Source organism: Rhododendron vialii, chromosome 11a (genome assembly GCF_030253575.1).
Source record: "Rhododendron vialii isolate Sample 1 chromosome 11a, ASM3025357v1".
NCBI classification, from domain to species: domain Eukaryota; kingdom Viridiplantae; phylum Streptophyta; class Magnoliopsida; order Ericales; family Ericaceae; genus Rhododendron; species Rhododendron vialii.
This window is the reverse complement of record NC_080567.1, coordinates 16,920,180-16,977,824: the sequence shown is the minus strand read 5'-3', so window position 1 is coordinate 16,977,824 and position 57,645 is coordinate 16,920,180. Positions and strand designations below refer to the sequence as shown.

Genomic DNA, 57,645 nt, shown 5'->3' with positions numbered 1-57,645 from the left:
CTCTAAATTTCAATATATGGATCTAATTAATACTATCATAATGGGTAATAAACTGGAGTATTAATTTTGAGACGACCATGAGTGGCTTAACATGGAAGGTGTGTAAATAAATTTATTGCCTTCGAGAGGACTTGGGAAGGAAGATGACCAGTGCCAGGACTCAGAGACGGATAAGGTTGTTAAATGTAAGGATTGAATTGTATACACACATACGGACAGATACATAGAGGAAAAAGTATACGGAAGGATTGAGTGGATGGGGTGTTGGATTCAATAAATCTTTCTTTTCCATTTTTCTTTTTTAACTCCAAGGGCTTCGTCAAATAGAAATGTAAAAGTGGGAAGCGGGGGGGCTGCTGTGCCCAATTCTGGGCCCACTTCGGTCTCGCTCCGATAATCAAAATCATTCACTTCGTAGAGCTCATCGAGTAGAATAACCATGCAAAAAATCAGCTTAATTGGATATCGTTAAATGCCTGATCAGAACCCATAAAACTCTCGGTCCATGGGTTACAGTGGATTTGATCCAGTGTTTTGGGTCCATTCTTTTCAACATAAAAAGGTTCCGATCAGGCACTTAACGATATCCAATTAAGCTGATTTTTTGCGTAGTTGTTCTACTCGACGAGTTCTACAAAGTGAACGATTCCGATCATCGGAGCGAGACCGGAGTGGGCCCAGAAACTGGGCCCAACAACACGCTGCTGTCCCCAAGGGGACAGCAGCTCCCCGCCTCCGTAAAAGTGATACTCCCAAAGAGTTTGTTTTGATGAGATCGTGTGTTTGAATTTCACGAAGGACAAATACTTCAAACTTTGATGAGGCAACTAAAGGATTTGTCCGGTCGCTAATTTTTTGAGCTTTGAAATTAGTCAAGATTCGAGCATATTGGGCCGGACATCTGGTGATGATAAAAAAAGCTGTGTTTGATTTCCATTTTTGAGAATAACTTACAATTTTCGGCACAATTTTCAATAGATTTTTTTTTCTATCTTTCTCTACTCATTACCACACAACTCTCAAAAATAACTTTCTAAAAGCTCAACCAAACAAAGTGATTATTTCTCCATTCCGATTGGGATGAGGATGAGACATGAATGAAATGAGTGACGATGACATGTTTTGTTGTTGATATTATAAACAAAAGATGGTGACGATGAGATATTCATGATTGAGATTCCTTTTTCCGAGGAATATTGTACTCCATGGTTACCCCACTTGATTGAGGAATGCTTCCACCATTTTTGTTTGCTTTCATGCTGGAAATAGTTATTTATTTATATGACTTTATAAAGTTGAGCATATCTGGATTGTATTTTATACAAAAATTCTCAATAGAATGAAATGAGGGAATTGATTTCTACCCTCTCTTTTTTGATATTCACACTCTTTTTTTTGTCTTTTAGCAAAAAAATAAAAAATACACTTTTAACACTAAAATCCAAAAAAAAGTGTGGTTATCAAAAAAATAGAGTGTGGAAAGAAATCAATTCCCTATAAAAATGTAAAAAACAGTTTGACTATATGTGCAAAGATTATGCACAGATTGCTTTGTAGGGGCTCACTTCGAAGTCTTACACAAACATTTCGAACTGTTCATTTATTTTAAACCATTTTTAGAGTGGCATTTTTAAAAGATCAGTTCAATCGGATAACTTTAAGTGCTTAATCTAAGTTTTCCATCTTTCATTCAGTATTTAAGACACAAAATACGTAACGAAGAATTGAAAGATCGGATCAAGCACGTAAAGTTATCTGACAGGATTAAATTTGTGTGGACTGCTCGAAAAAAAAATTTAAAATTAATGAACGGCTTGAATTGTTCTCGTAGGACTTCGAAGTGGGCCCCACAAGGCCATCTGTGCACAATTTGTCTGCAACTCTACATACCCTTTGCATGTAAAAACTATTAACGTTCGTGTTTAATTTTTTAAAAATTTCAAAAATTATTTTCTGGGTGAATCTCCTAGAGTAAATGCAGATTAGTGAAAATTTGATTTACGAGAGTAAAAGGGAGATTGATTTGGTAAACGTTAGGAACAATTCTAGCACCGCAGACAGACAAACGAGTATTCCAGTCTGCAATCAGTTGAGTTGAGAGCATATTCCATGACGTAATGGAATTTTTAGATGTGCTAAAGGGGCCGGCTGGCTTCTCTGCCGTCGGTGTTTGTATTTGGATGAAGCAAACGCATCTTAGTTGTTCATTTTGACAGTTTTTTTTTTTTGAGACTATGAGTTAGGAGTATTTTTTTTTATCATGACTATGAGTTGTTTGATAACTTAAATTTAGCACTCAATTCTGAATGAGTTAAGTTATAAGTGGTTTAGGTAAAGTTCATTTCACGATACTTATTATCCGTTTCAAAAACCTTCTTAAAAAATAATTAGCTTATTTCATATTTTCAAACTCAAAAATAATGTAAATAAAAAGTATTTTTTTAATTTTGTTTGCATCGTATAAAAGATCTTATCGAGATCTTTTAAACAAGATTCATATTGCATATTTTTAGATTTTAATAAATCCATAAATTTTGAACTTGAAATTGCATTTTTAAAAAATAAGGACTTTTTTCCCTTTCTGGAACGGGCTATATTAAGGGTAGGCTAGGAATAATAAGTCAAGTGACTTATTTTTTTTGTCTTTATTCAAAAAATATTTACATTTTTTTGTTTTGCATTATTGATTCATCTCATTGAAAAGAATCGAAAAAGTAAAAATATATGATCAAAACTCTTAATTTTTTGAATAAAGACAAAAATAAGTCAATAAGTCAACTTCTTTTTACTTATTCTAGTCTTTTTGAAAAAAATTATGAGTTTCAATCAAAAAATTTTACTTTTCTGATTCCTCTTGTTGAGACGAACCAATAAGTCACAAAAGTTTGACTCAAAAGTAACAAATGCAAAAAAAATTTGAATAAAGGCAAAAAATAAGTTACTATTCTACTTTTAAAGCCAAATGAGCCAAAGTGCCTCTGAAAATGTAGTCTACAAAATTGATAAAAATTAAGTAGCTTTGAGCTATTAAAATTATGAAAACTTGTATTCAACCATTTCCTCCTCCATAAAGCTCTCCACACTGCCACCACTATCATTGTTGTCACCACCACTCCACTACCATTGCCATTATAATCACCACCACCATGCCACCACCACCACTCCCGCCACCATTCCACCACTGCCACTACCATTTCACCACCACCGCCGCCCTTACAATCACCACGCTGCCACCACCACAATCACCACTCCACCGCTCCATCGTCACGCCACCACAATCATTACTCCACTGCTCCATCGTCACGCCACCGCAATCATTACTGCACTACAACAAATCAATGGTAACCACTAGTAAAATTAAAAGAGAATCACTATAAGTAATGAAACTAAAATTAATTCATCATTTGCTTTCATTCATTTTTTAATATGTTTATCAAATAGCTTTTCAATTTAAAAAAAAACTCAGCATTCAACTTTTAGTACTTTTCTTTTTTCAGCTTTCAATTTTCAATGTCATTCAAACAACACCTAAGTTATGGATTTAAATCTGTTATAAAAGAATAATGGTAATATTTTACTGGATCAAAATTCTAAGTGGTGAGAATCTTTCACCAAATCTAGACCATTATAAATACTAAGGATGATTGAGAATGCACAAAATATATAGTCTATGGAAATCAAAACCTGGATTGCAGGAAGAGAATCCGTGCATAAATGTAGTAATAGATGCTACTCATTTTAGCAATGTAGCAAATTGTGTATTAAAACATGTTATCTATACTATTTATTAAGTACATATACTCTACGCTAAGACTGCAAAACGAACCAAATAGTTTGAACTCGGCTTGATTTTTGGCTTGTTCAAACTCATTTAAAAAAAATTATAAGCCAAGATCAACAACATATTTTTGTTTGTTTGTGAATTTAAGCCAAACTTGAGCATATGAGCATTTGGCTAGATAGCTCGTGAACAAAAAGATCATTCTATAAATATGACAAATATGGGGGTGGATTAATAAATATCCCAAAATATGATATCTCAATCGATCTTTCATATAGATATTTTCACCATTTTTACAGTACTATAGCATCTAGAATTCTATATAGAAAACCTCCCATGTGAGATATGAATAATTGGAACTTAATGAGCTTATGGTTAAGCTCAGGTTTAAAAGTTCGAGATTGATTTGCATATTTCACGAGCCAAGTCAAACTTGTCATGAACACAAAATCTCAATTGTGAGCCAAGCTTGACCGATTAGTCTCAAAAAATTCTTAAATTAACTTGACCAAAGTTTAAACATATGTAATAAGGAGTCGAGCCAAGCTTGAGAGATACTGTGCTGGACTTGTTTGGCTCGATTAACAGCCCAACCCTACGCGGCATTATTATAAAAATTCTTTCTCCTAGTTGACAAACGTCAAGCCATCTTACCCTTTGACTATTTGATTGTTAATTTAACATAAACGCAAGTCAAACAAGTAAGAAAGTTATTAAAGTACATAAAAAGTCAAAGAAGCTACATAAAACAAAACAAGTGAGAAGTATATAATTTATATAAATCTCCTACATATCTATATAATAGAAATTGCCCGTGCCTTGAAGGCACGGCTCAAACATGAAATTGATATGATGAAGGATCTATGTCCATTAAGGCCTCTAAAGTTCCTACCCGATTTGTATCCATTAAGGCCTTTAAAGTTTCTACCTGAACTAGCGCATAAATCGGCTGAATCTCCATTCCAATTCACTGCAATGGAACAAACACAAAATCATCGCCGAACACCTGCGCCAAACGAAGCCATTTAATTCACACTGTAAAATAAAATCATGAAGATATCAAATTTTTATTTCAAATAGAATGAGATAGCATAACAAATGTAGCATCATATTTCAGAATGATTGTAGGACCTGTCTAAAGGCAAGAAGTCACATAATTAATTCGAAGCCCAAACTAAATTAACCGTGGTGCCATAATATTGACCACCCCTCTAACAATTCTAACTCCTCTAAAAATATTCTATTTATTGTTAATAAACTTCAAAGAGGGTCTTTCTAACAAATTTCATAAATGAAATTTAGAAGTAAAAACTAACCGTTTACAAAATAAGCGCATCAGTCAAAACAAAAAAAAGGTATACAATCAAATGAAATTTCTAATCAAGTCCATTTTTTTAGCCTCCAACCTCGCCGGCTGGATCAATGCTGGTGGCGTTATGAGCTCTAATCCCCTCAAACTCCTTCCTACCCGTCATAAACCTCCAAATCCCTTCCCCGCCCATCCTCCTACAGTAAAACCTCAGCTTCATCAACCTCCCTTCAAGTACATCCCTTAGTACAAGGTTTTATCTAATCTACTAAACAAAGGGAATGTTACTGCACGAATATAAGGTCTAACTCCAACAATGAATGGGAGGCCCTAGCAATAACACAACAATTGAGACTTCTGATGATAAGACGATTGTGATCAGGTTATTTATACCTATATACAAAGAGCAAAAAATTGTCTCGTATGTTCTCGTTTACATACATTCACAACGGACATGCTCAATCGTGTACATGAAGAAAGGAAAAATGTATACCTTCAGTTATAGCAAGAACCCCAAAAACTGATGACATAGCTGCAAGAAAAATAAAAACAACATCAGTCTTAGAAGAATCTAGGGCTGGGCGAGGAAGTAGTAGGAAGCTCAGCTTATGAAAGAGATAGCGTAAAGTGTCCAAAAATTAGGAGGCAACAACATATAGCTCCTGCTTCATGATCTCACAATGAAGTTCAAAACTAAAGAACACAATACCTTTTGAGTGAGCAATACTCTAACTTCCTTCTGCTGACCCAAAATTATTTTTGTCTTCAGACCAACACCAACTTCCTGTACAATAACACTGACTTTACCAAAGCAGATTAAACTTCTAAGCAAGTATCAATTCTACATTACTCTTCATTTACCCAACCCGTCCGATTAAACAGCAAATAGGGTTCAACACTTTTATCCCTAAGGCAGAAAGTACATAGTGTTGGGTGCATATGGACTTGTCGTCAATGACGGCCTCATCGACGTTTGTCGTGAAATCAGTCTCGTTGAAACTGTGTCGAATCAGGTCTCCTTCTTGAGTTTGTGAAGGGGCAGAGAAGCTAACCCCACTAAGCACACTGGATATAAGTTGGAAAGGAACCCAATCACATTATTTTGCTTAGGGTTTTAAACTAAATAAAAGTAATGACAGAAAACTATGATAGAGAATAAATCAATAAACTCACCCTTTTGGATATAACACCGCCGCACCGTCGATCAAAAATCATTAAAAGGTAGAGAAATCGAATAGCAGACAATGGTGGTTTGCGGTGGTGTACGATGGTACTGGTGGTGGTGATGATTGTGGTAACTTTCGAAAGGTGTTGATCGGAGTTTAGTAGTGATGGCGAGTGAGGAGCAGCATTTGAACTTTGAATGATCTGGTTTGAACCAGAGAGAGATGCGGTGATGAGTATTTGGAAAAGGGAAAATCAATTGAAAAAGGTAATAGGGAGAAACGTTTCATTTAGGTAATATTCGTAAACGATGAACAGAGGATTTATTGGGACTTGGGAGGAAAACTTGTATTTTCATTTAGGTAATATTCCTTATTGAAAAAGTATTTTATAAATCTTCATGCAATTTTTGGAAAAATTTCTGTTTCCAAGTTGGTATGCTAATAAAAAATGTATACTAAAAATTAATTAGCACGTGGTTTGGCTTCACAATCCGGGTTGGCTAATTTTTTTTTCCCCTTTACTCAATGTATTTTTGCATTTGTCAGTTTTGTGTTAATTTTTGTGAATTATTATTAGTTAGTCTCGAATGAAGGAATCAGAAGAGTAAAATTATGATCCACATTTAAATTTTTTTGAAAAAAGATAGAAAATTTTGAGTTTGGATCATAATTTTTTACCTTTTTTGATTTCTCTCGTCAAGATGCACCAATAGGCTACAAATTTGATGCAAAACTAATAGATACAAAAAAAAAATGATGGATGGCATAATTGATATTATGTTGTATATATTTTTCAACAGCTGAGATCTACATGTAGAAAGGCCAAAGACATATTTAGAAAGGATGGTACAAATGCCAAAACATACTTCTAATTACCTGAAATCATAGTTCGGGTAATTGATACCATAGAAGGTGGAAAAGATTTCGGTGATTGAAAGGAATTTCGAAATATTACCTTTAGAGCCTATAATTAAAGGAATGAATAGAAGGTGAGAATTAAATACAATCAGCAGTAAAAATGCAATAAGGAATTAATAGTAGGTTTCCAAATATAATTTTAGCCCTACTATCTGTTAATCTCAGCCGTAGAAAAAATGTGTACCGATCCTAGGGTCCAAAATATAGGTGGGAATTTAGGGGATTTGAAAACAACCCTCCCATATTATATAGATTTTATCCATACAGCACTAGACATTATTAGTTATCTAGGCAACCCTCCCATTTTTTTCTAATTTTGTGCATCTCAATTTGATACCCAGTCTCATCTTTAGTTTAGTTTTTCATTATTAATTCATGAGAGCCGCCTTAATTGGTTGATTTTGATTCCATTGATGTTTTGATTTTCCGTTATAGCTGTTATTTGTTTTAATTTTTTTTTTTGACAAATGTGAGAAGTTGTATTCAATTGTGAGGCGAAAACCTATACAACAGAGAGGAACCCCATGGGGGCAAATGAGCATCCACAAACCAGACAACCCATTAGTGAGGGCAATCAGAGCACAGTATGTGCAGCCCTATTTCAAACTCGCCTAGCGAGATCATGTCTGCAGAAAATAAAACTAATACAAAGCACATGACTAACAAACCACCGGACTAAATCCGGAAATTTAATGAAATAAAGAAAAAAATACACTCCCCTCCATCATTGAGCAACCCTCTTACCTAGCACCCTACTAATCGAACTCCCAATTAAGCCGGCGACCACGCGGCTGCAAATCCAGAAGTGGTGTGACGGCGAGCGAAGTGGTGGAGAAGGGGAAAGGAAAACCAAATCTAAAGGCAGAGATTGGTCCCTCCCCTCCCACCACCCAAGTTAGGGCATAAACCCAAGGAAGAAGGAGGAGAATGAGAAGAGGAAGTGTGATGGCTATTTTAGGGTTGGAGAGAAGTGCTCCCATTTTTAGAGAGAGAGAGAGAGAGATTAGTTATCTAGGCATATTCACTGTCGAGTTTATTAGTTTTAATACAAACATTAGGACAATTAAATTCACACACACACACACTATACAATCATCAATCCATTTGACCCACTAACCTCTCAATATATAGAGAGCGTAAAGGGTAGATTTTGTATCCAATTTGTGTATGACTAGCAAATTATCCGTACCTGAATGCATTTTCAACTATAAATACTTGTTTTCTTTTACCTAATTAATGAATGAACACATTTTATCTCAAATTATTAAGGGGTTGTTCGGCTTAATAAGCCAACTGACTTATTTTTTTGTCATTATTCAAATATTTTTCGCATTTGTTAGTTTTCCGTTAATTTTTTTTTTTTTTGGATTATTACTTCGTTATGACAAGAGGAATCTAAAAAGTAAAAGTTACGATCGAAATCTAATTGTTTTGAATAAAGACAAAAATAAGCCAGTTTTTTCGTCTTTATTAAAAAAATGAATTTCAATCGTAATTGTCTACTTTTTAGATTTCTCTCGTCATGACGGAACAATAATCCCAAAAAAGTTGACGAAAAACTAACAAATACGAAGAAAAAAAAATTGAATAAGGACAAAAAAAAAAAAAAAACCCCTTTGGCTTATTAAGCCGAACAACTCCTAAGTTTACAATCAAAATTCACATTAACTTTCCCCTATACATAAACTTTCAACCAAATTTTTTCAATTGAACAACTTTTTATCATCCTAGATCTCTGACGTCCAAAGGTCACATGTCTCCTTGATCGGTAGTGTTGAGTCTGTTGACCTGGTGATTGGTAAGATTTTTTCAACTGTGCAGAATTCTTCTATCTTTAAACAAACCAATTAAGCATAAATAAGCAGTGAATTTTATTTATTTTTTGTGTGTAGCTTTTGATCACACTGCTACTGCCTAAAGATGAAAAATAATATGATCGGACGGCGCGCCGGAGGGTTGCTCTTGTTTGTATTTTCAACAAGTCTACTGCGGTCTAGTTCCACTTAATTTTTTTTGAAAGTCGTTTTTATTTAAAAGTGATTATTTTCAAAATATTTGGATAAAAGTAAAAAAAAATAAAAATTGCTTTTCCGATTCGCCTTGTGGAGACGAATCAATAATCCGCAAAAATTTGGCGCAAAACTAACAAACGCAAAAAAATTCAAATAAGGACAAATTAAATGTTAACTTTTAGAAAAATTTAAGTGGAACTAGTCCTGAGCACAAAACCATCCCCGCTTCAAAACACGACCACCGGTGACTAACCCTTTGAGAAAATCGATGCACCATCAACGACCACCGACGACAAATCCACCGCCAAGGAATGGAGACTGTGGAGGTGAGGTTGGTGGTCGCGTGGCGATGAGTTCGTCGACCTCCTCCTCTTCTCTCTCTCTCTTCGTGCTCCACTCCAGATCTTTTTTCTTTTTCTTTTTTCTTGGGGGGGGGGGGGGGGGGGGGGAATTCAAAATTTTGGCAATTTTGATTTTGTTTTGACTTAAAGCTGACGTGGGGTCCAATCCACATCAGCATCGTGTTTTGGAGCGGGGGATGGTTTCATGCTCAGTAGACTTATTGTTATATTTTGATCACACTACTACTACTTGAAGATGAAAAATATATATATAATTGGATGGCTGGAGAGTTACTCTTATACGTCTGTCTATCTAGACATTTTCTACAAAGCCGCTTTGTTTTAAACATAGAATAGCGTGCCTAAAAGCATGATCCAACTATTATGATCAGTATTCCTATGCAAATTTAGATGCACCAAAGTAGACCTAACACATGTTCAAAAAAAAACAGTAGACCTAAGACCAAATTTTTTATTTAATCAATCCTGCAAACTCTAGCTTGAGCTGACACTGCTTGCTCCCCGACCCGTACCAAACAACTTGGGGAATATGCTTCGTATAGGTTACATTTTTCAATGGCAGATGTTAGGTACAAAGAAAACTTACTCCGAAAGTACCCCGAAAACAGCAATCAATGGTTGAGAATCATTTTGATGATTATGTCACACACATCAAAGTGAATCTCAACCACTAGTTGATCTTTTCGAGGTACTTTCGGAGTAAATTTTCTTTGTCCCTAGTATTTTTGTTTTTCAATGGATTAATTTTTTATGCAATCAATGCATTAATTTGCACGTTTAACATGTTACCTATTTTGATATACTATCGGTTTTTAGAGAGAGAGAGAGAGAGATTATCTGTATCGAAAATATGCTCTGTAATCTGTATAGGTTACGTTTTTCAATAAATTAATTTTTCAAGCTATCAATGCATTAATTTGCACGTTTCACATGCTATCGATTTTTAGAAAAGACAACATTGCCTACAATGTAGGGGGAGGGGGGTTATCTATCACGGAATATGCTCTGTATCTCCAAAATAATCGACGTATGCGACCTTCGCATATAAAGGTGACCGAACATATTCAGAGAATCAGAGTTGTGACTTGTGAGCATTTTATGCCTGAACATTAATCCCTTATGTTTTATAATATAGATTCGTGTTGATAACTTTTACAACAGAATCTCTATAATTCACATATGGCAAACTTTCAAAAATCACTCATTATCAAACAGATTATGCAAATAATAAACTTTCACAGATGGTCAAAATAAAATCATATCTTCGTGAATTTTAATTTTGAAATTTTTTTTTTTTTGCATTAAATCTCCACTCCTTATGCTGATGTTTATATATCAGTACTGTTGAGATCGTTTAGATTTTAGATTCATAGTCACATTCATATTTATTGACCAAAAAAATATTTTATTCATGTATACCTTGTCTCGAAGTATATATAAAACTCCCTAATGAAAGTCAAAATTTTCATTTAGACGGCAACAGTAGCCTGCCTGATCAAGGCCTTTTAATTTTTATTGTATCGAAAGCTTATAACTATACAGATTGATCACGGAATAGATGACATCAATGGGTGAAGCTGACTTTAAATTTAACTTAAGTTTGATTCCATTTCCTAAGCATGAGGTTGGTTATATATGTCAAACTCAACCCCAAAAGGTTTGGAGATCGGATCCGGTCAAGTTTCCCCCGCTTTTCATTTGGGTCGTCCAAAAGTATTTTGGATGGCCCGGATTTGTTTGGATAATTATTTTTAAATATCCGAACAAAAAAAAATTATCCGAACAAATTTTTTTTTTTTAAATTTGTTCGGCCTAGATTTGTTCGGGGTGTTTTGGATATTTAAAAAATAATAATTTATCCGAACAAATCTAGGCTATCCGAAACACTTTTGAACAGCCACGATTCAAAAAATGGACAAAACTAGTCGGGGGAGACTTGACCGGATCCAAACCCAAGGGTTTGGCTGGGTATGAGAAAGCAAATTGTGAGGTGGCATATTCAAATTCTACGGAGGCCAAACATTTCAAATCTCAGGACCACGGGAGGGTTTTTCTGGTCATTAATTTCAGGATCTTAGAATTCGTCGAGGTGCGAGTAAGCATGCTCAAACATCCGATTATAAAAAATAAAATGTCAAACCGACAACATACAAGTTTTTTTACTCCATAGGTACAACCACTTACATCTCAAGTGGCAGCTACTACAAAAGAGGAGAACTTTGTATATTGAAAAAGGGGGAAAATGTGGGGTTGAACTAAGGGTGTTCAATTAAATTATCAAGTTAGATATGCAAATGGCATATCCAACATTTATTCTGCAATGATCCCTCCACGGTGCCTGTTTTTTGCTTTTGTCTTTGAATGACTAAAACGTAATTAAACGTAACTAAGTCATCATTCCAACTTTAGAAATACCATTTCATGTACATATACTAGTCATGATTGTCCGTGTCTGAAGGTACGACGCAATAATTAAAGTAAAATCCGTTATATGCGCAGAACAAATCGAGGTGCTCTTCCTTATTATATAGAGACACTATACTATTGTAAGCTAGTTGTATTATCAATCAATACGTTCATCTCCGGTAATAAAAATACAAATGCATTTTATACAATGCTCGGGGAAATGATACATAAATCCCCCATGGTGTATAGAAGTATCTAAAGCAAAACCTGAGGGTTTGTCCAGGTGGTTGGTGGGTATGCTACTTCCGCAATTATTCAAGAGTAGACTCTCGGGATCGGGCTGCAAAAAATATTTTTTTGTAAACTTTCTAGTCTTGAGATGAATGACTTACCTTTGACCGGACAAGGAAAGAGATTAGTTTAGTTGCGTGGAAGTTGATCCAGACAACCTCGACCGCCGTACCCGGAAGTATATCTAAAGCAGCTTATATAATCTAAAGTGAAACTTCCATAGTCCACGTCACAAAACAAAAAACTAAACAATACGAAAAATCTCTCTTTCAAGCATCCAGCTTGCTGATAAAAAAAAAAGAAAAGAAAGAAGCATCCAGCAGTCAATTGTCTAATAGCAAAGAGAGAGAGCCCACATTCCACAGGCCCAGAAGAGAATTAAGAAGTCTTTGGGCCAGTTGATGAAGGAATAGAGAAAATCTAATGGGCCAACAGGCTTTATTAGAGCATCTCCAACCCATGCTCTATTCCTTCAAAATTTCCATTCATTCCTCCATTTTGAAGAGAAAACTAAATTCCAACCCATCCTCCAAAAATGTTTTGACATCAATCCTCACATTTTGGAGGAAAATTAGTACTCAACCCATCCTCCACTTGGGAGCAATTGTACTTTCATCCTTTATATTTGGAGAATGGAAAAGATTTTTCCCCACATTTGGCGGCATGAAGACAAAAAAAGTGTTTTTGGGATGAGTTGGAGCAAACACATCTTTCCAAAACACATTTTTGCCTTGCAGAGAACAAAAATATAGAAATATGAAGGAATGAAAGATGGATTGAAGCAAACCCGTGGTAATCTGTTTGGGCCTTGGAAGGAATGAGGTCTATTTTGAGTTGGAAGAATTGTTGGGCCTTGGTACATGGAAATTTTGGATAGGGTTTGAAGCCACATAATACTAGTAACGAGGTTCTGTTCCATTTTTTCAAATATATATTTAAAAAATAAAAATCTATTTTAAGCTTAAAAATAATAGGTTTATAAAAATAAATTTTCAATTTTTTTTTCAAACAAGATTTATACTGCAAATTTTTTTTTTCGGGGCGGTTCCGGAGACTCCTGAAAAAACCTCTAAAAAAAGTCTCCAAATCTTAATCTCATAGTTTCCGATCAAATTTTGATGATCCGAGCCGCTCAATGTGTTTAGAACGTGATTTTAAGGGTGCTCGCGAGAAATTGGCAAAAAAAAAAAAAACTGGGAAGAACTTGATTTGAGCATTTTTTTATTGAACCGTTCAATAAAATTTAATAAAAAACTGTTCGAATTAAGCCCTTCCCGGTCTTTTTTTTTGTGCCGATTTCTTACGAATATTCATGAAATCACGTTCTGATTATATTGAGCGGATCGGATTATCAAAATTCGATTGAAAACTTGAGATTTATTTAAAGGTCTTTTTAGAGGTCTCTGAACCCGCCCCTTTTTTTAATTTTAAAATAAGCCTATTATCTTGAAATTTGAAAATTACAACTCTGAATCTAATAAGCGAACCAGTGAAAAACGTGTTCTCTTATCACTCGTGACAATACAAATGAATGATTGATAGTTGATGAGTTATGTGCTCAAAATGCAATACGGAGTATTTATTAGTTCGATCAATTGGCATCTCGAAAACCCACGAAACAATTCAGTATTTTAAATACTTTCCTATTGCTTTGTTTGTCTACTGTATTAAATACTTAAGGTTTCGGGCAGAATAAAAAAAATGGAAGGAACACCAATACTGGGTAGTACTAGCAGAGCAGGTGGAGCATCGGGAGTATTTCCAAGAAACCATCAGATTCCCGACCGATCAGTTTCTCTCTTTTGTTCCTGTTCTGGGTTTTGCAATTCACCACTGAAGGAGTTAGTAGAGTTGAAGAACCTCAAATCAACAGAAACATTTCCTCTATTCCATTCGATCAGGTCAGGCTAAATGGTGAATCTAATAGGAGTATCTGATTATTCAATAACTTAAAAGATAATTTCATTGTCTTGGAAGACTACCCAATTGGGTTTAGTTTAAATTCTCAAGTTGTAATTTAATAACTTATTGTCATAGCTACTAGTAGATTGAAAAAGATGCATTGCGCTTGAAATTTAACCAAGGGTTATGATCTTTGGTTTTGTTATTGTTGTTTCTTTTTGCTGATAAATTCGTTAACGGCATATGAACAGTTGATGCATGTTATAAGTTATCATAGCTACTAGTAGATTAAAAAAAGATGCATTGGGCTTGAAATTTACCTTTAACCGGTTATGATCTTTGGTTTTGTTATTGCTGTTTTCTGCTGATATGTGTAGAGTTACGGTGTCGCGTTCCCATGTGATAAATGCATGAACTGTATATGAAGTGTTGATGCATGTTATATTTGTATTTCTGGTCCAATCTATTATGCATGGGGAACTTGTTAAGGATTTGGTTGCACTGGTAGTTTTATGAAAGAGCTGAGTAATATTGTCCATGTCGTTTGGGGTATATTCCTGATTTTGGGGTTTTGGGCTCTGCTTAACAATATTGGCTTTCGCATTCTGAATATTTTTCTTTCAATTCTTTAGTTTTCTGTGATCCCTGGGAGCAGATTCCTGATACAGTTATTCAGCATGCAGAAAGAAGAGGATTAACAAGAGGTTGGTAGTGTCTAATATGGCTGAGTTGGAAGCAACTGCGGTGACTTCTGACATGGAATCAGGAAATATGATTTTCGAGCCTATTCTAGAGGAAGGGGTCTTCAGATTTGATTGTTCTCCGGACCATAGGAATGCGGCATTACCGAGTGTCTCTTTTGTTAATTCCAAAGATCGGGACACACCAATGATGGGTAGTCAACAAGTTCCTTCTTATACCCCTACTTTTGAATGTGTTCATGGACAACAAATTGTTCAATTGGAGGTCAGTTATATATCATCTTTTATTGCATTCCAACCATTACTTTGTACTTTAATACGTACAACAATATGTCAATGTTCATTTGTGAATTTGCTGTTCATTTCCCTTATGGAATTGGATTTTGGTTCAATTTAGCTTCCGATTGGTACCTCATTCTATGGAACTGGAGAAGTTAGTGGACAACTTGAACGGACGGGGAAGAGAGTAAGTTATTTTGGCTTGTGATCATTTTTGAAATTTTTGTTCATTATTCTATGTACTAAGTAATTATGAAATAAGCAGGTTTTTACGTGGAATACGGATGCATGGGGTTATGGCCCTGGGACTACATCCTTGTACCAATCGCATCCTTGGGTACTAGCAGTTCTTCCAAGCGGTGAGGCACTAGGGGTTCTTGGCGATACTACGAGACGATGTGAGGTACATGTGAACTTTGGATTCCTGATTTGTGTCTTTTTCATGTATATGACTGTCAAGTGTCAAATGTTTAAGTGATTCTAAGTCAATTGGTTTTGGTTGAGCAGATTGATTTGCGGAAAGAATCGACTATAAAGTTCATCTCTCCATCACTGTATCCTGTCATTACATTTGGTCCATATGCTTCACCCACCGATGTTTTGATATCTTTATCTCATGCAGTTGGTAATCTCGTCAAGCGCTTGATAGTTGTTCCGTTAGATGTTCAATACAAACTTTTTGAATGCATTTTTTGACACAGATGCAAAGAGAGTGCCTACATATCAATATACGTTATTGATTCTATTCTCGACATTTCTTGGATGTATTCTACGTTTATTTTTCATCGGTGACAATTCTCTCAGCATAACATCTCTACTTTTTCAAATTTTCTCTTTAATTTGGAAATTCTTGCGATGAAAATTCTTGGACATAAGCATTCTACAATAAATTACAGCAGTGATACTAACAACTTTGGCCGCTTAAAAGAAAGGAAAAAAGGAAGAAAATATAGTGCAAAGAAAAAGACATAATCCTCAATCCATCTTTGTATAAATGCTGATATTTGATTGCAAAATAGGGCACACCTATCCCTTTAAACCAAAATTTCCTAATTTTGTTGGCATGTAGATGTGGGGGGGAAAGCAACTCAAAACCAGTACACTCACCATTGTGGATTGCAAGATATAGGCCCTTATATATTGACCTGTTTATATGTTCGAGAAGGGCATCTGAAGAATAGAGGACGAAAGAGATCTTAAATTGAATGATAGATGCTTTAAACGGAGAAATTTGATACCCTGCAGATTATGGATGTTAGTGCCTGATGTTAGAACACTTTTGAGCTATTTTTATTGTGTAAATACGGATCATGTAAGTACCGATGCTAATAACTAAAAAGGTCAGTATTACATGAACTCTTCCCTCCCAATCCGTGCTTTTGATCCAGTGAGCTATCGCTCAGCTGCTTCACGTATTACGATAGCTGTATTGCCCGAACGGGGTGCTAGGCCCTAGTGTAAGGGTAATTCAAGCCCGGTGCCTAGATTATGCATGTGTCTCATGTACTTCTATAGTGTTGGACAAACTTTGCTTACATCTCACATGGATAGGATATAGAAATCCTTTTCTTTCCCCTTAAAACCCACTTAATATCAAATATTTTTGTGCAGTAGATTACAATATCTGTTATCAGAATGTTATAATTTTGAATGTTTGGTACATGTCCATGCATCCATAATCAACTTTTGCACACACATTTCATGTCCCAATATTTAGGATTTAGCGAACTTCAATGCTTGGATATGATTACACTTGAGAGTAGATAAAAGTTCATGTTAATTGTTTGATGGTTTAGAATCAAATTACTCCCACAATTTTGTATTGGATGCAATTTTCTTTATTATCGTTTCTGATTCAATTTGGGCTTGATAATTGTAAACCAGTCCAAGAAAGTTCACACACTTTGTTGACACCACAATTTGTATTTCTTCTCTAGTTGTGCTGCATAGCCTGCACTAGTTTGTCTTCTGCTTCTAGTTGTAACTACCAAATGCTACAACAGTTAATTTTGTCATCAGGAACTGTATTTATGCCTCCAAAGTGGTCTCTCGGATATCATCAATGTCGTTGGAGCTACCGCTCTGATGCACGAGTTCGCGAGGTTGTTATTCTCTCTCTCTGAGTGTGTGTGTGTGTAAAGATGTATATGCATATATACATACACACTTGTATTTCTATGCGTTAGCCATTAAATGCCATATTCATTTTTAAGGGGATGTTTGTAGCTGATGTAGTACTTGGCATAGGATATATAAGCTTGATTTCTTGTTTTGCAAAATCATCTTTTTTTGCTTTTATCAAAAGTGCGATTGGGTAAGCTACCTTGTTGGTTTCATTCGTAAATCCATGTGACAAAGTGAGCCACCTGCTGCATGCTATAAGTTTTCTAATGGTATCTATAGTCGCTTCTAATTTTTAATCATTTTGTTAGCTGTAATCCCACTTAATGATTTACATGTGCAGATTGCCCAAACTTTTCGGGAGAAGGGTATACCTTGTGATGTAATATGGATGGATATTGACTACATGGATGGATTTCGTTGTTTCACTTTTGACCAGGCACGTTATTCCTTAGACAATTCTGTTGTGAATATCAAATTTTTTAGAGGCGAAAGCGCAAGGCAAGGCTTTTGACCTCTCATGAGGAGAGGCATAAGCCTTTGGAGTTTTTAGTTTCAGGCATAAGCCTTGTGTAAAGAGCCCTGTTAAATCTAAGTCCTTACTTCAATTAAGAAGATATATATTGCTAGTTCTACATTTCGTTTAGTATCCTGTGTGAGATACTCAGGATAAATCATGTTTTATTAGAAGTGGACTGAGCCTGAGTAGAAGATGGTTAGCTATCCCATGGAGCCTTCTAGATGAAAATTAGCATTTCATTCTTATATATAACAGGAGCGCTTCCCGAATCCAAAATCTTTGGTGGAAGATCTTCATCTCACCGGTTTCAAAGCAATCTGGATGCTCGACCCCGGGATCAAACATGAACAAGGATACTTTGTTTATGATAGTGGTACCGAAAGAGACGTGTGGATCCAAACACGTGATGGAAAGCCATTTGTTGGTACTCTACTACATGACTTCACTTTTAAACTTTTATCCACAGTCCTCTTTTTCCTTTGCTTCTTCTTCTTCATCGTCTTTTTCTCCTCATTTTTTCGCAATAATTAACATTTGCCTTGTATCCTTTTCAGGTGAGGTATGGCCTGGGCCTTGTGTTTTCCCTGACTTTACACAATCTAATGCTCGTTCATGGTGGGCTAGTCTAGTTAAAGGTTTCGTCTCTAATGGTGTTGATGGCATATGGAATGATATGAATGAACCAGCTGTTTTCAAGGTGATCCCCAGATCTCTTTCTTCCTTGAACTCATTTTTTTTCAATTGATTCATAGTCTTACTATGTTTCTTTGTAGGTCGTAACGAAGACGATGCCTGAAAGCAACATTCATCGTGGAGATATTGAACTTGGAGGTTGTCAAAATCACTCATACTATCACAATGTATTGTCTATATCCCTATTCTTATGCTGCAATTTATATTTCGATTAAGATCATATACCAGCATTGGTATTTCTTTTATTTTTTGGCTTCTGATAGACACTTAATAGTTAAGACTGATGCACTGGTTATACTTTACTCCTTTTTGTGGTTAACAATACAATTACCTTCATAACTACTATTTGATTATTTGATCCGTCCCACGTAGGTTTATGGCATGCTGATGGCAAGATCAACTTATGAAGGCATGAAATCAGCTGATGAAAATAAGCGTCCTTTTGTTCTAACTAGAGCTGGGTTTATAGGCAGTCAGAGGTATGCTGCAACATGGACAGGAGACAATCTTTCTACTTGGGAGCACCTTCATATGAGTATCTCAATGGTTCTTCAATTGGTACGTGAACAGTAGGTTTTGCAGAGCATGACCATAAATGTTGATTTTTATGTTGAGGGATTTCTCTATTGAGAGAGAAATTCTTCTCAAACAATTGCAATATGTGCTGTTGGTTTTGGAGGTCGATCTGATAAAATGGGAGAAAATATGTCTATTTTAAGCAAAACATGGTACTATTTAAGATCTTTTGGATATTTGACGTTTCCCTAATGATTTCCCCCCGTTATTTGCTACAAGCCTAATGAAAATTGACTTGAAATAGGGGCTCAGTGGTCAGCCTCTTGCAGGACCAGACATTGGCGGGTTTGCTGGGAATGCAACACCTAAGCTATTTGGAAGGTGGATGGCTTTGGGTGCTATGTTTCCTTTTTGTCGTGGGCATTCAGAAATTGACACCATTGACCATGAGCCTTGGTCCTTTGGGGAAGAGGTTTGTCCTTTATTCACTGAATTTATGGACATTTCTACTGCTTTTGGACTTAGTGATTTGGGTTATTTGGGTTCAAATGATTTTTCTGTAACTTTAGACAATACGGAGCTGATAGTAAACTTTATGTGTATGCATAGTTTGTGGTAGGAGTAGGACTTGATTGCATCAAAATCTACTCTTATCTTTCCACACGTGACTTCTTTTAGTCATCGTTGGACTGGAAAGAGTGAACTGCTGAGGCACATAAGTCCTAATTAATCACCACACAAACACATGCAAGCACACCTGCCTCCCCATACAAACTGCATCTCATACTCAACTGGAAGTAACATTCGTACTGTGAGAAATGATGACCAAGCAATCAATTTCCTTTGCATGCAAATGTAAGATGTTACTCATTGCTTCTGTCGAATAGCCTCCATGCTTTTTGAACCTGAGTATTGACTTCCAATTTCCACCATGTATTTCACCGCATTTGACCTCTGTATCTGTTACAGTGTGAGGAAGTTTGCCGCCTGGCATTGAAGAGGCGATATCGTCTTTTACCGCACATATATACCCTTTTTTACATGGCTCATACAAGGGGTACTCCGGTTGCAACTCCTACTTTCTTTGCTGGTGGGTGATGTAAAATACTTCATCATGTATTGAAGTTGAAGTACTTTATTTGATTTGTTGCTTATGTGTTAATGAACTGTTTTGCAGACCCAAAAGACCCCAGGTTAAGAAAAAATGAAAATACATTTATGTTGGGACCACTTCTAATCTATTCAAGGTTGGCATTCTCTTCCTTCCGAATGAAGCATTTAGTTGCCGGACTTTTATTCCTCTTGTATATCATACTAATTGAGATGGACTGAAGTTTATCCGATGATTGCCATGTTTACTTGCAAGCATTTCCTTTTATTGCATGAATCCATTATTCCTTATGTGTAATGGTTTTTCAAACTATAGCCCTTGACGATGCAAAATGACAAAGAAGGATTCATTTTAGCCAACCCTAGTTGAGTGTGGCACAGTGCTTGGCTTTGTTTGGGTTGGTTTGTTTTTGCTTATTGTACCACTAAATTGCGAAATTGTCCTAAAAACTCACTACAAAATTGCAGAGAAGATAGAATATGTAATTCAGTACAGCTTCTGTGATCTTTCTATTGCCTGGTGAAATGCTGTTTCCTGGAAATAGGTTGCCTGCCTGTCATTGTCTGTGCAAGTAGATATTTGTATTATAATGTGCCATTTCAATGTTGTATTTAACTCAATTTTTCCTTGTATGTTTTTTCAATAATGCTACCCACAGATTTTAAGAACAGATTTTGCACAGCAGTTCATGTGGCAAAAAAGAAGGGACCCACCACTCTCTCCCCTCTGAAATTTCTGCCCAAGACTGGCCCAAATTTCCACCGCCCAAACTCACCTTATCTTCTCCAGTGACTCCCGGCCTCCTATCCGGCATCTTCTTTGTCGTCTTCTCCAGTGAACGCATTGAACGAAGTCTATCCAAAATGAGAGATCCGAACAACGCCCTAGCCTGTGTCAAAACAAACACCAACAGTACCTACCGTTCACCAGGATCACCTGCATCACAATCGGAAACGTTCAACGACACCTCTCTCAGCGAAAACCTCCTTCCGGTTATGCAAAGCGCTTACAACGCACTCGTGGAACTCAATCTCGACAAAAACATCACCATCACAGCGGCGCACTAGCTTGCCGTGCTCGAGACGTCGTATCCGCCATTGGCCGGAGCTTTCTGGCGAGATCTGAGAGGATTCATCACTCCGATTTTGGATTTCCAGGTGAAAATTGGTTTGAACTTCCTTATAAACGCGTATCCGTACTTCGCATACAAGGGCAATCAAAAGCAAGTCCCGATCGACTTCGTTCTGTTCCAGCCAAATGCGCCGGAGAAGACGACGGGACGGCGCAGGAGAAGAGGCCAGGAGTCGCCAGAGAAGAGGGGGTGAGTTTGGGCGGTGGAAATTTGGGTCAGTCGTGGCTGGGGAGAGAAGCTCATGTGTCCCCGCTGGTCTTACTCCTGAGTTCAATCGGGTTCTTGGCCTAACGGCTCATGAGGCGATGGCGGCGGTTGGTGGTTCTGGTGGGACCTTCTGGCTGGCTGGTGGTGGGGCGGTGTTGCGGCGGTGGGCAGCGACTGTGGGGCTTGGACTGATTTGGTGGGCGGCGGCAGTGGTGTGTTTAGGGTTTGTTGTAGGTTTTTTGGGCTTTACTAGTTGGGCTTGTCCCATGTTATTTGGGCTTTTAGGCCTCTTGGGTGTTTGGACTGCGTCCCACTTGTTTTAACTGTTTTATCCGGGCTTTTAGGCCTTTGGGTGTTGGGACTTTGTTCCCTTTGGATGTTGCTTTGGTTGGTATCTTGCCAATCAAGGGTTTGGATCTCGGATTGGACTTTTCGTTCTCTCCTTGTCCTATTAATCTTTGTATCTCCTTCAAAGGTTAATAAAAAAATTTCGCCGTTCAAAAGGGAGAGAGAATGGTGGGTCCCCTTTTTTTTTGCCACATGGACTGCTGTACAATATCTGTTCTTAATATTTGCGTGGATAGCACTATTGATGTTTTTTTCTATGGTGATTAGCACTTGCAGTAGATGCCTCATTAACCTGCTATTGTCTTTGACTTTTCATCACAGTTTGTTTCCACTTCATAGATTTGATAATAACTCACACTTGTCCTATTGTGTCATTTTATTTGGTTTTTGTACTATTTAAGTTTCACATTTTTATAGCGGATGGGTGGTTTTTCTTCCTTTTTCCCTTTCTTGCAGGCTTGGAGTGGGACTGTTAATGTACTTTCATTCACACAACTTCTACTAACTTCTTGTTTCCTATTATCAGCACAATGTGTGACGAAGGGATAGATCAGCTGCAGCATGTGTTGCCTAAAGGCATTTGGTTGAGTTTTGATTTTGGTGATTCACATCCGGTATATATTCCAGTGTTTTGTAGATTTTTTATTCTTCTTTCTTGTATCCGCTAGTATCCAAGTTCTAGTTCTAATTGTATTGTTTTTGAATGGTTTTATGTATATGCCAGGATATACCAGCACTATATTTGCAAGGTGGATCGATTATTCCTGTGGGTCCTGCTATTCAACATGTAGGTGAAGCTAACCCGACGGATGATCTATCGCTGCTTGTGGCTTTAGATGAGCATGGTAATTTTTCTGCAGTTTGATGCCATATGATAAGTCTCAAACTAATCATCAAACTGCAAAATTGTTTTATTGCAAAACAAATTTGTAAGATCGGGAATGGTGGAGGATTCAAGCTTGCGTTTTATAAGAGTAATTGGAACCAGATGGTTGGCCATGAAAAGGGAACCATCGCCCATTGGTAATCCCATTTGCTGATTATTCTATCTACAAGGTTGACCAAGAGATCTCTGTGAAAAACGAAAAGCAGTACCATAGGGTCTTCTTGAAGGGGTTATCCATTAGTTGAAGAAAGAAAATATGGTTTGGTGACTTTGGTCCTAAGCTTGAATTCTGTTGTTTCAGTTTGAAATGGTCCCATATTTGGTTTCTTTTCTAATGGCTAGCTAACCTAGTTGGGCATACATGAGAAGGATTTTTCCAGTGGTATTATACATTGTCAGAGTGTTTAAGCTTCTGCTTATTGCAGGTAAAGCTAAAGGTGTTCTCTTCGAAGATGATGGAGACGGATATGAATTCACTAGAGGTGGATATCTCCTAACAACATATGTTGCTGAACATGAGTCTTCAGTTGTTACTGTGAAAATCGCCGAAACTGAAGGGTCATTAAGAAGGCCAAAACGTCGTTTACACATACAACTATTACTTGGCGGGTGTGCAAGGGTATATCTTCTGTTTGCAATGTACAAAGATTTATTTGATAGAAAATTGTTTCTTAACAAGCGTTCCTGCACTAGTGGAGTAGTATTTATTTTCTATTATCAGTTTACTTTATTTGCTTAACCAGCTTGATGCTTGGGGTGTCGATGGAGAGATTATTCAAGTCAAGATGCCTTCAGAAGACGAAGTGTCTAAATTGGTATCTACAAGTGAGAAACAATACAAGATTGGAATAGGTAATGTTGCTTAGTTCAATTATTCTTTAGTGCTATTTTTCCCCTCCTGATTCTTTTATCTGTTCACCACCAACTTGTCTTCCAAAATCTCACAAAGTGTAGTTGAGAAAGAAACTGTTTTACAGCCTATTCAACGCCTTCATGATGTTCCCTAAATCAGCAGATTCCTTTGGTTTGTTTTTTGTACTGTTTGCCAATGCATTTTTTTTTCTCGAACATGCCTCCTTGTTTTTAATTTTATTGTTAGTCCAGTTTCAGTGCAGTCCTGTATCATCTGTATAATATCTGACGTCATAATTTATGAAGCATTTTGTATGAAAGTTTTTTTTTTTTTTTTTTTTTTTTGAAATGACATGTATGAAAGTTCATTATTGATGATTTATGATTGTGTATGTTTTTGGTGGTGCAATGTGGCAATTGTATCTTAACTTTTCATGCACTGTTCTGAAGAATTTAGCGCCTAATGTGCATGAAAAGTAATGTTGATGGCACCTAAGGTCAGAATATCTTCAGTTATGTGTGACAGTGATTTGTGGTTACAAAACTGTCGTAATGATATTTTCTGATCTTCTTCTTTTTTGATGTGAATGGCACTAAGGTCAGAATATCATTAGTTATGTGTGACAGTGTTTGTTGTTGTTGTTGTTGATGTGTGACAGTGTTTTGTGGTTATGTTACTGTCGTAATGACATTGCTGATTAGCTGTTTTATGCAGAAACTGCTAGGCGTATTCCAGATGTGGAAAAGGTTTCTGGACACACGGGAATAGAACTTTCAAGGACTCCAATTGAACTAAAAAGTTCTGTTTGGGCTCTCAAGGTGGTTCCTTGGATAGGGGGAAGAATTATCTCAATGGAGCACCTTCCTTCAGGTAATTCTTATGTCTTTGTTTTATTGAATGAAGAGACTCCAGATTCTCTCTTTCATCTCAGATATCTGATTTTTAGAAAGGTGGATGCTTTGGTTTCATTGTCGGAGATTATTTCTTCTTCTTCTTGTTTGGTTTGGGTTTTCCTTATCTGTTTCTGTATCATAATTTGTTCAAAATGGGGATAATTTTTGCTTGAAGGGGTTTACATATAGATCATTAGGATGATACTCTTTAGTAAACAAGGCTTCGATTTGTTTTGGAGTACATGTATGGAAAATCATTTTGATTAGAAGATAAGACAAGAAAAAGAAGGATTTAGAGAAACATATGTATATTCTTAAGGCATTTATGACTCAGACCTAAACTAACTAGTGGAGCTCACCATGACCAGAGAACAAGTGAAAAGACCAAGTATTAGCAAAAGTACTTCTACTGTTATTCGCTTGATTCTATGGAAGAGCAAAAACTTTTCTTGTAGAGGAAGGAGTTCCTCAATTCTACATAAAAAAAGGTTTCTTGAAGTAATAAATGGGAAAAAAGTGATTCAAGATAAGTAAGGACTATGGTCTATGGGATAGATGAAAACCATAACCGAACACCTTGTTAACCTGGACTCCAAATGGGCGTATTATTGCTGGAATAACCAGAAGCTAAATAAAGTTAACAAAATGACCCTGATAATGAATGTCAAATTCCTACCTGCAAAAACTTGTCATAGTGTAACTCGAAACACATATTTATCAGCTCTTGTTGATCTTCTGTTGATAATCCTCGGGGATACTGTACCAGGAACTCAGTGGCTTCATAGCAGAGTTGAAGTCAATGGGTATGAAGAATTTAGCGGTACTGAGTACCGGTCTGCTGGATGGTCTGAGCCATATAATGTCATTGAGTGAGTCTCTGAATTTCTGTCATATTCAGTTGAAAGAGCATGTCTGTCAATGGAAACATCATCCAAAATTTTGCCTTGGACTTCAAGATCTGGCTTTCATGAAAAGTTTGGACAGGAATTTTTCTTTTTACTTTCTTTGTGTTGTTTCTCTTGTTTATCCTGGAAAACACAGTATGGCATTAGTTGATTAATGACCATAGTATTTTCGATACAAATGCAATACACTAATAGGTGTATAGTCTTAAAACTCGTCAAGTTCAAAGACAAAATGAACCAATTGTTTTGGAATGCTCCAAATAAAAAATGTTTTATTTTTCAGTTATAAATACGTTAACTTGTGTTTCATAATTTCCTTCCTTTACAGGAGGAATCTTGAGCAGGCAGGAGAGCGAGAATCTCTTATGCTAGAAGGTGATATTGGTGGTGGACTAGTCATTGAACGACAGATATCTTTTCCAGAAGATAACTCAAACATCTTCCGTATTGACTCAAGGATTTTAGCCCGTACAGTTGGTGCTGGTTCTGGTGGATTTTCAAGGTTTACCCTTGGTTTCCTTAATAACATTGCGTTGATTGTATCTGTTGGTGAATGGTGAACATGCCTCTGTGTCATAACTTCTATGAATGACCAACATATGTAGCGAGGCTTACAAGGGAAGAAGTAACTATCTAGAGGCCACCGATCCTTATCTTGCTTACATGATTAAAGCTCAATCAAGTGCTACGTTTGACATCTAAGTGGCATAAATATTAGTTTGTTGTCTTGTTCGTGCCTAGGTCCTTGTTTGCAAAGCCTTGTAGTTTTCGGAGGTATGGGTGCAAGATGTTGTCTACACATTATCTTAGGCTCTTAGCTCAATTCTACTCCCTGTTGCTATTAGTATTCTCAGTGGTTTTGTTACATATTCAAACTTATGCAAAGAATGCTCGTATAGGGAAATCATAGGCCATTACTGCAGCGCATAGGTAGTGAAAATTGGACATTAGCGTAACTGCCTTGACCTCCAAATTTTTAAAAATGACTGAAAATATCTCAGAAGTAGATTTGTTCTGTAATTCAAATGAAATTATGTGATATGTTATGATTACTATTTCGGTAATTTCTCTTCATTATGACGGACTTTTCAGGTTAAATTTTCCATTAATTGCCCCTACATGCATAGGTTATATTTATCTACATTTAATTTGTAGGCTTGTTTGCTTACGAGTGCATCCGATGTTCACACTCTTGCACCCTACGGAATCTTATGTCTCGTTCACCTCCATTGATGGTTCTAAGCATGAAGTTTGGCCGGAGTCCAATGAGATGTTTTTTGAAGGGGACCTTCGTCCCAATGGTAACTCTCTCTCTCTCTCTCTCTCTATTTGTGTGCGCGCACGTTTGTGTTGTAAGAGAAGGTTAAGCTGCTTGACAAAGGGAAAAAGAAAGTAGAGAAATGATTTTTAGTGCTTTTGCTTTGTTAACAGTTGATAGGATGTCGGATCTGTGTCCACTTAAATGTGTTAATCTGTGCGATTGAAGCCCACATAATCTTCGGTTTCAAATCTCTCAAACTAATACCTAGCTTGGATTCCTTGTCTGACCTTATTTCCTTTGGGAAATGCTTAACAAACCCTGAGACTGCCTTCAGGGTAGTTATTTTGATGTCACAATTCACCTTTTTGTCTATTCTTCGACGCTGCTAGTTAACAGCTATTTGATGATCAGATAGGCTTCTTCTCTTGTTTGACATATCTACAAAACCATCTTTCTGTTGTAACAGAGTTTTGACTTTTCTTACTAAGTTACCAGGATAATTTTATCAGAAAAAAGCTTCGAGACATGCTTCATCTCTTGCACATTTTTTGGATTGACAAAAGCAAGATGAAATGAATAAAAATAACTGCAAGGCCATAAATGTTATCAGATATTTTCAATTTGCATACATGCGCATGTCTAGAAGAGTTAACGGCCATGATTACCAGTTTGATTCACTATGCACGATCTCGTTGTGGGAAATTTAGCAATGGCCAAGTGAAATTTCTCTCTATTCTGATTGGAGCAGCTTTTAATTTATTTTCTTTTGTGGTATTAATTTCAGGTGAATGGATGCTTTTCGATAAATGTACTGGCTTGGGTCTAGTAAACCGGTTTAATGTGAGTGAGGTTCATAAGTGTCTTGTACATTGGGGAACCGGAACAGTTAATTTAGAGCTTTGGTCTGAAGATAGGCCGGTTTCAAAGGAATCGCCTCTTAGAATCTCTCACGAGTACGAGGTCACAAGTATCGCATAATCTTTGCTTTCCCAAGACAAAATAAGAAGCTTTTGGCAGAGGTTGCCAAAACGGTAAAGCAGAACGCTGCAGTTGCATCTGCTTGAGTACGTATCTGTACTTTTTCTAATCTTCTTTTACTTAGTAGAGTTGATTTCTTCTGAAGACAACGACGCTGTAACAAGAAAACCTGAAACATAGCGCGATTCAACACTTTCCGAATGATAGAGAGCGTCTTCCTGTAATTTGGGCATCACTCACTTAAAAACTGGGTTGCCATGCTACCTATTTGAGATGAAACGTGTTTTCCAATCCCCAATGGAACTATATTAAGGAATACAATTTCACATTGCTTGAGTATGGCATGGGCAATCACGTAATATAATGTTGGGGCCTCACCACCCAGGCCCTGAGGACTCTGTAGTGTAGGGGTGTAGTGTAGTTCATCCATCTTAGCAATCAATGGTCCGGATATAAAAAAGACTCTTCGCTCTTCCCGCGAAGAGTCTTTTTTAAATCCAAACCATTGTAAACACTTTGGACGGCTAAGATACTGCACTACAGGGTCCCCGGATCCCTCCACCTAATAGCTTAAGCTTTTGTCGGTTTCTTTACTATTGGAAGTTGCTTGTGAAGTTCCACGGTGGTTAATTTTGATGCAATGTTTTGGGACTTGGATTTGTTGAGGGGAAGAAATGAGAAGGGGAAAAAAAAATGGAAAAGTGAAATCATTTTGATGGGCAACCAAGAAAGCAATTGATATTTACAAAAAAAGAAAAAAACACTTTCGTCTTTTTTTCCAGTCTTTTTCTCTTCATACCTCTTGTTTCAGAATTACTGACTATACTGGTGTATCTGATAAACAAATTTTGAGATATTTGGCCGCCTTTTAGGGCAACCTGGCAAGAGTATTAAAGATCATGGTTTCAGGCCAAGTATCCTGAATGTGAACTTCAGCACAGGGGATGCTTAGTCTGTTTTTGGATCATGGATTGGAACTTGGAAGACAGACTATGGTAAGACAAGATAAACAACTGAAAATTCCAGAAAATTTTTTCCGCCCGACCCAACAGAGCATTTATTTCTGCATCTTTTCCCCTTTTGCTTAGTAAATTCCTCCGCGGCCAAACACGGCTTCCATCCTCTCTCAGAGCTCTTTGTAGTGTGTGAGTGAGCTCAAAATCAGCAGACTTTTAAGGCAGAATTCCCAGCCTAGTGCCCTTTTTCTCTAGCAGTTTTGGTTCCTAAACTCATTTTCCACGATCAACACTTTCCTTTTCCGGGGTTTAGGACAACCCATATTCTCTGGTACACATTCCTTTTGCTGCATCATCTCAACTAACGTGATATAGCATAAACCTAATACATAGTATACCTATAGACTAGCATATACATATCTCTCTCTATGTAGCTAGATCGATGGATAGATGGAAAGCTAAAAACCATATCAAATGAAGCTGAGCCTGTAAAAATGGTTCCCGGGCCATCCCCGGTGATCCCATTTCTCCTAGCACTCACCTTAGGACTAGTCATTCATGGTGGCTCCTTAATGAACACTGTCGCCTTAATCTCCGACGCAGAGCAAGCGACCCTCGATTTTGTGCTTGTCATTCCGCTTCTGTTTCTGCTTTTGGTTCACTTCTTGAGTGCAACGATCATCGTTCCTCTCGCTTTGGTTCTCATAACTTTCGTGGTTAGGAAGATGCTTCTCGGTCCTCTGGTTTTGGTATTCATCATTTACTTCGCTAGCATCTTCTTCCCTTCTCTGCAGACGTGTTATACCGGAAGTGGAACTTATCATGAGGGAGAAACGAATGAATACGAAGGGGGATCAACACTAATACTTGTGATTTTCCTCGTTCTTTCTAGTTTGGTGTATCAAGGAGATGGAAACAAATTGGGGCTTCTGTTGGTAGCCATGCTGCTCTACTTATTCTGTAACTTGCTCCAGTAAAGCTGTGTTTGGATCATGAACTTATGGACGTAAAAGAAAAGTTGCGAAAACGATAAGGTGATGTAAAACGGGAGATTTTGTGTTCAACTCTCGCTGGCAGTGCCTCATCCTACCCCGTTAACCGATCTTGTGCTTCAATTTCCTTTCCGAAAAGCCACGATCCGAACAATTTGATGCTCTCTTTCTCATCTAGCAATGAGCCATTCTCCTAACGATTTGATTCCTCCATTGTTGTCACTGTCACTATCCTTAACACTGATACAGTCTCAGCAAAGAGCTAAAATCTGATACAACTAAGGAACATATCTAGGCTATATATATTAGGATGAGAGAGAGAGAGAGAGAGAGAGAGAGAGAGGCATCATGTATATGTTCACTAATGAATCCAACAACAAACTCCATATTTTTCTTAGTACTAATAGGGGTTAAACATAGTACTTTTCAAGATCAATAATATCACAAGTCATAATATAAGTAGTTCAGTTCATCAACCAGATTACTGATCCTTCAGTGATACCCAAGTGGGGCTGGGGCTTCCTTCAGCTCATGTCCTTGGTAGTGAATGTCCTGCAATTCATTGCAATAAAACATCAACATAAGGATCAATTAAATGGAAAAAAAAATACTTATGTGAACGGGTTCTAGAAGACCAAACACAACCCACAAAATGATAATTTCTTTAAAAGAACCCATTTTCCAAATAACATTGGAAAGATGATTTTATAATCCGGAATATCATTCTCACTCAAAAATACAAAATATAAGGCCTAGTAAGTTACTACTAAAGCATATGAAGGGAAAAGACGATTACCGAAGCAAAGTGGTTAACATCGCGGTGGTGAGCCTCATCCGCCCTCACAATCACCACCACATCACGGAGGGTGGCTTCCGGCCGCAGCTGCCAGTAATCCACCGCAATGGCTGGAGCGGGTACGTTCTCAATCCTACCCGCGTCCGACTCCTTGAGGAACTCGGTGTAAGAATGGATGGCCTCTTCCTCCAAGTACCCAGTAACCCGATGCGCGAATTTCGGTGAAACTAGATAGCCCAAGAAGTAGGCGTTAAAGAAAACGCCTTGGACTGCGAAAACTAATGCCCGCTCGTACCACCTTGGCTTGGCTACTTCCACGAATGTCATGAGGTGCATCCGCTCATTTTCGGCTTCTTCTAGCAGGGCCTTGATCCACCCGCCGCTGTGCTCAAACCGCCGGATGGATTTGCAGTGGAGGAGCATTACTCCCACCATGCCGGGGACCGCCGCCACGGTTTCCAGCATCATTGCTCGACACCCATATCTTCTCTGTTCCACAAAAAAAACAGTTAGTGCTCATGACTCACACGATGATCAATGGTTTCATGAACCAGCCAAACAATAGTTCACAGAAATAGAAAATGTTTTTAACTCTATTAAATTTTTAAAAATGATTTTTTAAAGTTAAAATTACTGATTTTGCTATACAAACATTGGAATGAAACTGCTTCAAGGATTAATTTTCTGGGAACTAAATTCACAACTAGCAAGATTACGTGCATCCGAACATAGCCTAAGTTCCAAACAAAGCCTTAAGAAATAAAAAGCCAACTGTGAGACCATCCAAAAGATCTTTATGCTAATTTTCAAGATATTTTTCGTCCAAGACTGAAAAGAATTTCGCCAGGTCAAAAAGGTTTTGGTTGATTATACTCCTACATTTTAGAGAAAAATCCTTATATAGTATATGGATATGATCAAAACTTGATGAATAGTATATATAGTCAAAATCAATTGGTAGGGCTCCGCACGCTGAGTCATGTCACAACCATTGCATTTGTAGACAAAAATTGCTACGGGCACATCAGTTCGTGCATGCATAGATCCAGACACAAATGTTTTTTCGGGATTGTCCGATATATGTGGGTTCCATGTTAACCGTGAAAAACTCACTTGCTTCGGATGATTCCGAGAACATCTGTGTCCGTCTATGCATGCCAGTCTAACCAACATGATATAACACGGTATCAAAGTATATACCTATACTCAAACAAAGATTCTGCCAACTTTGATTAATAGTAATTCGGTTAGGGAGTAATAAAGAGAGTTTTTAGCTAGAAATGAAGTGTATCATTTACCGGGAAAAATAAATCGGTCAGGTATCTGAGAGACTTAACGGTCCAAAATGCAACTTTGTCCAAGAACGTTACAGGCACATGGTGCTTCTTCAGATCTATTTCCACATTCGCCTTGTACGTCTTCCATGGCTAATTTTAGATCCCACAAAAAGGGAAAAAAAAAGAAAAAGAAAAAGAAAAAACCCCCATATCAATACCATATTTATCAAAATTATGGGCTCGGATTGATATTTTGACATTTTACTATACGGCACTCGATTAAATTTTACAATTTGAATTATACATGTCTCGAATATATAATCTTATATGATTTTATATCCAGTATTGCCAAACAAGACTTACATGTATTCAAGTGCATGTTTCTAGAATTTTTTTTAATACAAATGCACATATAAAGGGGCGAATCCACGTTGAGACTAGAAGGGTCACGTGCCCTGGATTTTCAAATCTTCACTTAACCCTTACCAATCTAGAGTATATATCATGTAGGTCTTTAAAAATTGCACAAGTACCCATTAGCAATGAGAAATGATCCAATTATCACTTTTAACAAGTCTCAAAACTTGCGAAAACAACCCTTCAATCCACATGTTTAACTTTTCTCTATGAAAAATAGCTCTTTGTGTCTTGACCATATATAGATATATTCTCAATCTTTTAATTGCTCACTTTCGTACAAAATCCACGGCTAAAATTGATGTTTTTATCGCCGCTTAAATTGTTTTTTTGAGATTGAAAACTATTGATTTCTAATTTAATTGCTAGGCATTTCGATGTCAAAATTTACGTGTCATTGTACATGAAATTAGCACTTTTCGATGTACTAGTAAAAAACTGATCTCTAAATCCTATAAAAACTTGGCTTGGAATAAAAACAGGGGACGCAACTATATTTGAATCTACCTCAGACAAGTAAGCATCCACAACTCTGGACATAGATTGTTCAAAGTTGTGATCTATATACATCCACACGACTCAAGACATAGATGAGTTTAAAGTTGTGATACAGATATGAGAATAAATTCTATTCATCGTGGGTGGAAAATCGGACTTTTCTGCCGTGCACCGTCACTTTGCCATGCACCGTCACTTTGAACCTAACCTGTGTCATCGGGCCCATAGAGTAGCACATCCATGTAAAAATCAGCTTGATTGGACATCAATAAATATATTAAGATTTGATTTTTCGTTTATAAAATGGCCGGTCTAATTCTATTAGTGCATGAACATCGATTGAATTTTTTGCGTCAAAATACTAGTGGGCTCTATAATTTGGGACATTTCAAATTAACAACAAACACACCATATGACCCAAAATGACAGTGGTGAAAAATACACATGTTTCCACCACTGATGGAAAGAATTTAAACCCTTTCATATACATCTTACCCTAAAGCAGCTCCAGCGCCACTCGGTAGGGTTAGGATCTCATCCAGTTTGTTAATGTCCATTTTGGTCTGGTCGACGGCTGTGATTAACTCAACTAAATCCAAAGCTTCACCTCATGCCACACCCAAATCTCAGACTTTACTCTCAAAAGAGACAGAGAATGATAATAACGGAAGTTTGTCCACTTGAAGAACTTTTTTTCTGTAATACGTCCAGCTAAGCTTTTTGGCCTTGTTTAGCTTAAGCTAGCTTCTTCTTTTTTTATAAAAATTCACATATTTATGTATTAGTTAGTTTTTTTTGTCTTAGTTTAATTTTGGGATTGGGCCCCCAAGATAAGTTGAGATGCGTGTGAGCTGACCCAAACAGTTGAGTTATCAAAAAAAATTGTGAATTATTGGTTGTCTCGACGAGAAGAATAAAAAATGTAAAAAAAAGAAAAAAGAAAGATACAAACACAATACATTACACAAACACGTTCTAATAGAGAGTTGTCAAACAAAACCCTAGAAGATGAAAATTGTGTTATGTTGATGAGCCTACCTAGATTACAAAATTAAACATTGAATGTTGTCGAATAAAGTTTGAATGGTGTCGGTATTACCTATTAAGTAATGATTGTTTAATAATATGATCGGGTAATATTACACAACTTCAGCAACTTTTTTTAAAAAAAAATAACAATTTTGTGTTGGGATTTTTTTATTTTTTATTTACCTTTTCAATTCCTCTCGTCTAGACAACCAATAATTCACTTCTTTTTTTTTTTTATAACTCAGGTGTTTGGGTTAGCTAACGCGCACCTCAATTAATCTTAGGGGCCCAATTCCACCACCTACTTACAGGGTATCCAACTAAAGTCGGAGCAAAGTTTCGTATGAACTGACCCCAAATGATAATTCACGAAAACTTGACACAAACTAACAAATACAGAAAAAATTAAACTAGGACAAAAAAACTACTAACAAATACAAAGATATTTGAATTAGTCTAAAAAATAAGCTGGCTTATTAAGCCAAACATGGCGTAGTGCTTAGCTGGACGTATTAGAGAAAGAAGTTCTTGAAGTGGGACAAACTTCCGTTAACATTCGTTATTTCTTTTTTTAGTAAAGTCTGAGAGTTGGACGTGGCATGAGGTGAAGCTTTGGATTTTAGTTGAGTTAATCACAGTCGTTGACTGGACCAAAATGGACATTAACATATTGGATGGGATCCTAACCCCACTCGGTACCATCCTCCTTGGTGACCTTTCCCGGCGAAATCCCCCAATAACTCACGATCGCCTCATCATCAGTACCACCAGTACCGCCTGCAACGCCACCGGCCAATCCGGTCTCCACCTTCTCCTTCTCCTTCTGCACCTTGGCATCCAAAGCCACCGTAGAGGCGTTCCGCGCCCCCATCGCCGGAAACCTGATCCACGTCACCGCCGCCCTCTCCGAAGCCTTACCCGGATTCAAAGTGAAGAACCCGGCCGCCTCGTTCGGAATCTTGGAGGTAGCCGAGTCAGTTCCGATCGTGCGGACGGCGGCAGTCGAGAAGCATCTGGGAGGACCCACGAGGGAGCGGATTACCCTGGTCGCACCGCCACTCATCATCTTTGCTGGGCTAATTTTTTCAGGACAAGAAAAACACGGAAATGCGAGAGAAAGTTGGAATTGTGGTGTTGTTTGAAAGAAACGCTTTGCGTGTTGGTTTCTCTGTTTGGTGGGAGGGTTTAAGGAGGGTTTAGTTAGATGTATGGTTAGGCTCACAAGGCTCACATGCATGACGTGGGCAATTTGAAATGTTATTATTTTTTGAGTTAGAATATTTTTTTTTAAAATACCACAAATAAGGTCTAAATTTGGCCAATTTGTTCTTTAGAGGTTCATTATATGGAAAATTCTAGTGTATTCTAAAGGGGTTGAAAATGTATTGGGTCAACAAACTGGGGTTAACTCAATTAGCTAACAAGGTACTCTCTCCGTCCTGCAATGTTTGGCACTTTTGGGAATTCCCACTTTTAAGAGAAATTTTTTGATGTATAATTGATGAGCTAACCTTTCAATTTTACCCTTATGTAATTTCAACACTATTTGAAAATTTTCAAATTTGGGCCGGATACCAAAAAGTTTTGGCGGCAATTGTGGCTCCCAAATTGAAAAGTGTAATTTTGTTTCTTTGAATTTTGAATAGATTGTTGTTTAGAGTGCAAAAAAAAGGGTAAAATGGAAAATTCACCTAATTTTGCTATTGACTTTTCAAAGCAGCCAAATATTATGGGACAAGGAAAAGAACAAAAGTGCCAAACATTGCGGGACGGAGGGAATATAAATTTGGCCAATTTGTTCTTTAGAGGTTCATTATATGGAAAATTCTAGTGTATTCTAAGGGGGTTGAAAATGTCTTGGGTCAACAAACTAGGGTTAACTTAGTTGGCCATAACTTTTGCATCTCACTAGGAGGTTAGGAGTTCGAATCTTCCCACCTACTTATGGGTGTTCTTTCCTTTGTTTTTGTTGGGGTTATTTCCCCCCTAAATGACTTGTAATTGAGTTGGGTTGGGTTTATAGTGAGACTTGTAGTTGGATAGGTTTATTTATCCTGTTGGTTAAGTTATTGGGCTTGATTATCTTGTAGATTCTTACACAATGAATTATCCCGTGATTTATGGTTAAGTTGTTGGACTTGATTATCTCGTAGACTCTCACACAATGAATTATCCCGTGATTTCTACTTTATACTTCATACATAATGTATTGATCTCTACTACCGATAAGTAAAAAAAAATGTCTCGGGTCTAGTAAATGAGAAATGTTTTGCTTGTGATCGAGTATCGTATCTATTGTGTGAGATTTATGTGCATTTAATGAGGGATACCAAATACAAGTGTCCGAATTCTTGTCCAAAGTACTACTCCAACCAAATTTCTTGGATATCCATTGCATCATGCTCTCCAAATGATTTCTACCTAATTTTTGTTATCAATCATTCTAGTTTGTCATGTTTTTTTACCTAATTTTGTTCGTGTTTACGTTTTCATAGATTTTCGACCTTCAAATCCCATGAGAACTTCAAAAAATGAAATATCAAATGAAATTAAGATACCGGAAATTTGAATTCGTGGGCAAGCGGACAAGTACAACAATGCTACCACCACATACAAATACACAAACACTTGCATACGCTCATAATAGAGGTGAGCCCCACACGCACTCCACACCGATACCAAATACATGTGTCCGAATTCTTGTCCAGAGCACTACTCCTACCAAATTTCTTGGATATCCATCGCATCATTAGGCTATATATATTAGGATGAGAGCTAGATAGAGAGAATAAATATAGGAGTCTACAGAAAATTTCTAGTGAGGGATCCCGCCCGCAAGAACGTGTGGAATCTCACACTAGAAGCCGACTGTAGAGTATAAATCCAACATCTTTGTACTCCCAAAATAGAACAAAAGGAAAATTTTAAAAAACGAGTCACTCGAAAATATGTTCACTAATAAATCCAACAACAAACTCCATATGTTTCTTAGTAATAGGGGTTAAACATACTTTTTAAGATCAATAATATCACAAGTCTTAGTGAATGGTAAGTATTGCCTATAATTCATTGGGAGTATGATGCTCCCATACCACTTGGGAGCATCATAGCCTTTGCCCCATAATATAACTAGTTCATCAACCAGATTACTGATTCCTTCAGTGATACCCAAATGGGGCTGGGGCTTCCTTCAGCTCATGTCCTTGGTAGTGAATGTCCTGCATTTCATTGCAATAAAACATCAAGATGAGGAAAAGAACCCATTTTCCAAATAACATTGAAAAGATGCTTTTGTAATCCGGAATATCATTATCACTCAAAAATACAAAATCTAAGGCCTAGTAAGTTATTAGTATCATGTGAAGGGAAAAAGATGATTACCGAAGCAAAGTGGTTAACATCGCGGTGGTGAGCCTCATCCGCCCTCACAACCACCACCACATCACGGAGCGTGGCATCCGGTGGCAGCTGCCAGTAATCCACCGCAATGGCTGGAGCGGGTACATTCTCAATCCTACCTGCGTCCAGCTCCTTGAGGAACTCGGTGTAAGAATGGATGGCCTCTTCCTCCAAGTACCCAGTAACCCGATGTGCGAATTTCGGTGAAACTAGATAGCCCAAGAAGTAGGCGTTAAAGAAAACGCCTTGGACTGCGAAAACTAACGCCCGCTCGTACCACCTGGGCTTGGCTACTTCCATGAATGTCATGAGGTGCATCCGCTCGTTTTCGGCTTCTTCTAGCAGGGTCTTGATCCACCCGCCGCTGTGCTCAAACCGCCTGAGGGATTTGCAGTGGAGGAGCATTCCTCCCACCATGCCGGGGACCGCCGCCACGGTTTCCAGCATCATTGCTCGACACCCATATCTACTCTGTTCCAAGAATGAAAGTGTGATGTTACATCTTTATGATTCCTACGTGTCGTTGATGACTCCCCTACACCATAATAGAGATAGAAAATGTTTTAACTCTATTAAATTTTTTAAAAATGATTTTTGGGGGTTAAAATTACTGATTTTTTTTTTATACAAAAATTGGAATGAAATTACTTTAAGGATTAACTTATGGGAACCAAATTCACAACTAGCAAGAGTACGTGCATCCAAACATAGCCTAAGTTCCAAACAAAGCCTCAAGAAATAAAAAGCCAAATGTGAGACCATCCAAAAGATGTTTATACTAATTTTCAAGATATTTTTCGTCTAAGACTGAAAAGAATTTCGCAAGGGCAAAAAGGTTTTGGCTGATTATACATTTTAGAGAAAAATCCATACATAGAGACTATGGTTATGATCAAAACTTGATGAATGGCAGTTCCGCACGCTGAGTCATGTCACAACCATTGCATTTGTAGATCAAACCAAAATTGCTATGGACACACAAGTTTGTGCATAGAACCAGACACAATTTTTTTTGGGACTGTCCGATATATGTGGGTCCCATGTTAACCGTGGAGAAATCACTTGCATCGGACGATTCCGAAACTTGTGTGTGTCCGTCTGTACATGACTTCCTGATCTAACAAACATGTATAACATGGTATCAAAGTATATACCTATAATCAAATAAAGTTTCTGCCAACTTTGATTAATAGTACGGAGTAATTCGGTGAGGGAGTAATAAAGAGAGTTTTTAGCTAGAAATGAAGTGTATCATTTACCTGGAAAAATAAATCGGTCGGGTATCTGAGAGACTTAACGGTCCAAAATGCAACTTTGTCCAAGAACGTTACAGGCACATGGTGCTTCTTCAGATCTATTTCCACATTCGCCTTGTACGTCTCCCATGGCTAATTTCAGATCCCACAAAAAAGAAAAAGAAAAACCATATCAATACCATATTTATCAAAATTATGGGCTCAGATATTTCGAGATTTTACTATATGGTACTTGATTAAATTTTTACAATTTGAATTAAACATGTCTCGAATATATAATCTCATAAAATAAATAACACACACTATCATGAGATGTGGTATAATTAATACAATCACGGCTAATTCAACAAGATTTTATATCCAATATTGCCAAACAAGACTCACATGTATTCAAGTGCACGTTTCTAAAATTTTTTTTTTTTTTTTTATACAAGTTATAGAGAGGGGCGGATTCACGTTGAGACTAGAAGGGTCACATGCCCCTGAATTTTACCCTAATCAATCTAGAGTATATATCATGTATACATCTTCAAAAATTACACAAGTACCCCATTAGCATTTAGAAATAATCCAATTATCACTTTTAATGTCTCAAAACTTGCGAAAACAACCCCTCAATCGACGTGTTTGACTTTTCTCTTTTCTTTCTATAAAAAATACTCCCTCTGTCCCCTTTTTAAAGTCTATTATTTCATTTTGGGTTGTCCCTTAATAAGTGTCCATTTTGTAAATTTAGTGAATAAAAGTTGGTACATTTTCCATTTTGCCCCTACAAATAGATTCCATTTTGAAAAGTTAGTAAGTAAAAGTGTAATGATGATGTCTCCATAAAGGGTAAATAGGAAAAGTGGAGGTAAAAATTGATGTGAAAGGTGTAATGATGATATTTTTTTAATAAGTTGGAGTTACGAAGTGGAATATTTAAAAAGGGACGGAAGGAGTAGCTCTTTGTGTCTTGACCATAGATCTATTCTCAGTCTTTTAATTGCTCTCTTTTGTACAAAATCTACTGCTTAAATTGATGTTTTTATCAGCACTTAAATTGTTTTTTTGAGATTGAAAACTTTTGATTTCTAATTTAATTTGCTAGGCATTTCGATGTCAAAATTTACGTGTTGATTGTACCTGAAATTAGTACTTTTCGATATACTAGTAAAAACTAATCTTGAAATCCTACAAAAACATGGCTTGGAATAAAAACACTACTCAGGACGCAACTATATTTGAATCTACCTTTTGAATCTACCTCGGACAGGTAGACATATATGCATCCAAGTATCCAATAACTCCAGACATAGGTTGTTAAAAGTTGTGATCTAAATAAATACGTGCTTAAGGACATAGATCATGCATGCGTTCAAAAGTTGTGATTCAGATATGAGAATAAATTTCGCCATGAGTGGCAAATCGGAACTTTTTGCCACTTGACCTCACCCATGTGTTTATTGTTGTAATTTGACTTACAGGGCTACAAGGTTGACAGAGTAACACCTCCATGTGAAAATCAACTTAATCGGACATCAATAAATATATCAAAATTTGATTTTTCGTTTATAAAATGGCCGGACTAATTCTATTAGTAATTTTAAAAGTTAAAACAACAAACACATAGTATGACCCACAAATGACGGTGGTGAGAAATCTACGGTTTTTCACCACTGTGGAAAGAATTTAATCCCTTTCATATAGTACATCTTACCCTAAAGCAGCTCCAGCGCCACTCGGTACCATCCTCCTTGGTGACCTTTCCCGGCGAAATCCCCCAATAACTCACGATCGCCTTATCATCTTTACCACCAGTACCGCCCGCAACGCCACCGGCCGATCCGATCCCCACCTTCTCCTCCTCCTTCTGCTCCTTGGCATCCAAAGCCACCGTAGAGGCATTCCGCGCCCCCATCACCGGAAACCTGATCCACGTCACCGCCGCCCTCTCCGAAGCCTTACCCGGATTCAAAGGGAAGAACCCGGCCGCCCCGTTCGAAATCTTGGCGGTAGCCGAGGCAGTTCCGATCGTGCGGACGGCGGCGGTCGAGAAGCATCTGGGAGGACCCACGACGGAGCGGATTACCCTGGTCGCGCCGCGACTCATCATCTTTGTTGGGCTGATTTTTTCAGGACAAGAAAAACACGGAAATGCGAGAGAAAGTTGGACTCGGGTGTTGTTTGAAAGAAACGCTTTGCGTGTTGGTTTCTCTGTTTGGTGAGAGGGTTTAAGGAGGGTTTACCTATATATATAGTTGTACGCATATGTTTAGAGAGAGAGAGAGAGAGAGAGAGAGAGAGGGGGGGTGGGTGTATATGTTGTGATGGTAACCGGATCTGGAGTGTTGTAGTGAACCTTGTGTAGTCCGCTTGTAGGGCAGTCTACAGTCGTCGATTTCATCAACTAACAGTTCAAATTAAAAATAAATTTTTTTAGGGAAGAGTACTCTCTCGGAGAAGAGTTTGTTTTTAATCTGAACCGTTGAAAACATTTTTGGACGGTTATAATGCCGCACTACACACATCGCACTACAGTGTTTCCCAATGCGATGGTAACCATGGTTAGGTATGTGGTTAGGCTCACATGCATGACGGGGGCAATTTGGAATTGGCCAATTTGGTTCTTCAATTGGTTCCTTATATGGAAAAGTCTAGTGTATTCTAGGAGGTTTGAAAATTTGAAATGACGAATATGTCTTTGGTCTAAATGAGAAATGTTTTGGAGACAAATGACATTTATAGCTTGTGAGTATCATATTTATCGTGTGAAATTCACGTGCATTTAACGATCAATTTCAAATATATATGTGTCTGAATTCTTTGTCCGGAGCACTACTCCCACCAAATTTCTTGGACATCCGTAGTATCATGCTTTGCAAATGATTACACTACTCATAATCTCCGATCTGCTTGACCCTCAAATTTTTTCTACCTCTGTTACATTGGTGTTTCTATTTTGTCATCTGTCATATTTCGTACCTAATTTTGTCCATACCAGCATTTTTGTAGATTTCTCGATCTTTAAATCCCATGAGAACGTCGAAAAATGACATATTTTTACATGATGCTATGTTCGATAATGCACAAAAATACTAATACAATTAAAGTTCTTTTTTTCATCAGAGGCACAAAAAATGTTTTTTTTTTAGACATACAAAAAGTGTTAGTAGTTGTTATTAGAGAGAATCGACCCTTAATCTTGTGCACGGATATATAATGCCTATCAAATGCCTACTTCGCTAACCACTATAGTAGGAAAAAAGGAAAAGAAAAAGATAATGGGCGAGTGGACAGATATATACTGCTACGAAGGGGCAGTATAGTAATTCAAACATCATGAAATATCGTATATAAAGTAAAAAGGCTGCATTAAATAAAGTAGATTTAAAACTTCATTTCTTGGGGACCAAGTCTGGGAAGATTGCGTGAGGTCTACAATTGGTCCATGTTCACTGGAAGCACCCGTGACCCGTTGTCAAATTTGATGCCTACTTCTTTTTATTTTCTTACGTCAACGTGGAAAAGTATTGATACATGCCATGTCCCTATTGATCCGGTTCTTTAGAAAAATAAATAAAAATTGATAATTTCAAACGGTTCTAAAATATCAAGAAGTGAGAACAATAATCTTTTTTTTTTTTTTGAACAGACTTTCATTGAAAGTGAGAACAATAATCTAATCAATATATTTGTGAAACCTAACTAGAACTAAACCATAAGACTGGTCATATTTTCGTTCAATTATGGTTCTATCCAATTAGCAACCAAACACGTTTTTATAACACATGAACTCATAAAATAATTGAGAATTTAAAAACCGTTTGGATCAAACACTTTCCGGTCATATTTATAGCTGATTTCTTGTAGGACTCTTAAAATCATGCTTTGAACATATTCAACGGTTTGGATCATTAAATTTTGATTGAAAAATGTGAAGTCCTTACTTAAGCTAAGTAAGGACTTTACAAGAAGGAAATTGTATAAAGAACCAACTACAACCGTATATTTAAGACTTTTTTAACAAATGAGATTTCTCCTATAATAAATATGGTAATTTACTACCAAAAAAAATGAGAATTGATTTCTGCACTCCTCTTTTTACCATATACACTCCATTTTTTTTTATCTTTATTTGGTGCAAATTTACTCTATTACCCATTAATATGTGAAAAAATGAACTTATGAAAAGGTAAAAAAAGTAAATTCACATGAATAAGGACAAAAAATGAGTTATATGGTAAAAAAGGTGAATGTGGAAATCAATTTCCTTAAAAAATAACTTACCAAATCAAAATATAATTTTTTTATTTACATATGTATATGCATATAAATATATATTATTAATACTAAATGGTCCGGTTCGGTTCCAACTATAATTCTTAAAATGAAAATCATTAATTGAATTAAATTTAACAGTTTTTATTTTTTGGAACCATAACCTGACTAATACAGTAACCGTAGAACTAAACTAAATAGGACAATTTAATCCCCCCCCCCCCCCCCCCCGTTTTTTTCTCTCTCTAGAAAAAATCCCCTCTCTCCAGGAAACCCCATCTCAGGCTGCCGATTGGGGGGAGGCCGCCGCCCCCCCTCCTCTCTCTCTCCTCGTCGACGTGTTCTCCATGGGCTCTAGGTTGCGGGCGGGGGTTCGTTAGGACGGCGAGGGCTCCTCAGACCGGCTCCGTCGGCGGATGGTGGCTCCTCTGTCCCGTCCCTCTTCCTCGTCTCCAGATCTGTTGTTCCTGGTCCGACGATGAGCTTAATAAGGTGTGTGGATGGTGTTTGGGGGTTTTTCCATTCTTTTTCATCTGTTTTTTTTCCGTTCTCTTCTACCGGCGGATTTTTCCCGTCCGGTTCTGTACCAGTCTAGATGCTCTAGATCTGGTGGGTGATGGTGGTGGACAAATAACCCGGCGCCTATTGAGGAATGGTCCGGTGTTGGTGATCTTTGTGTGTTTGGATGTTTTGTTTTGGGGCTGGGGAGTTTTGGTGGTGTTTGTTGGTGTTGGTGGTGGTACGGTGGTGTTTGTTTGGGCTACATCAGATTTCGACTAGATGAAGATAGGTCTTTGGTCGCCACGGTCCGGAGATGTTCGTTCCTCTTCCTGGTCTGCCCAGTGAACCTTTTGGTTTTTGTCCAGGAGACCTTTTAGATTTTAGTAGATTTTTTGTTGTTTTGCTTTCGGATTTCAGCGATGCTTAATTGTTTACAGGTTTGAGCTATGGATCTCTTTTGATCCTCTGTTATCTAGATCGAGATTGGTTCTTATGTACCGGCGTTATCGCCGGGCCTGCTTCGGCAGTAGGTACCCGAGATCGACGTTTAGGTTACTTTGGTTCTTTCCTGTATTTGTTCTGAAATCTGTTTGCCCGGTGGGCTTTTGATAAATGAATGACCTTTTCAAAAAAAAAAAAACTAAATAGGACAATTTGGATCGGATGCGGCTATGGCGATTTTCTTGAACACGAACGTGTTCAAATTTCCGTTGTGTGTTAAATGGGTCAGACGAGAAACTGAGGCCGAGTAAAATGACGGCTGTTACAGATGCCACGTCACTTGGACCGCAAAGATTGGGAAAATGTCAAAATAACCCCTGAGCTTTGACTTCAATATCTAATAAGTCATCCAAACTTCATTAAACTTCAACTAGACACTTGAACTATTGATGCGTTACTCAATTAACTCTCTACTGTCTAAATCTGTCAAATTGGTGACAGATTGTGCTAAATTCAATAATATCTTATTGGAGCACCCTTATTTTGATAAAAAGGGCTCTCCAAGTAATAATGTAATGTGGCCAACTCAATAATTTTTTTTTTGTTGCTAAGCTTGATACAAGAGGAAGGGCAAAAAAAAGACAACAAACATGAAAAGAAACAAAAAACAAAGGAAAAGGCTAAACATTTTTAGCGGACTCTATCTCAACCACTCTACGAATTGAGAATGAGAGTTTGTCAGATTCCAAAGTGCTAGAGAAACCATTCTTAAGCGCCCAAGAAGCCATTTCATGAGCGCCCAAGAAGCCATTTCATGAGCAACCCCATTAGCTTGTCACGGGACAAAAACAAAGGACCATCGAGGATGGCTAGTGAGAATATTTTTTATATCCTGCAAATAAGTCATGGTGGACCAATGCGGCAACTGAGCTTCATTCCGAATAGACTTAATGAAGGTTTGAGCATCCCCTTCCATAATAACAATATCCTAGGGCTCTTTATCAACCCAGAAGCAGGACATTCTGGCTGCTTCAGCTTCAGCAACGAGGGGGAGGAAGAGTTACCCACCAAGGTTTTTGCCCATACTATTGCACTGGAATGATCTCTAACCAGTGGCGGATCATGAATATTTGACAAATGAGTCACTCCTTTAAGAGTGGTCTTATAGGTTTCAAAGTCATAGGCGAACTCACACCAATTTTTATTATTTAATTAAAAAATGAGTGTATATATACATTAAATATTTTTCTTGTTAGTGGTAGTTAATGTTGAGCTTGTAAATTTTTTTTTTTAAATGTTAAAGAAAATACACTTTTTATTTTATTTTATGTGGAACTTAGAATTATAGTAATTGATTTATGTAAGAAATTACATTATTGTAAATGACTTTGTGGCACCAATGCTAGACGAGATAGTTTACGTTTGGGTTTGAGGTCATAGAGCTTGTAGGCGCACCAGGATTCGAACTTGAGTTAAATCTGTGGATAAGCGTCTTCTTACCACTAGAACAGTCAAGCACATGTAAAAATATGTGATTTTATATACACACACAGTCAGTCTCAAATGAGGGAGTCCTTATTTTAGTTAAAATGCGGACCTCCTCATTTTCTCCCATTTTTCGATCGAATTTCGATGATCCGAGCCGCTCAATGTGTTCAGAACGTGATTTTAAGGGTACTCGCGAGAAATCGGCAAAAAAAATGACCGGGAAGGGCTTCATCCGAGCAGTTTCTGTTAGAACCATTCGATAAAAAAACAAACAAAAACTGCTCGGATGAAGCCCTTCCCGGTCATTTTTTTATTGATTTAACCCTTAAAATCACGTTCTGAACACATTGAGCGGCTCGGATCATCGAAATTCAATCGGGAAAGGGAGATCCGCATTTTATTAAAATGATATGGTCCTTACGGGAGACGAATTGTGTGTATATATATATATATTATAAACTTAAACTGAGGGACCCTTCTTTGAGGCCCAATTTTCAGCTGAGTTACGTGACCCCTTGTGCCTACATTGAATCCGCCTCCGTCTCTAACCACAATAGAATGGCCATCTTTCCACCAGTAAAAAGCAGCATCGAAATTTGCCTTGAAAACTCCTTCCACTTCATAGAGATAATACTAGAATCAGCGTACACAATCTCCAATTCAACTCCCTTGCGCCAAGCAAGACATATACCTCTACCCCTACCAGATTTATTAAACATCAGAGCAGAGATAATACTAGAATCAGCGTACACAATCTCCAGTTCAACCCCCTTGCGCCAACTCATTTTGTTTCCATGTAAATGTCCTCCAATAATATATTATTCAGTATAACTTGATTTTTATACAAAACTTTATAACTCAACAAAATTGAACAAATGAGATCTTTTGAAATGAACGCGAAATAGGAATGGACAGGGCTGGCTCGACAGTAAGTGGAGGAACCATGCGCTTCCGACCTACAAATTTTGGAACAAATTTGGGGCCCCCTTCGACATAAGTTATCTATAAGTATTTGTAAGATTCCATAGGTAACATTTTCCTCTTACAATTGTATCCTTTTAGGTTAAATTTTTGTAAATTTTTGTAGTTTTATTGTGCTTTTAAAATAAATTTTGAAAGATGTAGGATGCCCAATATTGAGAGTTCGCTTCCGGCTCCTAATAAATTTGAGCCGGCTCTGCGAATGGAATTGGCAACACTACAAGGGGTACAATCATCCCAACAGGCAGAGAAGCCGTTTTCAATTTTGGAACTTATTAGTAGGATACATGAAAGTGTTAAGAGAGAGAAATGGACGGTTTGAATTCACTTAACATTTTCATTCAATGTTAAACCCTCGTTTGTCAATTGTAAAGACAATGACAACTAAAATCTCACTGACAGTGTTCACGACCCGTTCGTTTAAGAATTTTGAATTATAATAATTCTTATATTTTTCTTCAATCATTACTTTAATTTTTTTTAATATCTTTCTTCAATCATTACCTCCATTTTTAATCACTCTATTTTTATCTGTATTTATTATATATAAATTCAAATTCAAAATCCCAATAGAACAGGGCACAAGATCAATGCCAAATGAGACAGAAACGTTCCCTTCATAGTTTTGGAGTCTTTTGACTCTCTCAGCTAAAAATGTTGAATTTGTTTACTCATGCCGTAAACGACGAATCAACTGTCCCTCCCTACTATTATAGCGTTGAACCAGAGGTAGCGAGAGAGATGCGGTTGCTCTTAGAATCGCTTCTCTTGATGTTAGTGTTGGCAAACAGCTAAAAAGCTGGAGGAGAAGGTAGATTAGGATCACAGCTGCAGCTAGCGCCCCCAAACCCACCACCTATCCGCACCCATGGCTTCTTCTCCGGCCAACTGCCCGCCGTTTGAATTCGCTGCTCAGTATTACTCTGGCGCCGCCGGTAGCTGTGTGAGGCAGAGTAGCTTCTTTGGAGGCAAGCCTGTGCTGAATCAAGGAGTTGGGTACTCCGTTATTCTTGGGTTTGGGGCCTTCTTCGCCTTCTTTACCTCCTTCCTGGTATATATATACTAGCCATTCCTTTGAGTTCTTTCCTGTCTCTACTCATTAATTGGGCTATTTTCAGTTCGTAATTTGGTTACGATGTGGTGGGAACATGGATTTGTTTGAGGATTTACGGAGTAAACGAAGAATGATGCTAAGATGGAGTGGTTTAATTTGTCTATTTGATATTTTCTTTTCACAAAAATCCGCGAACCAAATATGGCCCTTAGCCCATCTGGTTTGTACCCCTTAACTAGTTTGGGGGTTTGAGTCTATGGAGAGATGTCGTGCCACTGCTGCCCCACCCCCCGATGTATATAATATTGGCAAAATAAAAACGAAAGCATGGCCTTGTGCGATTAGAAAAATTCTCCAATACTGGGGTTCCATCGTCTACTTATCTCACATTGAGGAGTCGAAATTTGCGTGTTCGCATGCATTCGTCTTCAACAGAGAATGATAACAACTACTTTTTTGTTTCTTTGTCGGCGAAAGTCGGTATTGTTAGAATAGTTAGATTAACACCTTGGAAGAGGTGTTGAACCCTGACCTCCTTTCTCGTGGCACCTAAGTGCATACTTGATGCCGTTGGCCCAAAGTCCTCTTGGTGAATGACAACAACTACTTGAACCTCGAAATACTTATAAACAAAGAATTGAAACTCGCACCAAGTATGATAACTGATTAGTATTTGGAATTCTGTGGCCTTTTTTATTGGCTGGATTGCATGGGGTGGGGTGGGGGGGGGGGGGGGGGGGGGGGGGGGGGGGGGGGGGGTGGGCTGGTTTCAATGACGAATCACGTGAAAAGTATTTCAAGCATGTGATTATATTTATTGGTGAAGTGATCACAAATCCATTGGACAAGCAATCTCACAGGACATGGATATTGTAGTATGAGATTGGTTATCCCATCCGTCACTATTCCTACGTTGGTTTCAATCAAGCTATTGCATTACATATTCCCTCATTAGTAGAGTGACCAATCAAACATGGCCTAAAACTGGTGTGAATGATGATTACCACCATCATGAATTGGTGGATTACAAATGCGAGTGTGAATCACATTTGCAGGTTTGGCTTGAGAAGCGATATGTTGGATCTCGGCACACATCAGAGTGGTTCAACACTGCAGGGAGGAATGTTAAAACAGGACTTATTGCTAGTGTGATTGTATCTCAGGTAATGTGCTCAGGTCGTCGACCATCTCTTCTGAAAATCTGGAATTCCCAATATGTTCAACTGACAAATGGCTTCAAAATTTTGATTTGCTGAAGTGGACTTGGGCTGCTACAATTTTACAAAGCTCTAATGTTGCCTGGCAGTACGGAGTTAGCGGTCCTTTCTGGTACGCCAGTGGGGCTACCATCCAGGCATGTGTCTTTCGTATTATTTATTGACTTCTTTGTCTCCTCAAGAAGGCATGAGATACATTTCAACAGATAATTTTGGTCATTCTAATGAACAGGTACTACTATTTGGTGTTATGGCTATAGAGATCAAAAGAAAAGCCCCATATGCTCATACTGTGTGTGAAATTGTGAAAGCCCGGTATGTCAATTACAGTAGTTGTGATTATACAAATCAAAGTATGAAGCACGCCATAGTTGTTAGGTTATTCTATACATTGTTTGCCATAACTGGGTTGCAACTTATGCTTTTGTGACTGCTACCGATCTAACCTGATATCAAAGCTTTGATTTTAGGAGATCTTGGAATTGAGTCTCAACGTCTGTGTTTGTTTTTCGATTGCATTATGCTTCTCTTCTATGGATGTTTGCATCTCCATGTGTAAAAAAGGGTTGCACATGAATTTTGGATAGTTTTGTATAGTAAAACCCATTTCTTGACAGCTAAAGCTTTTGAGAAAAGGGTTGTTCTAATAATAGCTAGTTTATCTTATCATCTTGTTGACAAGCTTCACTTCCTTGAATGTAACGGCAATTTTTCTGTTACTTCAGATGGGGGACTGCTGCTCATCTTGTCTTTCTTACTTTTTGCTTCTTGACAAATACCATCGTAACAGCCATGCTTCTTCTTGGTGGTTCTGCTGTTGTGAATGCACTCACAGGAGTGAACATTTATGCTGCAAGTTTTCTCATTCCACTTGGCGTAATTGTGTACACCCTAGCTGGGGGACTAAAAGCCACCTTCTTGGCAAGCTACATACACTCTGTAATAGGTATCCATCCCCTTATCATATGTTCAGTTTCTTGTCCATTGACATTTTGAGTACTGCTGCTTATTTGGGCTCTATATTTTGTCTTTGGTTCCAGTGCACGTGGTTTTAGTCGTCTTTGTCTACTTAGTTTACACGGCAAGCAGTGAGCTTGGTAGCCCAACTGTAGTATACGATCGTCTACTAGAGGTTGCGAGCAAATCAAGAGTATGTCAGGAGCCACTCTCCCATGATGGGCAATCTTGCGGTCCGGTCCATGGGAATTACAAAGGCTCTTACCTCACAATGTTGAGTTCTGGAGGGCTCGTTTTTGGGATAATTAATATTGTTGGCAACTTCGGTACTGTGTTTGTTGACAATGTAAGTCTTACCATTTTCAATGTCTAAAGAGCAAAAAGTTTACATTCTACTAACCTTAGAGACACAGAAACTGCCAAGAAGGTGGCATGTCAGTGTCAAACACTTGCCAGACATGAAAAAGCATCCTTTTTAGTATGATATTTCTTTTCAGAACCGGAACCGGACAGCTTCAACACGCGGGGACATACGTATCCATCACTTGAGACTTAGATGATTTTCATGGGGAAACACATTACAAATTTGGAATAGGAATAATATCTTTTGATTCTAATCTAAAATAACCTGATAACAGTCTATATTTCTACCTGTCACTCCCTTCTCCTTGATTCTTTTTTGAATCTTGGAGGATTCTAAATAACTTACAATTTTGTTCCTAGTTTTTCAGACTTTTAGTATAGCACGTGAAAATGATACTTTTCTGCTTCGACATGATAAAGTAAGAAATATGATTATATTTGCAATGTAAGCAATCAAGTGGTTATTATTTTCAATGTACTACAAGTGAAATATGTTTATTTATTGTTGTGTCCTAGCCGTGTCGTCTCTCTTTATTTTTCTTCGTAAAGCCGTGTCATGGTGCTTGTGCCGGATCATGTCCGTGTCCCATGTTGCTATTGGTGCTTCTTAGTTGCGTAATAGATGAATATCTATTTGTAGGGATATTGGGTGAGTGCGATTGCTGCTCGACCTTCGTCAACTCATAAGGGATATTTGTTGGGCGGGCTGGTCTGGTTTGCTGTGCCATTCTCTCTGGCAACGTCACTTGGCCTAGGAGCCCTGGCCCTTGATTTACCTATAACAGCAAGTGAAGCTAGCCATGGACTTGTTCCTCCTGCAACAGCTATTGCTTTGATGGGGAAAGGAGGATCTGTTCTCCTACTTACTATGCTTTTTATGTGAGTTGCAACCAATTCTTTTACTTGCTATCTGTAGTTCAACTTCAAACTATGGAATGAGTTATTTAAGCACTTATGAAGCCCCTGTTCTTTCCTGGTGCAATTGTGATGCACACCTTGTACCAGCATGCAAGACCACAAACTTATGAACAATTCAACTATATCTTTCTGAAGGATTTATAAGTTCCGAGTCCTATGTGGGTCACATGTCAAATTGACGTCCTCATTCTCAGCGATTTGAAAATCCCTCAATGCCGCATGAACTGATCTAATTGGTCATCTTGTTCATATTCAGCTGTTATAGAATTTTTGTAAATTTTGCATTTACACTTCAGATATTTTCTTTGTAAATATTACTCGTCGCATGATTTCTCATATCCAGACTTTGTTCTGCTACTTGGAACTTTCATGACTCTTAAAACGTGCAATATTGGACTGGTTTCATTTACGTCATTTCAAGATGTTCGAATCTTATACGTAGTTGATGTTTCTAGGTTTATTAAATTTCAACCCATTCAAAAATTTTAAGACCGCATATTCTGCAAAATTCACAATTCCTCACAGAATCTGTACTGAATTTTGAAACTCCAATTATAGTGGTTCTGAACTCTGAATACCTGGCTTATGAAAAACAGGGCTGTGACATCTGCGGGTTCATCTGAACTAATAGCAGTCTCGTCTCTATGCACATACGACATCTATCGCACTTACATAAAGCCAGACGCATCCGGAAAGCAAATCCTCAAAGTGTCAAGGGGAGTTGTCCTCGCCTTTGGCTGCTTCATGGGTATTTTAGCAGTAATATTAAACAAGGCCGGAGTTTCCCTAGGTTGGATGTACCTTGCCGTGGGAGTGTTTGTTGGCTCAGCCGTCATTCCCATCGCTTTCATGCTCCTCTGGAGCAAAGCAAATGCAATCGGAGCCATCCTCGGGCCCATCATTGGTTGTGTCCTTGGAATAATCACTTGGTTGTCGGTTGCGAGGGTTGAGTATGGAAGGGTTAATCTTGACACAACCGGAAGGAATGCTCCGATGCTTGCTGGGAATCTTGTGTCTATTCTTGTTGGTGGGGCTGTTCACACTGTGTTTAGTCTTTTGTGGCCTCAGAACTACGAGTGGGATACTACGAAGAAGATAACTATGGTGGAGAAGGAAAAGAGTGAGTTGCCGGTGGAGGAGTTCAAGGAGGAAAAGCTGGTTAAAGCAAAAGCATGGATAGTGAAATGGGGTGTTGGTTTTACTGTTGTGATTGTTTTTTTGTGGCCACTGCTGTCTCTTCCTGCAGGTAAATTCGATATCCAGCCTTCGATTTCATAACACTTGAAAGGCCTAACTCTTGAAATTGGAGCTTTGAAGCTATAGCAACTCGAGATGAAAATTTGAACACCTGGACTTGAACTAGCTATAACAATCCCGTAAATCGTGAATAATAAATCATTGTCCAATATAGGAACTTATTAAAACGGTGTCAAAGCCAAACCCAAGTATATTTGTTTCTGTGAAAGTTACAGCAGTTTGATATTGTCTTCCTATGTTAGATGGACTCTTCAGTTTGATTTAAGTTCCCATGTTGCCATACAACTCGATATGGGCATGGTAGGGATAGGGATCCTATCTTTCTGTTTTGAAATGCATAGTTCTGAGTTTCTCTTTGAATAAATTTTGGAGGAAAATGTTGACGAAGCATTGAAAATTATAGTAAAACATTGTCCGCAATAGTATATATCATGAATCAATGGTGCTGTAATATTCATTAATATATTTTTTCCAATTAGATGACATATACTTGTGCCGGTAGCAAATTTTCTGGATCCTTTCTTGCCGAGTCCGCTTATGCTAAACTCTGGAGCTTGTGTCCAAGCGCTGGACCCTAGCCCATATTTCTGTTGAGCATCCTAAAGATGGACAGTTGCATGATTTCCCTTGTGAAATATCTTGAATCTCAACAAAATTTTCCTGGCTGCATAGACTTTCTTCAATTAATGCCTAATACCTGCATTTCTCTCTTGTTTTGTATGATTTTTGGTTGCTAAGCAAACATCCTTTGGATTTTGACATATTTTCTGGCATTGTTCCATTGTTTTAGCTTCTGTCATTAAGATTAGTCCATTTTCTTTGGCAGCATAGCCCAGTTCTTCAAAACTAGTAACAATGAGAAAGGGAAATGAAAAGATATCATTAGGTTGTGAAAATTTCACTTTGCAAACTGCTGATCAAAAAAAAAAAGAAGTTCCACCTTGCAAACTCTTCTTTTAAATTATAAGAGTTCTTTATTTCTGGGCTAATGCAGGGAGATTCAGTAAGGGTTACTTCACATTCTGGGCAATTATAGCAATAGCATGGGGTACCATAGGTTCAGCTGTTATTATCGTCTTGCCCTTGATGGAAAGCTGGAAAACGATCCAAAGCGTCGTTCTCGGCATGTTTACGAATGACAGGCTGATGGAAAAGGTAGAAGAACTGAATTTCAAGCTGCACACTATCATGTCGGCAATGCCCGAAGCAGAAAGACTTTACTTGCTTGAGAAAGAGAAGGCCAAGAAAGAAGATGCATCAGAGCCAGATGATCACATTGTCCCTTCCTAATACATCTCTCTCCCTTTTAATCCCGGCATAGCTAACTGGGAATTCAAGTGGAAGTGCAAAATTCCCCTTGGATCATTGGATCAAGAAGTTGGTATCATAAAGGGTGTTTGTGGGCTTTGATTTAGCTACTTGGGTGAGGGGAAGAAAATGATGGTTATTGTTGAGGTTTTTTTTTTTTTTTTTTTTTTTTTGATCCGGTTATTGTTGAGGTTTGATCCTGATTTTTGTAAAGCTGCAAGTATAAGTGATTGTAATTATACAATAATGTAAAGATTGTTTAATGCCTGGGGAAAAATCCTTCCTAAAAGGATGAATATTTTTTCTTCAGAATCTCAGGTAATGTTTTGACCTCGTCGAACAAAAAATCATGCCTCCGTCCTTGTAGAAACATGCCCCGCAGAATGCAACTATGCAACTAAAGAATGTAGCATCCGGTTTCAGAGAAACTAGTTCGGTTTCATATCAAAATCCATTTTGATTGAAGATTCTGTAACGTATGCATAGGCTAGTTGCCAAGTTGAATATCTCTTTCCAGCATTCTAGCGCACACCTCAAAACAACTATGCTACAACCACAAACACACTCGCAAACCAAGTGGAGTCCACACAAACACATCCAGTGCGTGTGGAACCCACATGGCTAGCGATACCACTATATGTTTGATACTCTATTCGTTCCTCTTTAAGCCATACCATAGATCCAGATGAAAGAATAGAACAGACCTCCCATTTCACTTCATCCGCAGTCATTGCCCCACCGGCCCTGGCCAGGTAACCAAGAACTTTACTAGCAAGGATTAAAATGCTACGATCACGCGCTTCACCTCGAATACACAGTTCGCATGTGGTTAGAGAATCTTGAAACCTTGGAGGCATTCTAATCCAAGTGACACATCTATCAACTCATCTATCGCCCTTAATGCTCCAAATTTTTCGCCACATCATTACTCTAACAAACGATCATACAACCGATCAATAAATCAAGAAAAAGAGCCCTCCGCTAAGATCACGAGCTTCTTCCTCCAAATGTTTCTTTAAAGCCAATGCAACACCGTCCTAGGATCCACAGCGTTGAACCAGAAAATCATAAAACCAGTTGCATTTTATTAGACTTCCAGAATGCCGAGGTTTCCAAGTCGACTCTACAATGTAACATAAGGCACCTTAAATCCACCTCTAGAAGCACAACAATCGTTCCACCACGTATGCGAAAAGTAGGGAACTGGTATTTGCCCAGCATAATCAAATTGAGGCAAAAACCCAGGGCCTAGAGAACCAATGACTCCATCTTTCTCATAAACGCAAAAACAACTCAGCAGCTACAACTCTTCGTCATCTAAACTCAGTCCACCAGCCGATAAAACGAAAAATCAAAAAGAAACACAAGGCACCCCAAATCCTAACACCGCCAAGCTTATTGCTCCTCTCTTCTCTCTTCTCCATTTTCCGTATTCAGCTACTCCAGTTAATTGTAATCGTGTGAGTGCCAAGTACTGATTTAGTTCACATGAACAATCATGGCTGGTGATATGTTTTCACCTTCCTCCATTAATATAAGCCCCCGAATATGCCTACGGTACATCAAAAAAATCATACCGTTTGTTCGAGCTTTTCTATTTATCACAGGAGAACCTACGACAAAACCATTCACATCTGATAATACAAGTAGGAAGGAAACATGAATCATTAATAATACTCATCGCCGATATTACAAAATAAGGGAAAACCTGCACTGCAAAAACAAGACAATACTATGTAATGACCCTACCAAAGACAAACATTACTACAAACTAGACACGCATTACCTAATAGATCAGACACGGATTACCTCTCGCGGTGTATTTTTTTGGATAAATCTGACTCTATCACTTTCCTTTCGGATGAGTAAAAAGGCCAAGCTATAAGCCTCAACCGTAGGATCACTCAATCGACAATAAGCTGTTACACTCTCGCGAAAGGTAATCCTATCTCGACTTCTCAAGCCATCGATTATGTAAGCGCATTGAGTGGCCGGGGTTACATCACCACCCTCGGACATGTTTGAATCTTCTACCTGGTCAATCGGTTCTGCCTTCACCTTTGTGGCCGTGCGCCTGGATTGAGATGGAGCTCCTCGATCAATCAGAAGCCCACGACTCCAGGATACTGACTGGGAGCTCCTCGGAGAACTAGTTGCATCGATGGGACGATGTCCCTGTTCGAAGACGGAGGGAATCAATCGGTAGTGCTCCGGATGACCAGAATAGTTTCGACCGTGTCTGTCTTTCATAGAGTCGCTGAAATTCACTGTACTTTGATCGCAACTCTTTTCTTCCACACACCTTCCCCCCTTTTTGATTGTACTCAACCTCGATCACATCCCACCTCAGTTCATTATCGACTTTCGGATGACATCCCAGGACTTCTAAGAAATTTCTTTCTGATGATACTGCATCCCACTAGCTCGGCCTGAAAAACAAGCAGAAAAAAAAAACAGGGACCAAGCCTTCTTCTCTCTCTGTATGTGTTTATTCACTTTCACAAACGGTAATTATCAAATGGAGGGTGTGTTCTAAAACAAAAATTAATCGGCGATTAATCGTTGGCGGAGCCTATCCGATTAGTCGGATTAGGTCCGACTAATGATTAATCATTAATCGCCGATTACTAATTAATATGTACCGATTAATCGCTCGAAGGTAGTCGACTGCCCGACTAGTGCCTAGCGACTTTTAGAACACATTGAATGGAGACTAAAAAAATAAAATAAAGGATGATTAACAGCTAAGGAGCCATCACTTAACCTTATTCTGAGACCTAGAACCTGGAAAACAGGATGCATAAACACGATATTTGGAATCTGACAAATCTCATAAAGCGGAAGCGTCATTCGATTGGAACAGAAGATTTCAAAATTCTAAAACAACGATCACCCAGCCAAATAATGAAGATATAAATGGACTTACCTCCAATTGTTTCCTTGAGAAATCTTACCAACAAACAAAAAAGAAAAAGAAAAAAACAAGTACAGTAACAATTTCATCGATCATGTCCATGTTAAGAGTGCTAACCATTTTATGTAGTTCGGGTCCGGGAGGGGATGAAGAATCACAGTAGAACTCTGGTGTACGGGGGCGTTTCCGAATCCTTTGCTTGGTGGGTCTTAGATTATAGGTACTACAATCACGCATTGTGGGCAGTGATGGAAAGGAATCTGAACCTGCATGTGGACTGTGAATGCTAATGGACCAAAAAGAAGAAGAAAAAATCAGGGGTGGGCTTTTTCGATCACTAAAAAAAATCATGAGTCGGCCTTTTACCTGGTTAATAAGAGAGATGTTGTTGAGTGGGTGTGCAGGTAGACGATAGTGAAGGGAGAGAGAGATGGTGGGTGGAGAGAGAGCGAGAGAGAGAGAGAGAGTGTGTGTGTGTGTGTGTGTTCGAAACCCTGAAAAGGGAAGGAGAAGCAAGCGCCAAAACGCAGAGGGGAGACTTAAAACAGAAAGTCTACCCACACAGCAGATCTGTGCACAGATTGTGCACAGATTTTGTTGTGGGGCCCACCACGGGTCCCACACAAATTATCCGAGCCGTTCATTAAATGTAAAACATTTTTTCAAATGTCTCCGTAAAAAATAAGCTCAATCCAATACTTATAGGTGCTCGATCCAACCACATAACTTTTCATTATCCGAAAATCTGAATGAAAAGTTAAATGGTTGGATGAAGCACCTATTGGTATCGGATTGAGCTTATTTTTTACGGGGACCCTTGAAAAAATGTTTTACATTTAATGAACGGCTCGGATGATTTGTGTGGAACCCGTGGTGGGCCCCACAACAAAATCTGTGCACAATCTGTGCACAGATCTGCTGTGTATGTAGCAGGACTCGACTTAAAAAATCATTCTCAGGTGCCACTTCCATTAAGTTTCATCCTACCATTTTTTTCCACTTGTGTTTTCGTCCTCAATCTTTCATAATACCAAGAGTGCCCTTATATATATATATATATATATATATATATAGATAGCACTGGAAAAGGGGACGACAACATAAAAATCCAGTCACCCCGATAATTTGGCGTTCGTTCCCCGTTAATTTCGCCATTCCAATCCCAAAATTCTCTCCCACCATATAAACATTCCATCCTTCCCATTTTTTCTCCGATTGAGAAATCCCCAAAATCAGTCCACCTCCGTCGTCCACGCTCCTTTCTTCTGCAAATCCAAGGATTTTGCCGCCGACCACTGTTGTTGCCCAACTCATCCGGCCCACCGTCAACGAGAGCGGCGAGCAGCGACTAGAACCAGGTGTTTTGAGAGGGTTCGGCGCTTTGCTCGACCGGATCTAGGCCGCCACGGTTGCTCCGAGAGGGTTCGGTCATGGCCAAAACCCGGACTGATCCCCTGCGATGCCGTACGCCATGAACATGTTGCAGAAGCTTATGCCATGAACATGTTGCAGAAGCTTTCGTTGGGAACCGTCTCAGCGAATTTCTAGAACTGAATGTTTTCTGATGATAATCCCGATGAGTTTCTGTGAGATAGGTCCCATTAGATAAATGGAATATCTTATTATGTTTATCACTTCCATTGCTCCATGAACCCTTCGTTTCTTTGTTCAGGTTAATGGGTCCGTTTCCACTTGATTCTATCCCTTTTAGAGCCAATAACTGAAATGTATTTGCCAGTTTATTTGGTTCTCAAATGTATTTCATGGTTTATTTATTTATATATTTTATGGTTTATTTTATTCATGATTTGTACA

General features: G+C 38.1%; 4 protein-coding genes and 1 long non-coding RNA gene across 7 annotated transcripts; 3 read left to right on the top strand and 2 right to left on the bottom strand.

The window, feature by feature from the left end:
- The first annotated feature begins 13,866 nt into the window (after nucleotides 1-13,866).
- On the top strand, nucleotides 13,867-27,890 carry LOC131306639 (uncharacterized). 2 transcript variants are annotated; one of them, XM_058333021.1, is made up of 23 exons: nucleotides 13,867-14,146; nucleotides 14,831-15,113; nucleotides 15,246-15,314; nucleotides 15,393-15,530; nucleotides 15,635-15,752; nucleotides 17,147-17,229; nucleotides 17,592-17,687; nucleotides 18,024-18,192; nucleotides 18,323-18,465; nucleotides 18,542-18,628; nucleotides 18,834-19,019; nucleotides 19,282-19,449; nucleotides 19,947-20,067; nucleotides 20,155-20,224; nucleotides 22,302-22,389; nucleotides 22,500-22,620; nucleotides 23,087-23,280; nucleotides 23,405-23,513; nucleotides 24,229-24,384; nucleotides 25,174-25,276; nucleotides 25,641-25,814; nucleotides 26,468-26,613; nucleotides 27,358-27,890. In XM_058333021.1, the coding sequence occupies exons 1-23, from the start codon at nucleotides 13,947-13,949 to the stop codon at nucleotides 27,549-27,551; spliced, it is 3,216 nt and encodes a 1,071-aa protein (XP_058189004.1). In that variant the 5' UTR covers nucleotides 13,867-13,946; the 3' UTR covers nucleotides 27,552-27,890. The 2 variants fall into 2 exon arrangements, with proteins under 2 accessions (XP_058189004.1, XP_058189003.1); XM_058333020.1 differs by having other exon boundaries at nucleotides 13,907-14,146; nucleotides 14,816-15,113.
- LOC131306690 (uncharacterized) lies at nucleotides 21,098-21,930 on the top strand. The gene is made up of 2 exons (XR_009193980.1): nucleotides 21,098-21,245; nucleotides 21,342-21,930. It is a non-coding gene; the product is annotated as an uncharacterized LOC131306690 (long non-coding RNA).
- Nucleotides 27,891-29,832: 1,942 nt separating the features above from the next.
- On the bottom strand, nucleotides 29,833-34,723 carry LOC131306653 (ubiquinol oxidase 2, mitochondrial-like). The gene is made up of 5 exons (XM_058333041.1): nucleotides 34,215-34,723; nucleotides 32,983-33,010; nucleotides 31,594-31,722; nucleotides 30,296-30,784; nucleotides 29,833-30,051 (listed from the first exon to the last, which is right to left on the bottom strand). The coding sequence occupies exons 1-5, from the start codon at nucleotides 34,580-34,582 to the stop codon at nucleotides 29,992-29,994; spliced, it is 1,074 nt and encodes a 357-aa protein (XP_058189024.1). The 5' UTR covers nucleotides 34,583-34,723; the 3' UTR covers nucleotides 29,833-29,991.
- A 1,575-nt stretch (nucleotides 34,724-36,298) lies between these two features.
- Nucleotides 36,299-40,399, bottom strand: LOC131306652 (ubiquinol oxidase 2, mitochondrial-like). The gene is made up of 5 exons (XM_058333040.1): nucleotides 39,871-40,399; nucleotides 38,175-38,303; nucleotides 36,898-37,386; nucleotides 36,637-36,734; nucleotides 36,299-36,554 (listed from the first exon to the last, which is right to left on the bottom strand). Exons 1-4 carry the CDS (start codon nucleotides 40,264-40,266, stop codon nucleotides 36,675-36,677), a joined length of 1,074 nt encoding a protein of 357 aa, XP_058189023.1. The 5' UTR covers nucleotides 40,267-40,399; the 3' UTR covers nucleotides 36,299-36,554; nucleotides 36,637-36,674.
- Nucleotides 40,400-46,489: 6,090 nt separating this feature from the next.
- LOC131306641 (urea-proton symporter DUR3) lies at nucleotides 46,490-53,231 on the top strand. Of its 2 annotated transcripts, XR_009193946.1 has the most exons (10): nucleotides 46,490-46,893; nucleotides 47,952-48,059; nucleotides 48,155-48,250; nucleotides 48,346-48,428; nucleotides 48,839-49,059; nucleotides 49,154-49,416; nucleotides 50,074-50,312; nucleotides 50,948-51,597; nucleotides 52,603-53,063; nucleotides 53,108-53,231. XR_009193946.1 is itself a non-coding variant. In XM_058333023.1 (9 exons), the coding sequence occupies exons 1-9, from the start codon at nucleotides 46,711-46,713 to the stop codon at nucleotides 52,896-52,898; spliced, it is 2,139 nt and encodes a 712-aa protein (XP_058189006.1). In that variant the 5' UTR covers nucleotides 46,490-46,710; the 3' UTR covers nucleotides 52,899-53,231. The 2 variants fall into 2 exon arrangements, 1 of the variants encoding a protein (XP_058189006.1); XM_058333023.1 differs by having other exon boundaries at nucleotides 52,603-53,231.
- Nucleotides 53,232-57,645: the final 4,414 nt, after the last annotated feature.

What these genes read in the sequence shown, in the direction of transcription:
- LOC131306639 (XM_058333020.1), top strand. Translation starts at nt 13,947, where the DNA reads ATGGAAGGAACACCAATACTGGGTAGTACTAGCAGAGCAGGTGGAGCA. An exon ending in CTGATGCACGAGTTCGCGAG is followed by an intron (nt 17,230 to 17,591) that starts GTTGTTATTCTC and finishes TTACATGTGCAG; the next exon opens with ATTGCCCAAACTTTTCGGGA. An exon ending in ATGAACCAGCTGTTTTCAAG is followed by an intron (nt 18,466 to 18,541) that starts GTGATCCCCAGA and finishes GTTTCTTTGTAG; the next exon opens with GTCGTAACGAAGACGATGCC.
- LOC131306653 (XM_058333041.1), bottom strand. Translation starts at nt 34,582, where the DNA reads ATGATGAGTGGCGGTGCGACCAGGGTAATCCGCTCCCTCGTGGGTCCT. An exon ending in AAGGTCACCAAGGAGGATGG is followed by an intron (nt 33,011 to 34,214) that starts TACCGAGTGGGG and finishes AGATCCTAACCC; the next exon opens with TACCGAGTGGCGCTGGAGCT. An exon ending in ATGTTAACCACTTTGCTTCG is followed by an intron (nt 30,052 to 30,295) that starts GTAATCGTCTTT and finishes AATGAATTGCAG; the next exon opens with GACATTCACTACCAAGGACA.
- LOC131306652 (XM_058333040.1), bottom strand. Translation starts at nt 40,266, where the DNA reads ATGATGAGTCGCGGCGCGACCAGGGTAATCCGCTCCGTCGTGGGTCCT. An exon ending in GGCGCTGGAGCTGCTTTAGG is followed by an intron (nt 38,304 to 39,870) that starts GTAAGATGTACT and finishes ATCTGAAATTAG; the next exon opens with CCATGGGAGACGTACAAGGC. An exon ending in ATGTTAACCACTTTGCTTCG is followed by an intron (nt 36,735 to 36,897) that starts GTAATCATCTTT and finishes AATGAAATGCAG; the next exon opens with GACATTCACTACCAAGGACA.
- LOC131306641 (XM_058333023.1), top strand. Translation starts at nt 46,711, where the DNA reads ATGGCTTCTTCTCCGGCCAACTGCCCGCCGTTTGAATTCGCTGCTCAG. An exon ending in CTACATACACTCTGTAATAG is followed by an intron (nt 49,060 to 49,153) that starts GTATCCATCCCC and finishes CTTTGGTTCCAG; the next exon opens with TGCACGTGGTTTTAGTCGTC. An exon ending in CTACTTACTATGCTTTTTAT is followed by an intron (nt 50,313 to 50,947) that starts GTGAGTTGCAAC and finishes TATGAAAAACAG; the next exon opens with GGCTGTGACATCTGCGGGTT.